At 33.1% G+C, this 65,604-nt stretch overlaps 3 protein-coding genes, 1 long non-coding RNA gene and 1 other non-coding gene across 6 annotated transcripts in view; 2 read left to right on the forward strand and 3 right to left on the reverse strand.

Annotated features, from left to right (window-relative positions):
• LOC105778320 (uncharacterized) overlaps positions 1-1,069 on the reverse strand; it is a 3,683-nt gene extending 2,614 nt beyond the window's left edge. The window contains exon 1 of the long non-coding RNA XR_008190207.1: positions 927-1,069. This is a non-coding gene — a long non-coding RNA (uncharacterized LOC105778320). The remainder of the gene's footprint in view (positions 1-926) is intronic.
• Positions 1,070-4,080: 3,011 nt separating this feature from the next.
• LOC105775391 (serine/threonine-protein kinase BLUS1) lies at positions 4,081-5,481 on the reverse strand. Its single transcript, XM_012597908.2, has one exon. It carries the CDS (start codon positions 5,479-5,481, stop codon positions 4,081-4,083), a length of 1,401 nt encoding a protein of 466 aa, XP_012453362.1.
• A 35,754-nt stretch (positions 5,482-41,235) lies between these two features.
• On the forward strand, positions 41,236-41,342 carry LOC128034366 (small nucleolar RNA R71). The gene has a single exon (XR_008190492.1). It is a non-coding gene; the product is annotated as a small nucleolar RNA R71 (small nucleolar RNA).
• A 14,037-nt stretch (positions 41,343-55,379) lies between these two features.
• On the forward strand, positions 55,380-58,840 carry LOC105778120 (uncharacterized). Of its 2 annotated transcripts, XR_001128537.2 has the most exons (5): positions 55,380-55,572; positions 55,659-55,788; positions 56,335-56,415; positions 57,204-57,325; positions 58,602-58,840. XR_001128537.2 is itself a non-coding variant. In XM_052621837.1 (4 exons), exons 1-3 carry the CDS (start codon positions 55,489-55,491, stop codon positions 56,352-56,354), a joined length of 234 nt encoding a protein of 77 aa, XP_052477797.1. In that variant the 5' UTR covers positions 55,380-55,488; the 3' UTR covers positions 56,355-56,415; positions 57,204-57,528. The 2 variants fall into 2 exon arrangements, 1 of the variants encoding a protein (XP_052477797.1); XM_052621837.1 differs by lacking the exon at positions 58,602-58,840 and having other exon boundaries at positions 57,204-57,528.
• A 2,573-nt stretch (positions 58,841-61,413) lies between these two features.
• Positions 61,414-62,838, reverse strand: LOC105775393 (serine/threonine-protein kinase BLUS1). Its single transcript, XM_012597911.2, has one exon. The coding sequence runs from the start codon at positions 62,836-62,838 to the stop codon at positions 61,414-61,416; it is 1,425 nt and encodes a 474-aa protein (XP_012453365.2).
• Between the last annotated feature and the right edge of the window lie 2,766 nt (positions 62,839-65,604).

Genomic DNA, 65,604 nt, shown 5'->3' on the forward strand with positions numbered 1-65,604 from the left:
TTGAACCTCTCAATTTATTAATTAGAGAAGAAAGATCTCTCATTTCTCCAACCAATCTTATGTTTCAGAACTTGTTTATTTATTCATTTTGTTTATGTGTTTAGTTGACAAAAGCTGATTCCAAGGGCGTTTTTATGACTTTTTTTCTTTTTTAATTTATAGATTTCTTTTGACAGCTTCAACTATGCTTTGTCCTTAGGTGACACATTACTGAATCAAATTCCTAATATATATTTATATATTTAGTATTTAAATGTTTATTTCTATTTGGTCTAATGGTTTTTTTGGCCCTCCACCAACTTTATAACAAAGTTATTTTAGCTCTCCATTTAATTTTTTTTATTTTTTTAGCCCTTAAACTTACCAAATGAAATGCCATATGTCTTCAATATAATCTCTAAAATAATCTCTAAAGCAATTAGACACACATAATATGCATCCAAAAATCGACCAACAGTTCAAGATTTACAAATCAAACATGAAAGACAATAAAAAAAGAAGAAAACACTATGTTTCATAACATTATTAGGAAAGGCAGCTAAGGCTTATATATTACATTGGTAAATGACTAAATTTTGGACAAACCAAAGCAGGAATTGAGTTAAAAACATAACATGGAACACAGATCAAAATATGTTATGTAATTGCAGATCCAAATAGCAAATAAAAGATAGGAAACTACATTAAAGAAAACAACTTTTTAAAGTGACCAAAACAACAAACAAAATGCAAAATTCCAAAATCAAAGTCAAGATCTAAACATCCATACATCAAGATCCGAGACTTAAAACCAAAAGTAAAATAGTATTAAAAAAGTTGGATCAAACCCAGATCTTTAAAATGAAGACTATTTTCGGAGAAACCCACCAAAATCCAAAATTCAAAAACAAAAAATAGAACAGGGAAGAGACAAGGGTTGAGCTTACAAAGCAGTCATCATCAATGGTATATATAGATGTATTTCTTCTTGGAAACCATGTACCCAAAGCACCTACAAGCGAATCCTTGAAAGAGATACAAGAAGACTTAGGACCCAAAATCTCATTGATGTCGTTCTATTGTAAAGCTCATAATCAAGCCTTGAGGGACATTGATAATCTTGGTTACAAATTAAAAAGACATAACGCGCGTGGATACACTGGCATTGGGTATAAACAAAAGGGTGTTTTTTTGTTAAACGTTTGCGGCGGGGATAGCCATTGGAGAGCAGAAGAAGAAGGGGAAGTAGAGAAAACGATGAAGAAGGAGTTCAAAACATCGTAAATGTTCTGCAACCGAGATGGAAAGTGGGTTTCTTTGATAGGGTCGGTGAAGAGGAAGAGAGAAAGGGAGAGGGGAAAGGGTAATAGGAGAAAGGACTTGGTGAATAGAAAGGGAACGGGTAAGGCCATGGGAAGATTCAGGATTTCATGGGGGGAAAATTTGGGGTAAAATGGCGCCATTCTAAAATGATTTTTGCGGCGTTTTTATAGCCGCTATTGTTTATTTTTTATCTGTTAAAAATTTATTTTATTTTGAACAAAATGACTATATTTTGTTCTACTAAAAATCTTTTATTTTATCTATTAAATATTATTAGTTAAGTCATATAAAATATTTATTATTTTTAAAATTAATTTTTATAAAAAAACTAAGTACTCTCAAAATAAATATCATAGATTTTAATAAGAAAAAATTATTAAATGGTCAGTAATTAATTATTAAGTTAGAATTATCCAAGCAATTAACCTTTAACCTCTAACCCTTAATTCCTAACCTCTAACCCCTAACCCCTCTTTTACAATTATGTAATAACTTAATTAATATATAAATTAAAAATATTAATTAATCTAAACCTTAAACCATAACCTGACCCCAAATTTCTAAACCCTAAATCACTAACTCTTAACTTTTAACCCCTAACCTAAACCTCTAACCCCTAACTACTAACCCCTAAACCTTATCTAATATATAAATTCAAAAACATTTATTAATCTAAACTCGAATCCCTAACCCCTAACCCCTAACCCCTAAACCTTATTTCATAAAAAATTAAAACACACTAATTAATCTAAACCCTAAAGCCTAACCTGACATCAAATCCATAAACCTTAAATCCCTAACTCTTAATCTCTAACCCCTAACCCCTAATGCCTAAATCACAACCCTTAAACTAGAATCTCTAATCCCTAATTCGTAATTCCATAATCTATAAATGTTAAAATTGTAACTCCTAAACCGGCCTTAAATCCTAAATTAACCATATACCCTAAACCATATATATTAAACCCTAAACTATAATGATAATTAATTAAATATTTTAAAATTAATACTATCGTATTTTTTACAATTAAAATCAATCAGTCATCTACCTAAAAATTTTAAAATTATTTTAAATAATAGTATTTTAATTTTTCCATTTTAACAAATATTTTCTATGTTTTTTATTTCAAATTATTTCTATGTGTCATTATTTCAAATTTATCCATTTAACAAATATTCAATTAAAATAAATTAAATTTTAATTAATATAAATAAAAAAATTAAATAGTAAATAACAGATAAAATATTTTTGCGGCGCTTTCTCAAAAACGCCGCTAAAGCTCTGAGCATTAGCGGCGCTTTTTCAAAAACGCCGCTAAAGATCTGAGCATTAGCGGCGCTTTTTTAAAAACGCCGCTAAAGACCTGATAGGTCAAAAAACGATGCCGTTGGGCTTAGGTTTTTTTGCGGCGTTTTTCCAAAAAACGCCGCTAATGCTTATTTTTAGCGGCGCTTTCCTAAAAGCGCCGCTAATGCTTGATCTTTAGCGGCGTTTTGTGTAAAGCGCCGCTAATGCTTGATTTTTAGCGGCGTTTTTTTCCAAACGCCACTAAAAGTGCCGCTAAAAGCCTGTTTTGGTGTAGTGTAGTGATGTCCACGGAACCAATTAAAAATGTAACATCTCGAATTTTAGCTTAATGGGAATGCAAAATTATTCCAAAAATAAGGGAATAGCTTAGGGGTTAAATGAAAATTATGAAAGTATGGAAATTAAATTAACCAAGTTCGATTCCTTTCTCTTTTTAGGAAAATTCCCCTTTTTCCGTTTTGTTAAGGTTCTATGCACCACACTATGGTGAATTCGTTTTTTCATGACTAAGATTCTTTTGAGTTTGTGATTGTTTTTTTTTAATAGTGTTATTTTCATTATTCGAATTTGAGTCTTTTCGCTTAGAGGGTAACAATTTTATTATTATTGCATTTAAGATTTATTAGTGTAAGAAAGACATTTTTAATAAAACACATTTCTTAAAATATTAATAATTATTGATAGAGTGTACAACAAAGGGAGGAGATAGAGTGAAGATGAGGAAGAATAAGGAAGAGTATATGGTAGTGTCAAGGAGATCGGTCCAACTTAGGAGTTGGAGAGCTAGAAATGGACAAGAGGATAGGCTAATTACTAGAAGGAGAGATTACTCAAGACAAGTTCAAGGCTTAAGAAGGTGACCCTTTCTTCATTATTGGGAAGGTATTTATAGGAGAGATTCTCATATACTGTAGTGCAAAGTGGCAGGCCGTTACTACTGACAGTGGACGCATTAGCATAGTGTATGCGAGTAGCAACGTGCTAATCCCAAATAATACGAGATTGTTATTCACTAGTAGGACCCGGTTGATGTTTGAAATGTGTTCACAATTGAATAAATATTTGTATTCAAAAACTGGGTACCTAATGATATAGGTTGTTGAGTGGGTGACTTCACTAAGGAAGCGGATGGCTAAGGCCTTCTTCTAAAGGGAACAAATGGTCAAGAGGTCTTGATGACCAAAGGGGTATACAGGTTGATTTTGGTGGCTTATTATATTGACAAGGGTCTACGTGCCGAGATATAACAATAATGATATGTATTTGTTTATTAAATTGAGCCTCTTTCTTCAATTTATCTCTATTTATTTGGTAAGGAAGTATCATATGAAACAACATAGAAACAAAATCTCAAAATTTTCCCATTAGATTCAATCACATTAGTCCTATAATATCATCTGGAATCAAACAACAGTTTCTAGTAATAAGCAAGAAAACAGACTGAAAATGCGACCACAAATCCAAAACTTTCAATTGTTGTCATCAGTAGTAGTGTTTGATGTAGCAGAAATGTGCATTTTGAGCTTCTCTAACTCCAATCTCAGCTTCTCATTCTCTAACTCCAATCTCAGCCTCTCGTTCTGGTGCAACAATTGATCTTCTTCGTTGATCACTTGAATCAATTTCAAGTTCTGTTCCTTTTCACGCTCTAACTCCAATCTCAGCCTCGCATTCTCCTTCTCCAATTCATCTTCTCTGTCGATCGTTTTAGCTCCAAGCTGGTTAATTATTTTCTTCACCTTCTCCTTTTGATCATCCAAACTAGTCATCAATGCCATCAGTTCGTTCACCATTGTTTCTGCATTAACTTCATTGCCACGGCCACCTGCAGCCGGTTGTTGTTCTTCACCATCATCGTCACATGGAATCACCGCTTGTGTTGACTCCACGGGGAATACAGGGTCATGCACTTCAAACTCCTCGTCTTCATTACCGTTCCCTTCAATTATCGTTGACATCCGACGATTAAGGAGCAGACCAGACGCCCAGTCCCCATTAGGATCACAACCCACACCTTCCTCAAGAATCTTGCTTGCTGCCCTAAACCTTTCTTCAACACTAGGCAATCCACGCAGCAAATTCTCCGCAAGAAACTCCGAAGTACCATTGCAACTCTCAAAGAAAGGATGTTTCAAAAGCTCGTCTGCAGAGGGTCGGTTTGCAGGATCTTTACGGAGACAAGAAGCAACCATGTCTTGAAAAGTTTCTGAAAACTTCTTGGTGGAGTCAAGAGCAGTTATACCGAAAGACCATATATCAGCTTTGAAACTATAATCTTTATGTGAATGAATCACCTCTGGGGCAATCCAATATTGCGAAAATGGCGAAGAACCTAATCTGTAAACCGAACTCCACTTATAGAACGATGACGAAACACCGAAATCCGCAAGCTTAACACGTCCGTTATCGTCCAACAAGATGTTACTGGCCTTTATATCTCTATGCAAATGCCCTTGGCTGTGAAGATACGACAATGCAGTCAGGGTTTCTTTGAGAATAATGGCAATGCATTGCTCTTGTATGCCATTGGGGGAAGAAGATGAGATGATGGACTCTAAAGAACCGCCGGACATAAAGGGCATAACCACCCAGAGACGGTTGCCGGCGGTGAAGGAACAATGAAGGTTGAGGATATTGGGGTGGGAAAGAAGCGAGGAGGTGTTGGTTTCACGTCCGACAAAGTTGCGGAAATCGGCGTTGGACTGATCAAGATCGATGGATTTAATGGCAACAACAGTTGAATTGATGGGAAGACATTGGGCCGTATAAACGTTAGAACAAACACCAGCACCGATTTCAGCGGTGATGTTGTAAGAGTTGGAATCTAAAGGGAACTGAAGCTTGGGATGATCTTCTTGTTCATACGCCATGAGCTTCTTTCTTTCTTTGAGATTGGGTTTTGTGGGAGGATTCTTGAAGACTATAGATGAGGGAAAGAGAAGGGGTTTTAGAAAGCTTTTCTTGTAAGGTTTTCAAAGGAAAGAAGCCAATTTACAATTGCTTGAAAATTTACGATTGCTCCATCCTTATATCTATAATCTTTGAAGTAATAAAAAATTCCATTGATTTTTTAAAATAATTATAAATAATTTTCAAATGTGAAAAAATATATTATAGTAGTTATATTAAAATAAAAGTTGTGATATTGTAAACTTATTTGAATTTCTATTTTAATTTCAGGATTAAATTGAACTTCGGTTTGATAATAGGAATTAATTTGAATTTTCATCTTTTAAGTGAGGGACTAATTATGTAATTAAATATTTTATTTTAAAGTTTAGTTAAATTAGTTTTGTATGTTGGTAGTTTCATTATTATTATTATTATTATTATTATTATTATTATTTAAAATAAGATTTTATGTTATTAAATTTTCTAAAGATAATTATTGGTAAAGGATGATTATAATTATTAGAATTATACTAGGACTGTAATACCCCGATCCGAAGTGATCTAGTAAAATATTTTTTTATTTGAGTTGATTTGTATGAAAATCATTCATTTTTTAAGAAAAATATTCATTAATTAAACGACTTTACTTAGTAATCCAATTACAATGTTATTAAAATGAAGTTTTTGAGAAAAGCAGTTAAGGTTTAATAAGACTTATCAAAACTTTAAATATTTTACAATGTAACGAATAGCATTATTAAGAATAATAGTTTTCTAAACCAATTAGCATACATTTATCGAGTATTAACTAAATATAATGCTTAAAGATTACTAAGCTAAATAATCCCAAACCACAGTTATAAAAGCATTAAATAATTAATAAATTTACAATATGTTGTTTCTTTCTGGATTAAACCATAATTCCTAATGTTTCAATTTAATTAATCATACATAATGATTAAATTAGATCCCACACCTGATTGAAAACAAAAACAAAAAAAAAAACTCAATTTTTGGATGAAGAAATCGGAAATCACCGGGAGGAAAGGGTTGCAATTGAAAACCTCGAAACCTTGGGTTGAGTAAGGTGGTTCGACAATAGAGAAGAATAAGAGAGAATTTTGAGAGCTTTTCTTGATTTTTTTTTCTAAATATGAGTTCTAGGTTTTGAAAAGATTGACTATTTATAAAACTTTCTTTCCCTAATTGAAATAGATTTAGGAATTCATTTAGAATTAGGATTTGCCTAAGGACTAAATTTTAAAAAATGGTTTTTGGTCTGGACTAGTTTGAAAATTTGATACTTTATGGGGGTAAAAATAAGAAAATAAAATATTTTGACTGAAAAGTGCACAAGAAGTTTTGATCTTGGGATCAAAGGGAAAATTAAGTTTTAACCATTGAATCAACGAGCTCATTTTTATCATAAGTCTTCAAGAAATTGTTTTTAAAGGCTATGGCCAAGCATTAGGGGAAATGGAAAAAAAATCAACAAAAGAGTGCAATTTAACAGGTTTGAACCTTGGATCTTAGCTTGCCTAACACCTTACCATTAAGCCTAGTGGCCTATTCCTATTAATACCTTATCAACAATAATTTTTAAGGCATTTTAAGTTCACTTACCCTACTTATTTTATGCTTTAAAATCTAAAATTTATCCTTATTTCTTCTAGCCCTAATTTTGGGATGTGACAAATCTCCATCCTTTAAAAAAGTTCGTCCTTGAATTTTAACTTACCTGATCTAAAACAGTAAGGGTATTGTTGACGAATCAACTCCTTAGGTTCCCATATTGCTTCTTTGGTTCAATGGTTTTGCCCTAAAATCTTAACTAGAGGAATTTGCTTATTTCTTAGAGTTCTAACCTCACTATCTATTATTCTAATTGGTTTTTCTTCAAAAGATAAGTCTGGTCGGAGCTTGACCTCTTCAATGGGAACGATATGGGAAGGATCAGAGCGATAGCGTCGTAACATGGACTCATGGAACATATTGCGGATTCGATTTAACTCAGGAGGTAGTTCAAGTTGGTAAGTTACTGGGCCAATTCGCTTCTGTAATTGGTAAGGACAAATAAAACGAGGACTCAAATTTTTTCCGAACTTTAGAAAATTTTCTAAGGTAGACCTTTAAGAGGAGCTTGTGATGACATCGACGACATCCTTATCCTTTTGCCACATGAACTAAAGCTAGTTGCCTCACTTTTCCACGATTCGTACCTTGCCTTAGCGCTCTGTGGCCTCAATTTTCATCATTTCGATTGGGACCACTATTTCCTTGTTTTTGGGATCAATTTTGGCACTAACTTTGTGGTTGAGTGGGATTATTCCAATAAGGACAATCCTTTATTTGATGTTCCTTTGATCCGCACTTTAGACAAGCACCGATCTTTTTTCAACACTCACATTTGTGGTGTTTCTCACAATATTGGCACTTTGGAGCATGTTTGTCGGTGGACTTGAATTGAGGCCTAGAACTTTTTATAGGCATGTGGTCCAAATTATTTGAACTCAAATCTCTTTGGTTTAGTGCCTCTTGCCTCTTTTCTCGCTCCGTGCGTTTAATTGCTTCTAAAATTTTGGTCTTTTCGACCAAATTTTCGAAAATTCTTTCCTAGAGGAGTACCGCTTGTACTTTTAGGTCAAATTGTTGAACCTTGTGCTTTTATCTTGCTTTTTCGCTACCATTTCAGGAGTATAATGAATCAATCTTAGAAATTCAACTTCGTACTCTAAAATTAACATATCTCCATGTTTCAATTCGATGAATTCATGTCTATAGGGCTTCAACATATCGAGGACCTACATACTTTTTCTGGAAAGCATCTTGGAAATAGTTCCAAGATATTCATTCCAAAAGCATTCATCTAACAATAGCCTGCCACCATCTATAGGCTTTGTCCTTTAATAAGGACACGGCTCATTTTAACTTTTGCTCCAGAGTGAAGTCTGGATCCTCTAGAATTCTTTACATTGTTTCCATCTAATACTTTACTACAGTGGGACTTGTTCAGGCGAATCTTTTGAACAATTCAACCCCATTTACCTTAAGTTTTTTTTAACAACCGTCTTTATGTTACCATTACTCGATCCGACGACCTTTTGAGGGACTTTCAGCATAGATTGAGACACCGCATCATCTCTATTGGTTCCATCATTTTGATTTCTCGTTCCATATCTCTATTCTCATGACCTCCACCATCATTGGCAGTAGAATTTTCTATCTAATCCACCTTAGAGGTTGGGTTTTCACCCTGAATAGTGGGCAGTTTAAGGGTGCAACGTTACACGGTCTACACCTACCGCGTCTACCTTGAGTGTTCATAATGGTATTTTATGAAAATCTAAAATTTCAAGCAATTAATACTTAAGTCAAGTTTTCAGTTTGCACTATATTTTTTCCTAAGGTTTTTCTACCACTTGAATGTTTTCTATAGTACCTGGAATCGAACTTCTTGGACTAGTTTTTTAATAAAAACCTACTGTGGCTTTTTTCCTAAATTTTCCCTATCATAAAAATGATTTATTTCTATGCATGCATACTCCTTCAAAAAGTAACATCGTTAATGAGGTGTCATGCACATAGAAAACAGTACCTTTAGAGGTTTTGTCTCGGGGTCGAATATATTGTAATTAAATAGTTTCCTTAGAGTTTGAATTTGGAGATAGTAAGTTTTTATATTAAGGTTTCTATTCTAAGAAGTATTTATTAATGCTTAATAAAGTTAGTCTTTAAAGTTGTTAAGTTAAAATTTTATGTTTAGTCTAATCCGGTCCATTTGTGATACCCCGTACCACGATTTCACGATCGGGTCGAGTGAGGGTGTTACATTAATACTAAAATATAGGTTGTAATATGAGTAGCAACTTTGGTTATTCAAGTCTACCCAAATCATTGTTTGTGGAGAAAGTGATTTTAACTTAAATTTAAATATTTTGATCCAATTTTAATATAGAAATGAATTATAAACGCTATCATAATTCAAATCTATGTATAAAGTTAATGTAATAAATTTTATAATTAAGCTACAATAGAAAGTAGAAAATTCCTCAGACGGATTTTAAAAAAATCATTTAGAGGATATTATATATTCTATTTTTTTAACATAATTTGACCGTGAATACCAATGTTATCATCCAACTCTAATTTAATTGGGATTTATATTAAAAGGGAAAGAATAGATCGATTTTACTTACTTCTTAGTCTCTTGGACTGGTGTCACTACGAGTTCCACACCATCTTGCTGGGTGAATTCACTACAAAGTCCTAAACTTTAAGATGTTCTAATTGAGTTATCTATGTATTAGAATAGTTTAAATCTAGTTTCTTTTTTGTCAATCTACTCATCAACTTTGACTTTGAATGTCAGTTTAACATGAAACATATTTAAAACATGTGAGTTAAATTATTGATACATATATACTCATCACGTGGCAAGCTTGTATCTCATATGTTAAAAGAAAACATTGCCAATAAAATTAAGGGAGACTTTTAAAGACCAAATATAAGCTAGGCTAACAGGATGATTTGATTCATATAATATTGATACTTCGAGGTGGGGATGAAGCTAGAAACTTAGGTTTTTTTTTTTTTTTTGGAGGGGAATTAAAAATTTGCACATTAATTTCTACTTATCTCATCATTAATTAAAAATTAACTATTTAAGTATTTATACATATTTAACTCATACATCATTATTTTTAGGCTTAAGGCTGCAAAAAGACCCTCAAACTTTAAAAAAAAAAAATTAAGCTCCTACTTTTTTTTTCACTCATTTGGGTACTTGAACTTTCAAAATGCATCAAAAAGACCCGCAAACTTTTCAAAAAAAAGCAATTAAGCCCATGCTTTTATTAAAAATAAAAAATTATAAAAATTAAAATCAATAATAGATATAAATATTATTAAATTTTATTAAAAATTAAAATATTAAAATTAGAAAAAATTAGAAAAAATATAAAAATCGTAAAAATATAAAAAATTGTAAAATTTTATAAAGATTGTAAAAATATAAAAATAGAAGTATAAAAATTATAAAATTTTATAAAGTCATAAGAAAATTATACTAAATTTAAAGAAATATAAATTTCATAAAAAAATTTATAAAAATTATTGTACCAAAAGAAACATTTTATAATTTTTCTATAGCATTGATTTTTATTTTTTATCATTCACCACATGTCACGCTGTGTTGCGACACGTGATGACAATGTGATGACTTTAATTGAAAAACTAGAGGTTGTTAACTGTAATGATTAACAATTAAAGTTAATTGTTAAAGGGACTTTTTGATGTATTTTTTATTTTTATAAAATTTTACAATTTTTTTTATTTTTTATGATTTTATAAAGTTTTTTTTCTAATTTTTAGTAAATTTTAAATATTTTTACATTTTTATTAAAATTTAATAATTTTTATAAAACTTATTATTTATTATTATTTATAATTTTTTCTAATTTTAATAAGGGCATAGGCTTAATTGCTTTTTTAAAAAAATTTGAAGGTCTTTTTGATGCATTTTGAAAGTTCAAGTACCCAATTGAGTGGGAAAAAAAGCAGGGGCTTAATTGCTTTTTTTTTTTTGAAGAAGTTTGAGAGCCTTTTTGATGTATTTTAAAATTTTAAGTAAATGTTTTTTACCCTCTTAAACCTTATTTTTATTATATTTACCTAAGTTTCGTATTACCAACAATCTTCCTCTTAGATCATATATATACTATTCTTTTACTCATGCAATGCTTCTGTTTGGATGTATGCATTAACTGAAAAAGTATGTCTTTTGTTCATACTCTGTATTAATTAAATTAAGATTTTATATTAATTAATAAAAACAACCTATTTTTTATATTAAAATATATAAACCACATATTTAAATTAATCAATAACCTTAAAATGAAAAATTATAAAAAAAGTGTGAATTAAATAAATGAAGAAAAATGTTTGGACGCCATTATCACCCCAAAAAAGTATTAACTGGTGGTATAAACACCAATTCTTTGGCAAAAAGTATTTATATAAAAAATTAAGAAAGTTAATAGAAAGATCAAAATTTTAATTGTTTTGAGTTATTAAATTGGAAAATAAATCAGTAATACATGTTAAAATTCTTTATAAAATATTAATATTTATTTGTTTACTGACACAAATTTCAAAATAATTACTAAATTAGTAGTACATATGGAAATTTGTTTAAACAATTTAGAAAAAATTATTTTAAAATGGGCCCCACTTTCTATAATAGTAAAAAGAAGTGAAGATGGCATGTAGTCAACACTAACACTTTTAGAATTGAACTCATCACAAAATAATGTTTTCTATAGAAGTTAAAATTTGCTATTAATCCCTATATTTAGTAAAAATTATGGATTTAATCTTTATACTTTATTTGTTATTTTTAGTCTTTATACTTTTAAAATTTAAAATTTTAGTCTTCACCAAACAATATTTGTTAAATTCATTAAGTAAAGTTCTATTATTTCCAAAATGTGATGCGCCAAACATATTAATATATATGTAATATCATATCAATTTATTATTTTCACATATCACTCATTAAAAATCTAGTTAATGGATTACCGACTATTATTTGTGTTAAGAGTGAAATTTCAAAATTCGAAAAGTATAGAGACTTAAAGTTCTTCAATTGGAGAAAATGAACTAAATCTATAATTATATACATGGCATAGGATTATAGTATAGGATTAGTAATTGAATTTGACCAAACAAATTTAATCGCTATTGTTTGGTTGGGAATAAATTTTAAATTTTGAAAAGTACAGATGATAATAATATTTACCAATTTGAAAAGTATAAAGACTAAAATTGATTAAATAAAAGTATATAAATTAAATCTACAACTTTCACAAAGTATAGACCTTCCTGAAAATCTTACTTCAAATAATGTGTGTTGATTTCCTAAAACAATATATATGTGTACACTTATCACAACTATTATTCTATTAACTATAGACATGTATGCAATTTCAAAACTAAAATGATGACGAATATTGAAATAAATACTTAAAAGAAAAACTATTGGCTGATAAAATTTTAGAAGAAAAGAAGTTAAAAGGAGAAGAATTATGATGCGTTGTAAAATTATCTAGAATTTTGACTAAGACAAGTGCATCTATCAATTAATAGTATAGTTACGGTAAGCAAATATATCATTCCCATGAACACTAAAAGTACTAGTAATTACCATATTTCTATTATTTAACAGAATAATTCAAGTGATTGAATAAAAACTAAAATTAACTAAAGAACATGACGAAGAACAAAACACGAAAATAATCTATTAACAACCGAGAAGCGGAACAATACCCAGGAAAGAATCCACCTAGATTTCATCTATCACTATCAATCTAAATTACACAATTTCTTTACTTAGTACCTTGATCCATAGAAATCCCTAAATTATGCTAATATCTCTTTCAAGCATAAGAGCAATTGACTTTAGGTTAATTAATTAAAATTTCTTTCTAATTAAAACCCTTATTATCGCATTAACTCGTGCTATGAATTCCCTTATTAAATTTGACTCTAATCCAATAGATTTATATCGTCCTATTTCTAGGATTACATGCACTCCACTCAATTACATAAATTCTACTCTTAAATAAGGATTACTAATCTAGAGATATCAAACCAAGAATTAAGCACACATAACCGAGAAAAAGAAACTAAGTATTTATTGCATAAAATAAAAATCAAATGACAGGATACATCATAGGGTTCATCTACATTAGGTATTTAGAAAATTAGTTCATGCTTGAAAATAGAAACATCCAAGATACAATATAACCGAAAGAAATAAAGAAACTCAAGATAACTTCCTAATAAATCAATTGAGAATCTTTAATCTTAATGGAAATCTGCTTCAAAGTTGGCTTCAATGGTGTTTTTTGAGTTGTTTTCTTGAATATTCTCTAACGGCTCAGTCTTATATTATTATTTTTGTCATATATACATTTTAGAATGCCGAAAAACCTAAAAATCACGGTTTTTTGCAATTCAATGTGTAATCTTGTGAAATCGACTAGGCCGTGTGGAATGGATTAGCCTGCGTAGCTCCTGCAACTTTCTTTGATGCTCCAGTTTTCGCTCATTTTTCACTCCTTATGCTCCTAAGTGCTTTATTAAGCATTAAAACATGAGTTGAAAGTATTAGAGGTATAATATTCACAATTAACATCAGATAATCACCAAAAAACGCATTAAGAATGAGGTTAAAACATGTTACTTTTAGCAATTATCAAATATCCTCACACTTAGGCATTTGCTTGTCCTCAAGCAAAATTGTAAATCCACATTCAAGTTAGCTTCGCTAAATTTATTGTTCCCACCGATAATGTCTTAGGATAATCTACAGGTAATCATGCATTGGAAATTTAAACAAAAATAACACTAAAGAACACAAGCAATCCAAGTAGAGATTTTTAAAGCATAAAAACATAGACGTCTCACCTATCTCAATAATTAGTCAAAATTCATACTTTATAGGAATGAACACCCTTACGAAGGTTCAGTCAAAGCACTAAAAGTGTTTAAGGTTCAAGTAATATGCACTTAAGTGTCGAGTAAGAAATGTTATTACCATAAGCTTGGTTGAAAATCATATCTACACCACCATAGAAATGAGATGACACACTAATCAAGAGGTTTTTACGAGGTTGTAATAGGACTTAGGTTAAGGGTATGGAAAAGGTCAGAATAATTGGTTACAATCGAGAGTCGAGTTGATCTGTTACCAAATAAAAAAGATCAGTTGTTGAATTACAAGAATTTAACATGAAAAAAAAGAAATAAAGAGTGGATATGAGATTTTATACAAAATATGCGACTCATGATTCAGGCTCAATTTTTTTTCTTTTCTACTTCATTTTTTTTCACTAATTTTTTTATTTGAGAACAAAGAGAAAATTTAGTAATGTAAATGATAAAACATAATCAGTCAACTAACCAAATCAAATCTCAACAAAAAAAAAGAGTAAATAAAAAGAGTGATTTACAACCTTAATGTGGGTTTTCGGGTTAACATGAACGGTTGTTGAGTAAAAAAATGTGTTAGGATCAATTAGGTTCCTAGGGGTTAATTCAACGAGTAAGTTGTGTAAAAGGTTAAACAGGTTAAATCCTAAGTGTCTCTATCATCTCAGTATATCAAATTAATAATGTGGATTTGATATGTATAACCGAATCAAGTTCTAGAATAACAAATTAAGTTGTCATACTCAACCAAAAATAAAATGAGCATGAAAAACAATATATGCTCTATAGGTTCAAAAGCTCACAAAAAATTATGGTTTTGATGTCAAACTTGTAAATTTAAAATTTCAAGATAATTCTTCAATTAAGGAGACAACCTAAAATAATAGTTTTGAAAAACAACTTATCATGCTTGGCTCTTTCAGTATATTAAAGTCTAAATAAAATAATGCATAAAAACACAAATTAATCCCAAATGTAATTAATAAAACTCCAAATTAAAAAAATTAACTTTAATGTAAGGTTTGAGGAAATTACTTAAAGACAAACAACAATTTAGGGATATATCACATAAACATGTAAAATCCTCCCCACACTTAAGATGTACATTTTCTTAATATACAAACAAATATAAACACAATAAGAAAAATATCATAAGTTAGGGAGAGAGAGACTGAAACTGCCATTTGGACGATTATGCTAGAATAGAGAAATACGAAAATGTAGGAGATCCTAAATTAAGTACATGGTTTTGAGCACACTAATAAGAAAATAGAAAAAAAATAAAATAAGATAAAAATATAACAAAATAGAAAAACAGTCGAAAAAGCCATAATAGTAAAGTGCATAGTAAAATAAAATAAAACATCTAAGTCTGAAAAAGAAAATAAAAACAACTAAAAAGAAAAAGGAAAAGAAAAATAAATAAAACATAAAATAAAAAAAAGTCACTGATTGGCATCATGTGGGAAATTAGGATCGAGAGGCACATATACAACAAGGATATCTGGTGAAGAAATGTGAACATGTTGGCACATCTATTGTAGAGAGGCCCCAATGCAATCTTATTGGCACTGAAGCTGACTGAAGTGATTTGAATGTAGCTGCTCAAGGTGGTCGATTCACTTTATCTACCTCTACTCAAGGATATCGTTGATGTTAGAGTGTTGTTGCTGTGTGCAAAAGATGTCCTCAAGAGTGATCAAATGTACAATAGTGGAGTGACTCACAAGAGGAGTCGATCGAGCCAGGTCCACATGTCTAAGTGGATCATCATTCGGGAGATCCACATGCTCATTCTGAGGATCCGGATGAAACAGTGTATACCGGTTTGGACCTACTCTGTGCTAACGTTAAATCATCGGTATGTGGCTCATAATAGATAATCCTTACAGGACCATTTGTCCAATTAAAGTGAAGGATAAAGTTGCTCCAGAGTGTCGAGAAGCTCGAAGTACCTTGCCAGACAAGTCATGTAGGGATCCATACAGATAAGGCTTTTCCTATTCTAATCAGATTGGCGGTGACAACAGAGAGCCACACAGTAAGAGACATCAATTAGTTGGCGTGTCACCATACTCCACAGAAAATAGGCGTTGACGTGTTGGGAAATGTGCTCATATTGTAGTAAACATGTAATTTTTTTATATATTTGAATAATGAATAAATAAATTTCACATTTCATGTTATGTCTTTTGTATTTATGTCTTTCATATTTTGCATGCATAGCAAAATTGTGACAAGCAAATATTAGGTCACTGATTGTCTAAGTTCAAACTGGTGATAACTGGATTGTAAAAATGTTTACATTGCGAGAAAGACAACTTACTTCAATAGGTAATCTAAACGAGCCCATAATCTCGTAAAAGAATCAAAGTGAGCATTTGATTTAAACACTGAGAAGGATTATTATGTCATCTACAATTCCAATTGAGGAGATGACTAGCCTTGGCTATCGGAGCAGTTGACTCCACGGGTAGAGACATAGATGTATTCATTGGCAGAATGATACATGGGACTAGACCCAAGATGAATTAATTCTAAATCTGTTTGTGAATTAATTCACTTGTGACATTCATGGTGTGATTTACCTTAATCTTGAGTTAGTCAGTGACCATGTGTATGTAATTAATGTGCTTTGATATAATTGGAGGCTTATGCTCTAAAGATGATCGGGCCGATAGTCGGTATGTTGGGTGCATAACTTGTATATAGCATGGCTTTACTTGCAACAGTGGAATTTATAGCTCAACTAAAGAGTTAACAATATCCTCTAATTGGTGTTGTGTGGATTGATAAATATATAACGTGACCACGGGTTTCTTATTCTCGAACGAGCAATTTATCATAATCATTTGTTGACAGTGGTCAAATTAATCATTAAGATGACATAATGGTGACAATGAGATAAAATAGGATTGTATTGAGTGAACAGGTTAACTCAAAGGAATCAAGGATATCATATGTCATTGGACAAAACAGTTGGATGAATTGCTTTCGTAAAGAGTATACAATAACGAGTTTTCAACCATGGTGCTTCTTGTGGACTGACTCAATGATTAAGCAATTGCGAATTATCAGAACGATGCTTCTGGACATGATTACAATTACTAGAGCATAATTGTATATGTCTGATTGGTCCCTCCGCTAGTCAACAAAAGCTCGATCGAACTGTATTTGAATTAGAAGTAAATTCTACGACTTTGGAAATAGTTTAATTGAGTCGATTTATTTCATATGAAATTAAATTAGCCGATCGTAAGAATTGTTCAACTAGAGAATTTGATTATAGAATTTTCTTGAAAAAATAATTTGGAAAATCTAAGTGATTTTTGGGAAAACTAATTTTGATCAAGTAAAATTAAATTAATCAAATTGATTAAAATCAATATGATATTTCTGTAAATTAATTTTCAAGTGGAACAATTGGCTCAATGGGTAATTGAACTTGAAATTGGACCTGAGATACTAAGATCCAAAAACTGGTTGAATCGGACCTGGTATGTGAAATCGGGCCAACGGTCCAACCGGTGGCTAGACCGGACCGATCGGGTCGTCATTGGCCCAGACCAAACCGACAAAATCAAACTAGCTTAAGGTGTCGGGATGCGACGACAGTATTCATTTCTGTATAATATGGTTCAAACATTTTACTGACAATGATTAATTTCTGCAAAAAGCAACAGGTTTTAATTAACAAACTGTGTTTTTAAATAAAAACATCTTTCTAAGGGTTTCCGCTACAAAACCATAAGTTTTAGAAAATATAATCAAACATCGCTTTCAAATTAATAGTTAGATAAAATATGTTTTGAATAATCTGGAATTTTAAGAGTTTGTGATGAGTTTCAAGATACACGAAAATGAAGTTTTCAATCATTTAATGTAACAACTCAAGATTTGACCATAATGTCTAGGCCGAGTGTAACAGCCCGATTCTGGGCCTAGTCGGAATAGTGGTTTCGGGACCACAAATCCGACGAGGGAAAATATGGTTATTATTATATTTTTATGGTCTACAATTTCACGGAAAATTTTCGTAAAAATTTCGTTCGAAAATTTCGACGTTTGGGCACTCAATTTAGTCAAAAGGACTAAATTGTAAATAGTGCAAAAGTTGAGTTCTACATCTTAGAGGTGTCTAATTGTTATGAAATTTTAAATTGGAGGTCTTTATGTGGTAATTAGACCATTAGTTAGTTGATGGACAAAAATAGACAATTTATGTAATGTGGGATCATCATGTAAATATATGTTATGGTTCCCTTTTAAATGTAGTGTTTATTAATAGTTAAACTATATGTGTGTTTATACAAATGAAATTGTTTGGTATATTGGAATGTGTTCTAAATTTGCAGGAGGTTTAAGCAAAAATAAGTAGGAATGCTATCGAAATTTTTTAAAAATTTAGTAATACCTCATACTCTGTTCCGCTAAGGAATACGGGTAAGGGGTGTTACATTTTAGTGGTATCAGAGCTACAGTTTAGTCGGTTCTCGGACCAATAAAATACGTGTGGAAGTCAGTCTATACATGCCATAAAATTATTGTGATAGTGTGATGATTTCTGACAATTTAAAATTTTTTTTATATAGTAAATGGATCCTGATCGAAGTGTGGCAGATGATGTTGAAAGTAACGCGCCGGCTCTCGCGCAAGGGACCGCGCAGGAAGAGAGTAGACATGAGACACATGGATGGGATGAGGCTCGGAAGCCTTCCTCCGAATGATGAGTGATTGGTATATAGAATATGTCCGTAAATCAGAATGTTCCTCCTCCTCCACCCTCCTATTCCTCAACCGGTCCCCGTAGCTCCACTGAGTGCCGAATTGGTAAGATCAAGTAAGCCACTGTTGATAGAATTGAAAGCATGAAATTTGAAGATTTGAGGCCAATGTTGATGATGATCCGGAAAAAGCCGAGTTTTGGCTTGAAAATACTATTCGGTATTTGATGAATTATCTTGCACCTCGAAGAATGTTTGAAATGTCTTGTGTCTTTATTGAAGGATTCGACATATCGTTGGTGGAAAACATTGATATCGGTGGTTCCAAAAGAAAGAGTTACTTGGGACTTCTTTCGGGAAGAATTTAGAAAGAAATATGTAAGCCAACGATTTATTGATCAAAACGCAAAGAGTTTCTCGGGTTGAAACAGGTAGAATGTCAATAGCGAATATGAGCGGGAGTTTGTTGGCTTAGTAAATATGCCGAGGAATGTGTGCCTACGGAGGCTATTATGTGTAAAAGATTTGAAGAGGGCTAAATGAAGACATCAGATTGTATGTTGGGATTTTAGAGTTAAAAGAATTTGTGGTGTTAGTTGATCGGGACTGTAAAAAGAAAATCGAGTAGAGAAAAGAGAAGGCGAGATGGAATCTCGAGATGTAAGGAAGAGGACAATGGGCGAACATTTCAATCTCATCCGAAGAAGTTTAAAGGGATGGATCCACGACCAACCTGGTTCATTGGGTATTCACGCAGAGACCGAGGGAGGTCGTATTCTAGAGCTACAACTCGAGCTACCTCTGTAGCAAGTGTGGGCAATGTAGGAAACACCCGGCCTGAATGTCAACAGTGTGGCAGGCGACATATTGGTGAGTGTTGGGGATTTAAACGAGCTTGTTTCAGGTGTGGTTCCTAAGAGCATTATGTAAGAGATTGCCCTGAGAGAAGAGAGGAAGAAAATTTGCCAAGAGCTGGATCGGGTGATATTGTTAGTAGAGGGAGACCGTCGAGAAATGTGGGAAGCAAAGTCAGTGGTAAAAGTGTGATGAAAGATGCAGCTGGAGGATCAGAAATTAGAACGCCTGCCAGGACTTATGCCATACGTGCTTTCGAGAGGATGCCTCATCTCCGATGTGATTATTGGTACATTTCTCTTCATGATATAGATGTTATTGCTTTGATTGATCCCGCTCTACTCATTCATATGTATGCATGAAATTGGTATCTAGTAAGAAATTGCTGTTGAAAACACTTGAATATGTAGTTAAAGTATCAAATCCATTAGGCAAGTATGTCTTAGTTGATAAGATTTGCAAGAATTGCCCCCTAATGATTCAAGGTCACTGTTTCCTGGCTAATTTGATGTTGTTACCATTTGATGAGTTCGATGTTATTTTGGGGATGGATTGGTTGATATTGCATGATGCCAAGGTGAATTGTAGACAGAAAATTCTTGAATTAAAGTGTGAAAATGGTGAAATTCTCCGGATTGAAACAGAGGAGCCGAATAAGTTGCCTATGGTGATTTCGCACATGTCGCTCGTAAATACTTGAGAAAGGGATGTGAAGTTTATCTTGCTTATGTGTTGAATCTTGATATAAGCGGGTGAAGCTTGAATCGGTCTTGGGTAGTCTGTGAATTTCGGATGTATTTCGGAGGAATTGCCGGGTTACCTCCGATTAGAGAAGTTGAGTTTTCTATTGATCATTGCATCGCACCGATTTCTATTGCATCGTATCGAATGGCTCGATCGAGTTGAAGGAATTAAAAGCTCGATTACAAGAGTTGATGATAAAGGATTTGTGAGACCGAAGTTTTTCTCCTTGGGGTGCTCTGTGTTATTTGTGAAAAGAAGGACGACTCTATGAGACTTTGTATTGACTATCGTCAGCTCAATAAAGTGACCATAAAGAACAAGTATCCTTTGCCGAGAATTGATGATTTGTTTGATCAATTAAAAGGGGCAACAGTGTTCTCCAAGATCGATCTGAGGTCTGGTTACTATCAGTTGGGAGTTAAAGAGTCTGATGTGCCGAAAACCGCCTTTAGAACGAGGTATGGACACTATGAATTTCGGTAATGCCTTTTGGGTTGACTAATGCTCCACTATTTTATGGACTTGATGAACTGAATTTTTCTACTGTACTTAGACAAGTTCGTGGTGGTGTTCATAGATGATATTTTAATCTATTCTCGGGATGAATCGGAACATGCGAACATTTGAGAAGCGTGTTGCGATTCGAGAGAAAAGAAATTGTATGCTAAATTCAGCAAAAGTGAGTTTTGGCTTCGTGAGGTTGGATTCTTGGGACATATAGTTTCAAGTGAAGGTATTCGGGTTGATCCAAGCAAAATTTCAGCAATTGTTGATTGGGAGCCACCAAAGAATGTGTTGAAGTTAGAAGCTTCTGGGCTTAGCTGGGTATTACAGACGGTTTGTCAAGGATTCTCGATGATTGCTTCTCCTATGACTAAGTTCTGCAGAAGAATGTCAAGTTTGAATGGACCGATAAATGTCAACGAGTTTTGAAAAGTTGAAGGCATTATTGGTGAGGCGCCGGTGTTGGTGCAACTTGAGTCCGGAAGGAGTTTGTAATTCTGATGATGCATCGTTGAATGGCCTTGGGTGTGTGTTAATGCAAGAGGGCAAAGTAATAGCTTATGCTTGAGACAGTTGAAACCGCATGAGAAGAATTATCCGACGCATGATTTAGAATTACGCCATTGTTTTTGCTTTAAAAATTTGGCGTCATTATTTGTATGGTGAAAAGTGCCGAATCTTCACTGATCATAAGAGTTTGAAATATTTGATGAGTCAAAAAGACTTGAATTTGCGGCAACGAAGATGGCTCGAGCTAATCAAAGACTATGAGCTAGTGATTGATTATCACCCGGAAAGCTAATGTGGTTCTTGATGCCTTGAGCGAAAATCTTTATTTGCTTTGAGAGCTATGGGTGCGATGTTAACTTTATCGATGATGGCTCAATGTTGGTTGAATTGAGAGCTAGACCTTTATTTCTTCACAAATTCGGAATCTCAAAAGAATGACGATGAAATTGCAAGCTAAGAGAGCTCGATGTGAAGCGGTGTTGACTCGATTTTCAAATTGGTTCAGATGATTGCACGATGTTCAGGGACGAATATGTGTACCGAGAAATGATGAGCTAATTGATTTGTTTTAGGTGAGGCACAGTGGTGATTTATCATCCATCCGGTAGTGTGAAAATGTACAATGATTTGAGGAAGTTGTATTGGTGGTAGGGCATGAAAAGGATATCTCGAATTTGTAACAAAATGTTTAATCATCAACAAGTGAAGGTGAGCATCAAGTGCCATCGGGTTTACTTCAACCGATAACGATTCCGAATGGAAGTGGGACGATATCACGATGAATTTCGTGACAGATTGCCTTTAACTCCAAAGAAGAAAGATGCTATTTGGGTAATTGTGGATAGATTGACAAAGTCACCCATTTTATTCCGATACGCATTGATTATTCACTTGACAAAGTTGGCGGAATTATATGTTCTTTGAAATAGTGAGACTACATGGGGTGCCTAAATCTATTATATCGGATAGAGATCCGAGATTTACTTGAGGTTTTGGATAAAGTTACAGGAAGCTTTGGGTACGAAATTGAATTTCGAGATCGCATTTCATCCATAAACCGACGGGCAATCGAAAGGGTGATTCAAGTTCTTGAAGACATGCTCCGGTGTTGTATTTTAGAAATGAAGGACGGTTGGGAGAAATATCTACCATTGGTTGAATTTGCTTATAATAATAGTTATCATCAAGTATACAAATGGCACCGTATGAAGCATTATATGGGCGTAAATGTAGAACCCTTTATATTGGATGAACTCGGTGAGAATCGATTCATGGAGTCGACACGGTGAAAGAAATCGAAGAAAAGGTGAAAATAATCCGTGATTGCCTAAAAGCGCCTCAGATCGGCACAAGTCGTATGCGGATTTAAGAGAAAAGAAATTGAGTTTCAAGTGGGTGATAAAGTGTTCTTGAAAGTATCCCCATGGAAGAAGATTCGAGATTTGGTCGTAAAGGCAAACTAAGTCCACGTTTTATTGGACCATATGAAGTTACCGAGAGAGTTGGCCCTGTAGCATATCGGTTAGCTTTACCGCCAGAGTTGGAAAAGATACATAATGTATTTCATGTGTCGATGTTGCGACGTTATCGTTCCGATCCTTCACATATAGTTTCTCCTACAGAGATTGAGGTTCGACCAGATATGACTTATGAAGAAGAACCCATAAAGATTTTGGCTCGGGAGGTCAAACAGTTAAGAAATAAAAGTGTAGCCTTAGTGAAAGTGTTGTGGCAAAAACATGGAATGGAAGAGGCTACGTGGGAACCGGAGGAAATTATGAGGAAACAGTACCCAAACCTCTTTTTAGGTAAGATTTTGGGACGAAAATCCCTAAGGGGAGAGTTGTAATGACCGATTCGGGCCTAGTTGGAATAGTGGTTTCGGGACCACAAATCCGACGAGGAAAATATGGTTATTATTATATTTTATGGTCTACAATTTCACGAAAAATTTTAGTAAAAATTTCGTTCGAAAATTTCGACGTTTGGGCACTCAATTTAGTCAAAAGGACTAAATTGTAAATAGTGCAAAAGTTGAGTTCTACATCTTAGAGGTGTCTAATTGTTATGAAATTTTAAATTGGAGGTCTTTATGTGGTAATTAGACCATTAGTTAGTTGATGGACAAAAATAGACAATTTATGTAATGTGGGATCATCATGTAAATATATGTTATGGTTCCCTTTTAAATGTAGTGTTTATTAATAGTTAAACTATATGTGTGTTTATACAAATGAAATTGGTTGGTATATTGGAATGTGTTCTAAATTTGCAGGAGGTTTAAGCAAAAATAAGTAGGAATGCTGTCGAAATTTTTTAAAAATTTAGTAATACCTCATACTCTGTTCCGGTAAGGAATACGGGTAAGGGGTGTTACACCGAGTTTGGGGTGTTACACTCCAACTCGAGTGTCAAATGACATGCCTTTCCAAAAACTAACCTATAGGGAGTCATTCCTAATGGTGTCTTAAAAGTAGTTTGATAGGCCCATAGAGTATCATCGAGCCTTTTAGACCAATCTTTTCTGTTAGGGCGCACCACCCTATTAAGGATACATTTGATTTCACAATTCACCCTTTCAACTTGCCCATTTGACTGTGGATGATAAGCAGTAGCAATTTTATGCTTCACATTGTACTTGTCAAGACACCACTTAAGCCTCTTATTTAGAAAGTGAGATCCTTTATTGCTAATTATAGCTCTAGGAGTCCCAAACCATGTAAATACATGCTTATGTAGGAATTGCATGACTACCTTAGCATCATTTGTTGGGTATGCCTTGGCTTCAACCCACTTGGATATGTAGTCCACAGCTACCAAAATATATTTGTTCCTATAAGAGGAAGGAAACAGGCCTAGAAAATCAATGGCCCATACGTCAAATAGTTCTACCTCTAAAATATTTGTCAAGGGCATCTCATTCCTCCTTGATATGTTTCCGATTCTTTGGCATCTATCGCAGTTTTTCACATACGCATATGCATCCTTAAACACTGTAGGCCAAAAGAATCCTACTTGTACAATCTTCACTGCTGTACGAGAACCACCAAAGTGTCCCCCACTCGGATATGAATGCCAGTGGTACAAAATCTCGTTGATTTCACTTTCAGCTAAGCATTTTTTTGATTATGTTATCTACTCATTATTTAAACAAAAACAAATCCTCTAAAAAATAATACCAACTATCATGAAGGAATTTTTTCCTTTTTTGGTACGTCATTTCTCGAGGAATTATTCCACATGCTAAATAATTGGCAAAATCATCAAACCAAGGTGTTTCATGGATTTGACTTACCTCGAAGATAAGCTTATCAGGAAAATTCTCATTAATTGAAACAAGTGAAGAAGTTACCACATATTATTCCAACCTCGATAAATGATTGGTTACTTGATTTTTAACACCTTTTTTGTCTTTGATCTCAAGGTCAAATTCTTAGAGCAAAAGTATCCATCGAATTAGTCTTGGTTTATCATCTTTTTTCATGAGTAAGTACGTAATGGAAGCATGATCGATAAACACTATAACTTTGGTACCTATAAGATATGAACGAAACTTGTCAAAAGAAAAAACTATAGCAAATATTTTTTTCTCAGTTATTGTATAATTGAGTTGGGCTTTTGTCAAAGTTCTACTTGCATAGTAGATAGGGTGAAACACTTTGTTTCTTTTTTGACCCATCACAGCTCCAATAGCGAAATTGCTTGCATCACACATCAACTCAAAATGAGAATTCTAATAAGATGTAACAATTATTGGGGATGAGATTAATTGGCTTTTTAAATCTTCAAAAGCTTCTAAACATGCTTTGTTAAAATAAAAACAATATCTTTTTTTTTAAAGTATACACAAAGGTTTAGAAATTTTTTAGAAATCTTTGATAAACTTACGATAAAAACCAGCATGGCCTAAGAAACTTCTAACACCTTTCACACTAATTGGAGGTGGTAATCTGTCAATTATGCCCACCTTTGCTTTATCCACTTCAATCTTGTTTTTGGAAATCTTATTTCCTAAGACAATTCCCTCATTAACCATAAAATGACATTTCCTCCAATTAAGGACAAGATTTGTCTCCTCGCATCTTTTAAGTACCTTAGCCAAATTATTCAAACAAACATCATAAGTGTTACCAAAAATAGAAAAATCATCCATGAAAACCTTAAAAAAAATTTCAACCATATTAGTGAAAATTGCCAAAATATATCGCTGAAATGTGGCAAGTGCATTACATAAGCCAAAAGGAATTTGCCTAAAAGCGAATGTACTATATGGGCAAGGAAAAGTAGTTTTATGTTGGTCTTCTTGGAGCTACAACTATTTGGTTGTATCCCAAATATCCATCTAAAAAGCAATAGAATTTATTACCTTTTAGTCGATCTAACATCTAATCTATAACAGGTAACAAAAAATGATCCTTACGAATGGCTTTGTTCAATTTTCTATAATCAATACAGATTCTCCAACCTGTGATAGTTCTCATTGGGATTAGCTCGTTGCATTTATTCTCGAAAATCGTGATCCCACCTTTCTTTGATATACATTGTACTGGGCTTACCCAAGAACTATCTGAGATGGGGTAGATAATTCCTTCACCTAACCATTTGATCACTTTATTCTGTACTACCTCTTTCATGATAGGGTTAAGTCTCCTTTGCCCATCAATTCTAGCTCGCTTACCTTCCTCTAAAATAATCTTATGCATATAGAAGGAAGGGCTTATACCTTATATGTCAACTATGGTCCAATCAATTGCCTTCTTAAATTTCTTTAAAACAACAACTAGTTGCTCTTCTTAGTGTTCTGTCAATTCTACAGAAACAATCATAGGCAAAGTAGAATAGTTGTCACGCCCCAAAATTAGGCTTAGGAGTTTTAGGGGTATTCTAGGAATTTTGGCTTAGATGAGTTTAGAATTTGATAAGATAGGTAATCAATTAAGTTTTCGACAGCGGTTTACATAAAACTTAAGTCAATTCCTAAAACCAAGTGTAAAATGTCTTCGATTTAGTAAATAGGTTTGATTCATAAATGTGTCAAAACTGGGAGTCTTTATGAAGCAAATAGACCAGAATTTTAAAATCAACACAATAAACCCCAATTTTAGTTTGCTTTCACGTTAAAATTTTCTCTTCTTTTTGCTTGTGTCATTTTTGCTCACCTCTTGCTCTTCTAAGTGATTTCGAACTTTGATTCTTAAATCCCCTTCATTTCCATTACCTTTGAACTTTAAACCTCTATTAAAACCAAGTAAATCACCCAAAAACTACATCTTCATCTTCATCTTCTCCAAAACGTGGATTTTTAGGTTGTGTCAAAATCACCATTTTTCTACATTCGAGGTAATTAATCATGTTTCTATTGGTTTTAAATTTTATTTAGTTCTTTAAATCAAATTATTAGCTTGTAAAATGCATGGTTTAGGTAAAAGCCAAAATTATGGTCATTAGTGGTGGATTTTGGGTTTTTTGATAAAAGCTTGATTTTAAAGTGTTTTTCAACTTGTTTTAGCATAATTAGAAGCTTTCTAAAGATGCTTTGAAGTTTTGTTAAGAAATTCTTAAGTTTTAATGAATTCGTGTTCTAAAGGCTAAAACTTGTCGAAATATTTCGATACCTTAAAACATGTGGTTTTGGGTAGTTTAAAGGTTGAGAATTAGTCGTAAATGACATGTAGGTGAACAGAATCCATTTTGTGCAAAAATATTAAGTGAAGGTCGAGATATTCGAATCTAAAGTTTCTATGTTAAAAGTTAAGGTAGTTGAGGCTTATGTTTGTGACTGTTTTAATAAGTTGATGGTTGTTTGGTTGATGGTGTATTTGTATGGTTTGCCTTCTTGAAGCGTTGAAGTTAGTAGGACCTTCAACGAGTAGATATAAAGGCAAGAAAAAGCTTACCTAAGCTTTCGGTTTTCGAAAAAAGCATGTAATTTGGTGAGTGTTTTGGAATAATCGCTCACAAGCAAATCGCTTTGTATTTCAGAATTTAGAAGTAGCCTAAACATCTACTCTAAATTCCGAGTGTAAGTGTTCTCACATTTATTACCAAATGGGTTGTATGTATGTTATAGAAATTGAGGTCGTGGACTTATGCATATAAATGTAATGCTATAATATATGCCATGAACATGAGATGACAGTTGTGTATGTGATTATGAGGGCATGTTAAACATGCCATGTGATAGAGTTTATAAAGCAAAATGAATGTGTATGTGCAATGAAAATGTGAAGAAAAATCAATACGTAATTGTGTGTTTTTATTATAGATATTTTGACCTTATGGTTTAATGAGACCGTTGGATATAGTTCGCATGCCATAGGATTATGAGTACTCATTTACATGTGTTGTGATATTGGGGAACTGACGCCTAGGGATAGAACTCAGAGGGATAAGGGTATGTGAGCCAAGCTCTATTCATCGGGATATGTATGTGTGGTGTGTTGGAGAGTGTTAGCTATACACTTCACTTATGGGATATGACTGACTCGACGAGTTTATGGTGGTGTGGTAGAGATCTGTGTATCCAATGTGCGGTAACAAAGTCCACTTTATGTTCGATCCTCTCATGAGCCAATCTATCATAATTTGTATTTGTATGTGATTCTCGTGATTAAATGCATGATTATGGGTGTATATATGAAATTTTATTCAAGTCGCATGTGTTAAAAAATATGATATATGTTGCTTTGATGTTGCTAGATGACTTGTTTGCACAAGTGTTTACTCTAAGCATTCACTAAGCTTGTAAAGCTCACCCACTCCATTTTTACCATTACAGATACTTAGTGTTGGTGTGAGTAAGATGACCATCGAGGGATTGATGCAAGCTATTCTTTAGTCATTATTGTAGGTGTTATTAATTATTCTTGAGTATATAAGTTAAGGCAATGTGATAGATGGTTATATTGGTTTTGTTGAATATATTTTGGATTAATTGTTTGTGTGTTAAATATGTTTAGAAGCATTTGGATTTGGACATGTTATTTTGGATTATTGTTTAAGTTCGAATGATTAAAGTACTCATATATGTTGAATTTTTGTAATTAGAAACGATAGTATCAATATATAGGTTTAAAAAATGATACCTCTGTACTCACGAAAGTCCAGGGGTCAGAATACAAAATTGGTATCAATACCATGGCCAGATTATCGATACTCGAGGTGTAATTATCAATACCCTAAGAGAGGTAATGATATTTTCTGATAAGTTTGGTTTCAGATGGAAAATAGTGAGCTATTTTGGTATCAATTTTCCATGTGGTATCAATACCACTAAGAAGAAATATCGATACCTTAGATTTAGTATCGATACCTATGTAACCTTTTTGGGAAATTTTTCTATGAGGTCCCTATGGTTGATAAATGCTCTAATTAAGTTCAAATGTTGCATGTTTGCTCGGCTAAGTTTCAAATTGAGTCTACATGACTCGTAATTGGCTTCTAAGTATTATCTTTTAAAGCAATTAAAAAGATCATGTTCACCTATCAAAATGTAGTCTTGATGAATAAGAAGTGAGACTGTGATTTAACGCCCTAGTATTTGGGATCAGCGACCAGGCCGGGGATATGGTGTTATAATAGTTACCTAAATAAACATATTTTAAATGGGACGGAAGTACCTTTAGTTCAAGCTTAGGTGATTCCTCGATTGACAACTTCGATTGTGTAAATTCCTGAACTTCTAACTCTAGTGGTTCGAACCGCAGTGGTTGAACATAACTCCTCGAATTGGCTTCCATCAAAGCCATGTTTTCATTACCTTTTTCATCATCCAAAGGTTCAGACACTAAAGTGTTCTCCAATGGGTCTTCTTCAAGATTTCTCTCTATAGAAACTAAGCTTTCTAATTCCTCTGTTGGATCGGGAAATTTCATCACCTTCAGAATGTTAAATGATACCTGGTCGTCTTGAACTCGCATGATGAGTTCTCCATTTTGCACATCTATCAACGTTCTTCTCATGGCTAGGAAATGTCTCCCTAGGATGATTAGAACTTCCTTATCTGCTTCAAAGTCTATCATCATAAAGTCAGTGGGAACAATAAACTTATCAACTCTTACCAAAACATCCTCGATCTTTCCCTCGAGATATGCTAATGAACGATCCGCTAATTGAACTGTCACAGTAGTAAGTTTTACTTCACCTATTCTCAACATTTTGAAAATAGATTTGGGCATTAAGTTAATGCTTACTCCTAATAAGACAAAGCTTTACCACAATATGATTCACCAATGTTACATGGTATCGTAAAACTTCCAGGATCCTTCAGTTTTGGAGGTAGCTTGTTCTATAAGAACGCACTGCACTCATTCGTCAAAGCAACAATCTCATACTCACTAAGCCATTTCTTCTTGGACAATATATCCTTTATAAACTTCATGTAGTTAGGCATTTGTTCTAAAGCCTCCACCAACAGAATGTTAATTTGAATTTTCTTTATCTCTAGGTTGATACAGAAAACTTATTCTGCTACAGTCTTTGAGGATATGGAACTCTAGGTTGATACAGACAACTTTTCTAAGGAGGTAAATCTATAAAAAAAAGGTGTTAGCTTTTCAAACTTTACTAGTTTAAGGTTTATCTTATCAGATTTTTCAGCATCTAATTTTTCTGATGTAGGAACCTCAACTGTTGGTTGACTTTCCTCCTTCTCAGTAGGCTTATCTTCAATCACAACCTCAGATTCCAAAATCTTACCACTTTGTAACTTAACCACTTTGACTGCTCCTTACCCAAATTTCTTAGATTTTCTATATCACTCGGCAAGGCTCCTCGTGGTCTATTATGAAGGTTAGTAGTTAATTGACCCATCTGGTTCTCCAGATTTTTCAGTGTTGCTACTTGACTTTGGATCAAGGCGTCATTTTTTTCCATGTATACCTTCAAAAAAATCCTCCAAACTATTTGATGACTTAGCATTAGGTGGTTTTAGAGCTTGTTGGTTAAATCCTTGGGATTGGTTAGGTCTATGCTGCATCTGATTATTGTTCGATCCATTTCCTTGGTTACTTTAGGAAAAGTTCGGATGCTTCCGCCATGATGGATTGTAGAAGTTGGACAGGGTTCTTGTCCACTTCTATTTTAATAATAATTCCTTACATAACAAATTGACTCGGGGTTTCAAGGGCAATTCTCGAAAGAATGAATAGACCCACAATATACATAAGAAATTACATCATACTAACTTGGTGATTGGGCTGCAAAATTATTTAAACCATTAGTGGTAAATTATTTTAACATTGAGGAAATAAAATATACCTGAGCAGAGAGTGAAGTTAGTGCGTCCACTTCATGCACTCCGGCTACTCGTTTTCTTGAAACTACTCGATTTGTCAGTCATTGGTAATTATTGCTAGTTATCCTCTCGATGATATCTTAAGCTTCATTATAAGAGTTAGATAAAATTGCACCGTTTGTAGAAGCATCAACATTAATCTTGTGTATGCTTTGAGATAATTATAAAATGTCTCCAACTTGATGTATTGAGGAATCTTATGACGATGACACTTACGAAGTAATTCCATGAATCTTTCCCATGCCTCGTACAAGGATTTGTCTTCCAACTATTGGAAACTAGTTATCTCACAAAGCAATTTTGCATTTTGCTCTGTGGAAAATGCTTTACCAAAAACCTTTCTGCCAATTCTTGCCAAGTAGATATTGAACCTGGTGGCAATGAATTCAGCCATGCTTGTGCTCGATCTCGCAACGAGTACAAAAATAGTTTTAACCTCAGTGCGTCTTCAGTCACACCAGTTATCTTGAACGAATCACTCACCTCCAATAACAAACGAAGGTGTAAGTGTGGATCTTCTGTGGGCATACCACTGAACTGGCCCACCATTTGGAGCATTTGAGACATCACCGGTTTCAATTCAAATTAGGGTGCCTAGATATCCATCCTCCAAATTCTTGGATTTAACTCATTGAAGAATGGCACAACATATTGTTTGATGGCACAATCCCTATCATCAGCACTAAGGATTGGGTTGTGAACTTGATTAACTCCATTACCTTGCCCAACATTTTGATTTCTAAGGTCCATCTCGGCTTGTCTTTGAGCAGATATTTTGCTTATTCTTTGTCTAAAAGTTTGTTCCATTTCAGGGTCTACAAGTAATAGATCAGTGATTCGATCTATGCTCATAAAACACCTAAAATAAATAAAAAATAAATTATTAAAGTTAAATAAAAATAAAAATAAAAACCACACTGTAAAAAATAATTTCACAAAAAAAATGATTAAGGCAACAGCCCTCGGCAATGATGCAAAAAACTTGTAATGAGAAATATGCACAAGTGTACACAATCGTTCAAGTAGTAAGTAAGTAAAATGAGTTATCATCTCCATATGGAACGTGTATGTTAATCGATTAATTGAAAAATTATAAATTACAATTTGATATAAAAATCACTCAATAATTTTGGATTGTGATGATTAAATTAACTAGATACAAAGAGTGATCCCTAATGCAATTTTAATCTAAATGCAAATTATCTAAATGGATGACTTTAGCAACAAAAACAATCAACATTAAATGGGTTAGGACAACTAGATTAATCAATTCAATTTACTTTATCATGCTTAACAATGTTCGGAAATACTTCCATGGCAACTCGGTCTTTCATGAGTTTGGAAGCCAAATTAAGTCCTCTTGGATCTTTTACTTAGTGAAATATGAATTTCACTGATCATATTAGACTAAGGGTTTCTTAGCATTTATGCAAGGTCATAGGGACATTTAAGATATTATGAACCTCAACTTAGTCGGGTTTAAGGATCTAAATTGAGTATTGCACTTTTCAATTATGTGTCTACTAGACGTCGTCTGGTTAGGATCGCTGTAACGCCCCAGAATTTTTATTTTTGTTCTTGCAAAGGTGTGACACAACTGTGTATCTACTTCAGTGGTTAAGTGTTTTGTGTGTGTGAGAGATCCCAAGTTCAAGCTAGGACTTGGGCAAATTTTGGTATTTTTATGAATAATCTTTGGTCAGTAGGCTTTTAAGTAAAAGTTGAAAATAATTAACAGAATGGGTCTGCTGGTTTGGTGGATAAGTGGAGTTTTGGTGTGAAGGAGGTCCTGTGTTCAATTCTCTGTGATGGCGTGGAGATAGTATTTTTGCTCCAATTTCTGCTAAGAGTTGTGTTAGGACAAAATTCTGAGTAGTTGTGTTTTAGTGGGTTAATAGGGAGTGATTTTAGGAGATAATGGGGGAGAGATTATCAGAAAATAATCTGATTATCATTTTGTTGCAAAAAAAAGTAGATTTTCAATTTTCTCTCCAATTACCCAAACTTTTTTTGATGTTTTTTATTTCTTTTTTTCCCTCCTCTACCGATTCTTTCCCCTAGTTACTGCCAAAATTTCCATTATTTTTTCCCCTTCCATTTCTTTCTTTATTTTCCAGTTGATTTGGTTGTTCATCGTTGGTTGCGCATGTTTGGTAAGTAATGATTTTGTCTATTGTTAATCGTTCTTGGTTAATCTCTGAAAGGGGAATTCCTTTTTGGTGTTTAGGAGTTAATCAAGGGGATGGTGGTTTTGAATCGATGCTGTGATTGTGCGAAGTCGTGGTTAATCAAGCAAGGTAAGGGTTTTGTTAGGTTTGTAGTCGAGTTCCTTTCAAAATTGGTTGATTAAAAATGAATTAAGTGATTAATCTGGAGATTTGTTGGTCGATTTTTAGGTTCTAGAGGCTTAGAAGTGCTTATGCATCAGAAACGATACCAGGTGTGTACCCGAAACGCAGAAAATGGGATTGGGGGAAAAGCCGAAATTGTTTGCTGTCGAGAAATAAGCGAAATAAGAGAAAATTATGTGAAAAATTGTAGAGAAAGGAAATAAGAGTGTTATAAACTTGGAAATCAACATTCTGCACTAAAATAGTTTTGGACAGCGACAGTAGTCTAAGTTTGAAAAATCATCAAAAATAGTGGAAATTGAGTTAGAGGTTGAATAAAGTACGAAATTAAATTTTATTGAGTTTAGTTTTTCATGGAAGAAATAGTGTAAGCAATGAAATTGTAAGTTCTGAGATATAATGAATTTTGTGAGATAAGGTCAGAATGGGTTCGGGTTCCCCTGTTTTGACTTTGGAAAAATCATCGAAAATTGTAAAAAAAATAATTAGGGGCTTAAATTTATATGTTTAAATCCTTAACGAGCCAATTTTCAAGAGAAACAAACGGAAACATCATCCGAATTTCGTACTAAGAGATAAATAATTTTAAGGAAATGTTGAAGCTGTCAAACAACAGAATCGGGATAGATTTGAAGATTTTACTGTACTTATTTGATAAACTATAAAATTTGAAAATTTTATGGTAGAAAGGTATTTGAGTCTAGTTTCGAAAACATCAAACAGATCTTAATTTAGATTTCTGTAGCTCAAGATATAAATAATTTAGAGACAATGACTCAAGTAGACAGTTTTGAATGAAGATATAAGTAAATAGTTAAAACATATATGAATGTTTAGCTAGCATGGGTTACATTAAAAATGGATCACACGACCAAGGCCAATTTGGGTTGAGTGGGCCACACGGACACACACAGGGGTGTGGGCCCATTTTTACCGGAATGTTTCTAAGGTTGCACTGGTCGCCCAAGTCGACTGTGAACCTACTGTAAGGTCGGTAAGCGCTACTTAAACCCCTAAATGTGTGAAATTTACTGAATAATTTCTGTACTGAACATGTTAATATCTAAACCGAATATATGTACTGAAATTGCATAATAGCATATCATCCATTGTATGTTGCATTGCATTGGGTTGGGGTTGTTATTCGGAGGAAGTGTATGAAAGGCTTTAAGCCTAATTTACTGGCAGCTCAGCTACAAAATACTGTTTTGTGCCGCATTTGGTACTACTTGGAGTGTAGGGATGGGTGGGTTGATTATATCCCCACATGGAGTGTAGGGTTGGATGGAGATGGTGTGTAGAGGCTGGATGGGTAGGATTTTGCTACTGTATAACTGTTACTATTACTGATACTGATACTGTGATGGGCTAAGACCCTACTACATTTTTGACATTGTACTAAGATGGGCTAAGGCCTAAACTATCACTGATACTGAAAAGGGCTTAGGCCTAACACTGTTCAACTATGCACTGTGACTACTGATTGTTTGTTTGTTTTTGCGGGATTACACACTGAGTTTACATAAACTCACCCTTTTTTGTTTAATGTGCACAGGTAATCCCCAGACTTAGATGGATCGGTGCGATGGAGGACTCAGCGGTGACCACAGAAATTTTTGGACTTCATGGTTTTTAATTTACATTTTATGATTTAATTATTATTGATTATTTGGGTTGTAATTTAAGGACGCTCTGGGACTTTAGTTTTAAATTTTGGGTTTTTATTTATTTATTTTACTTTATGGATTTATACCTACTGGTCGTTCGAAATTCGATTTTCAAAAAGTTAAAGTAGTTTCTAAAAAAATGATCACTTAGACATTTTTATTAAAGCTTTCGCAACGAGGGATGTTTAAAAACAAATGTTTTAAATGAATAAAGAAGACTTCCTAAGTTCTAACAAAGGTTTACTAAAGATAATAACATGAAATGTTTTCAACATAACAACGAGGTTTCAAAAACACTATCGTGTGACATTGCCTGATACGGCCATAACGTCTAGGCTGGGTTTGGGGTGTTACAATCGCTTAACTAGTCTGAGTGCACCCAATCACGTATGAATGAAATGCAACATGATATTAATTAAAAACATGATCGACTGAGGCCCAAACAGATTAAACATGAATAAAATAAATCTTATTGAATTAAAATAATCATCCTAGCAAATAGGATTTAAAATACAATAGTTGATGTCAAAAACAATAAACTCAAAGCAAACATAAATGACAAGAGGAAAGAGTAAACTCTATTCAGTTCAGCAGCCTTTTGGATCTATTCTGACTGATGCGCTCCTCTGTTCTAATCGATGCTTCTTTGCTAAGGGTTTCAAGGTGGCCGGCCAAACAATGCTTTAGAAAAAGATTTCTTGGCTAAAGGATGGAAGGGAGATGGCGGCTATGCAAAGGAAAGGAAGAGGAGAATGGAAAGGGGAATGATAGATGAGAGAATGAATAAGAAATGAATGTTGAGGGATGATGGATCAGGGATCAGGGATGTATGGTATTTATAGGTGAATGTAAGGGGTAGAGTTTACTAAAAATAGAATTTAAATTCCTTCCTTTTCTCTCATATATGGCTGGCCACAATTCATGGAAAAGGGGATGACTTAGTCTCCTCATTTATTCAAACCAATGTTATTAATAGCCATAGGGTGGATGGTTTCAACAACAAAGTTGTTAGGTTGATATCTGATTATTTTCCAACTGTAAGGACCTTCAATTAAATACCCCAAAGCTTACTTTTGGGCAACCATCTACTTGTGTCAAAACTAGGCTATAATTCCCCATTGTTGATGGTTTCTTAGTCCAATAATTTAGCAGACATGTCCATCTTTTAGCACATCTTTTGTTGGGTCAAATTAACAACCTCATGACCCAGTTTTGCATGGTCTTGTCGTCCACATGAATTGGTTTGTGCATGCCCATGTTTCATTCATATTAATCACATTTTCAATGGTCCTCCTACATAGTGAAAAATCACATATTAATAAATTAACATGAAATAATATAAAATATGTACAAAAATAATGCACTTAAGCACAATTTCAAATACTTTATAAATGTATGCCCAATATTACTAACTAAGTAAAATTCACTTATTTTAATAACAATTACTTAATATTAACATATTTATTAAGTAAAAATGTGGTAAAAATATATAGAAAAACCCTATATAATTTTGAGTTTACAAGACTCACATCATTCCCCCTTCCGCAAGAAGACTCGTCCCCAAATCTTTAGCTACATAAAAAGAAAATGGATTAGAATAAATAACAATAAAATTAAAAAAAATACTTACCTAAGGTTTCTTGTGCGCCAAAACTATTTCCAGGATCAAAGATATTATTTCGATCCTTCAAATTAGCTTCAATCATGGACATCTCTTTTAAAAACAAGGTATCAACACTAAACAAAGAAATGTTAATCACATGAGTGTTTATGTAAAAATTTAACTATAACTTTCTTTGAATATTCATTGTTATCAATAAGAATTTCCAAAGATTAGTTAATAATTTCACATAATAATCAAAATCTAGAAGTTTAATATTATTATATAAAAATTCATATTAAAAGTCTAAGGTATAAAATTTTGTTGCAAGATCAAATGCATAAAGTTCTTTAATAAACCTATTGAATGCAACGAAAGTAACCTTGACATACCTAGATAAACTCATAAAATTAATTGACCTTTCAGACCAAGGTTTAATAAAATTTGACCAACAAGAAAACATGTTATAAGGAAATATTTTACAAACAAAATCAGTAGCATACTTATCAAAAACATTCAAGGTAGGCCTTCTTAAATCAATTTCTAATATTTCATTACATTTCTTAACTTGTAACACTTGTAGGGAATTATCAATATTCAACTTACCTCTTTCCCACAAGTAAAATCATCTATCGATGGTAAAGTAATATAATTGGAAGTCCGTCAATGGATCCCTGAAGTCATGTAATAAAGAAACACCACTAAACAAATTTAAGTTAGGATTAGTTAAAACATAATCATTCCTCACTTTTGTATGAGTATTTTCTTGCTTTTCATTTTCTTTTTTCCACTTAAGAACTCTCTAATTTTACCTCATATGGATTTTCACTCACCAAATTTGGACCATCAAGTAGACTTTTATCACTCAAGGTCTCTTTTCTCTCTATCTTTTGACATGATTCTTCATCACTTCCCATATCCCCCTTACAAGTATTATGAATATTCAATTTAGTGTAATACATATCAGTAGGAGAACATGACATTTCTATCTCATCTAAGTCCATCACTATCATTTTTTTTATCAACAAAAGTCTCGTGTTGGCACAATCACGACTATAGTACCTATACCATTTGCACTTAAAACATTCAATTTCATGAGCATTTTGTTGTTTTGGTAAAGAATTAGTAAAAGTGGGCTGCTTAGAAGATGTAGAAGAATGTTTTGTAGGAACCCCACTTTTCCACTCAAAAGGTTTAATCTCATCATGTTTTGGCAGCAACTTATTAGTAGCATAAGGAGGTTTCGAATTCTTGAAAGTAGAATTAGAACTCATACCTCTATAATATTGTGATGCACCAAATGGACGAGATTGACGTTGTTGAAATTGCTGCTCAATCTTAACTACCTTGTGTACCACCTCCTTAGGATCAATGTAGGTTTGAAGATTAAGAACATTGGCTATCAAAACGTTCAAGCCATCTATAAACCACACCATGATAATCTCTTCATCTTCTCACAAATTTTCTCTTTGCATAAGCATCTCCATCTCTTTAAAGTACTCATGAACAGATCGATTACCTTAAACAAGGTGTTTAAATTTCATTTTGGCCTCTCTATGGTAATGAGAAGGGATGTAACACTTTCACATTACTTGCTTCAACTCGTCCCATGTTTCAATTACCCTTTTGTAATTTCTTTAACGATTAATTCTATGTTGAATCCATCAACTCAACACATAATATGAAAATCCAAGGGTCACCATTGAGAGTACTTTTTCCTTTTCTAAGCAGTTATAGTAATGGAACATAAGTTCAATTTTTGGTTCCCACTCACAATATGCTTTGGAATCATACTTCCCTCAGAATAGTGGAATGTTCAACTTTGATTTAGCTAAAAAAATGTTGCCTATAGTCATTATTAACCAAAGTCTTATCATTTGCACGAGAGACATATTGAGCATTATTTGCGCGAAGACGAGGTTGATCAACCTTATCTCCCCAATTACGATTTCGACACTCAATTTTGGTACATAGACATTCCAATTTTTTGCTAATTGTGTCTAGAATAATTTCATGTTTCTGATCTCACGCATTTCAAACCTCTTGATCCCTTTGCAACTTCCTAATCATAGTATTGTGAATCGTTATAAAAGACTAAAAAGAACACAACACTTAAGAAAAGAAAAATTAAGCAAACCTCACTGTTATGCACTTGCAATAAATAAATAAATAAACTTTAAGAGACAAAGAAAATAAATTAAGATTTTCTCGCTTGTAACTTTTAAAGAGTAATCAAACTCAATAATATTAAAAAGATGTGAGATCACTCTTTAACAAAGTCGACCTAAGGCTCTAAGAAGCCAAAGAAAAACTCGACTCCAAAAGAAGTAAGTTGAGCGGAGAAAGGAGAGACAAATTTTTTTGTACCTATTAACACAAGAAACGAAAATGTGTTAGAATGCGTAATAGAATAACAAAAACTAAAACAAAAGAAACTCTAATGCTAGAATCAAAGAAAATAAAGTACCTAACCTAAAACCTGAAACAATGGAAAACAACTTGAATATTTTTGTTTGAGGTGTTCCCGATTTCCAAAAATCATGAAATTTAAATTGGAGTCTCTTCAAATAATGTAGATCTGATTTGAAAATTTTGACACAAAAATCATCCATAATTTTTTTATTTTTTTGTTTTTGCAGTTTTTTATCACTTTTTGTAGGAAATATTTTTTTATATTCTAAGAGAGTTCCAAGAACTGGTATGTAAAATTTCAGATCGTATGAAAATTGTTTACCGATTGAAAAATATTTTTCTAAAATCTTTCTAGGTAAAAAGAAAAAAATTTATTTGTGATTTTTTGTTGGAAATCAGTTTAAAAGAAAACAAAAAACACCTAAATTTGATACCAAATGATAAGGAGTTGGAGCGGAGGAAGCGGAAGAAGGATCAAATTCAAGTTGTTTGACTCAAGAAGGAAAGATTTGGATGTGACTTGAAAGGAAGAAAATAACAAAAGAAATAAGAAAAATAAAAAAACTAAACAAAAAAATTAAAGGAAAAATATTCAAAATAATAACTAAATACTGAAAATATAGATTAAAGTAAAGTGGAAGATTGGACAATAAATCGATGGATAAGATGGATAGAAGGATAAATGTCCAATTGAACCCTTTGAGATATAAATCCCAACAAGCTCAATTAATGGCTTTAATTAACCCTCCAAGAAATAATCGTTGGCAAATTGAAGGGTGAAGAATGAATTCTCATGACTCCTTGAAGAAAATAGAGAAGAAAACTACTTCTAAAAATCACAAGAAAGAAATCTTGTACAAAGAAATAAACTTCTAGAGTTGAAAACTTTATTAATGAAAACAATTGTATGATTTGTGTACAATGCGAAGGCCTGTATATAGGCTAGCTCAATAAATCTAAATAAAACTTTTAAGTATACTAGAAATCTAACTAATCTAAACAAGAAGTAGTTTTAAACTAAATTTTTTTGTTCACATAAAACTCCTATATAACTTAAACTACTTAATAATTTTAAAAATTCAGAATAATAAAATAATAAGAGCTGATAAATATAATATTGAGCTCATATATAATAAAAATTAAGCCCAAAACCTAAAACCAATATGATTTAAACTTAATTTAAAAGCTCGAAACTCGTAATTTCTGTCATAATCCCCTCCAAAAATTATGCTCGCGCAGTTTTCACTAAAACGATCATAGCATGAGCTCTCAAACTCAAAATCGAGTGATTTAAAGTGTGTTTCGAAGAAAAAAGATAGGTCTTCGAACACCATGGTGACATCTCAACCTAGAAATGTCTGGATCTCATCCAAAAAGTTGTCACAAGTCTACTAATTTTCTAAACTTGACAATTGGCAGCTTTGGTGAATGAAATTTAATAAATTTCACCTCATTTGTGCATGTATATCCCCCTTTCCTTGAAAAGATTCATCCTTAAATCTTGGCTTTGATCGAATCTTAGTTTGATTTGCTTGGGGTTTGACATTGTTGTTAGGCCTTGAGGTAGTGTGAGCTCATCACATCCATGGGTTTGAAATTGGGCCTTGAGACTCGCATCAAAAGGTAAGTTAATATGTAATTGTTTAAAAATTTTAAGAAATTTACCAAATTGTTCACCATGCAGTCTTTCTTCAACTTTTCTAGATATGGAATTGGTGGCTTGTATTCCTTAAGAACTGGCGTTTGAATTCTCTCGTTTTCTTTCACCCCATCATCTTTCTCATCAATTTCTTGTTTCAACTTCTTTTCCAATTCAGACAATAGTTTCCCACTTGTCAACATAACTACTTTTACATGCTCTTTTGGGTTGGGTCCAGTGTTACTAAGTAAGCTACCTTGTTGTTTCTCCGAAACTAGTTTAGCCACCTATCCAATCTAATTTTTAAGTCCATGAATTAAGTCTCTTGCTAAATTTTTAGAGTTGTCTCAGTGTTTTGAAATCTAGTTTCAGAAATCGAAATAAATTTAGCTAACATATTCTCAATGTTCAGTTTCTTTTCTTGTTCATAAGGTTGATGAAAACCTGGAGGGGGTTGTGACCTTTAATTTCCTTGACCACCCTAAGAAAAATTTGGATGGTTCCTCCATCTTGGATTATAATTATTGTTATAGGGGTTATTTTGAGGTTTAGAATTTTTACTCATAAATTCAACTTGCTCATGCTCCATGTTAGACTTGAAGGGCAAACATTTCGGATTAATCATCCCCGCTCCAGTCGCATCACATTGCATTACCAGATTCATCTGCCCAGCCAAACTCAAACCATTAGCTTTCTAACCAAGAGCTTCAACTTGACTAGCTAATATAGAGACTGCATCAATATCGAAAATGTTGATTGCCTTAGAAGGTTTTACTCTTATAACTTGCCACTGATAATTATTTAGTGACATCTCCTCAATAAACTCTTGGGCTGCCTCAGGTATTTTGTTATTCAGTGTTTCGCCAGTTGCTGTGCTAATCATCTACCTAGTCGAGGGGTTCAAACCATTGTAAAAAGTTTCAACTTGGAGCCACAAAGGTAATCAATGAGGAGGACACCTTTTCAAGAGGTCCTTCAATCTCTCCTATGTATCATAAAGTGCCTCAAGATCAAATTGAACAAAAGAATAGATGTCATTCCTCAACTTAGTTGTTTTGGCTTGTGAAAAATACTTCAACAAAAACTTCTCAGTCATTTACATCCAAGTCATGATGAAATCCCATGGCAGTGAATTCGACCACTGTTTTGCCTTGTTCCTCAAAGAGAATAGGAACAACCGTAAGCGTATGGAATCATCAGTAACACCATTTATCTTAAATGTGTCACAGATCTCCAAAAAGTTAGACAAATGAGCATTCGAATCTTCATATTGCAAACCATCAAACTGAACATACTATTGCACCATCTAAATTTTGTTTGACTTAATCTCAACATTGTTTACAGTAATAGTCAGTCTGACAATAGTCGATTCAGCCTTAATTAGAGTGGGCTTAGCATAATCATACATAGTCCAAGGAGCAGGACTTCCGGGAAGTTGCGGATTAACAAGATTAATATCCATCTCCACAGTAATGTCATTTTGCTCTTGATTGTCTACTAAAATCTGTTGAATTTTATTTGTTTCTCTAACCTCTCTCTAATTTTTTCGAGAATTTTTTTATCTCACTATAAAAAACTAATGGTTCCAATATGTTGCCTCTAGTAATAAACCAAAAGAACTTGTAAGAATCAAAAAAAGGAAAAAATTAGAATGTAAAAATTAAATTAAAAATAAAAGTATTAAAACTAAAATAAGAAATGACTAAATTAATAGAAATAAAGTTTTCCTAATATTCTAGTCCATGGCAACAGCTCCAAAAACTTGATGCGCCGCGAAACTAATTAGAAATTTGACTAACGCAAGTGCACCTATCAATTTATAGTATAGCTATGGTTAGAAAATATATTATTCCCACGAAGATTAAAAGTACTAGTAATTATCGTCTTTCTGTTATTTAACCGAATAATTTGAGTGATTGATTAAAAACAAAAATTAACTAAATTATTTAACTAACGAAGACAAGAAAGAACAAAACACGAAAATAATCGATTAGCAACCAATAACCAAAAAAATACCCAGGAAAGAATCCACCTAGATTTCATCTATCACTATCAATCTAAATTACACAATTTCTTTACTTAACACATTGATTCGTAGAAATCTCTAAATTATGTTAATATCTCTTTCAAGCATAAGAACATCTGACTCTAGGTTGATTAATTGAAATTTATTTTTAATTAAAACCCCTATTATTGCATTAACTCGGGCTATGAATTCCCTATTAGATTTAACTCTAATCTGGTAGATTACGTGTAACTCTACTAAATTACACAATATCTACTCTTAAACAGGGTCTATTCAACTATCAATTTAAGCACGTCAAACATAGATTAATAATCTAGAAATATCAAACCAATAATTAAGCACACATAATTAAGAAAAAGAAACTAACACTACACCAAAACAGGCTTTTAGCGGCGTTTGGATAAAAAACGCCGCTAAAGATCGAGTATTAGAGGCACTTTTTGGCTAAAAATTGAGCATTAGCAGCGTTTTTTGAAACTTAGGCCCAACGATGTCATTTTCTGAGGTTTCGGGGCTTTAGTGGCTTTTTTAAGAAGCGTCGCTAATGCATGGGGCTTTAGCGGCGTTTTTGAGGAAGCGCTGCTAGTGCTCTATTTTTAGCAGCGTTTTTAGAAAAGCGCCACAAAAATATTTTATCTGTCTATTATTATTTAATTGGTTTATTTATATTAATTAAAATTCAAATTATTTTTAATTGAATATTCAAAACCTTCAAAAAATAATGACACGTAGAAATAATTTGAAATAAAAACATAGAAAAAATAATGACACGTGAAAAAATTTGAAAGTGAAAACATAGAAAATTATTTGTTAAAATAAAAAATTAAAATACTATTATTTAAAATAATTTTAAAGTTTTTAGGTACATGACTGATTTTTTTAATTTATATATTAAATAATTTCTTATATAATCGTAAAAAGATAGTATTAATTTTAAAATATTGAATTAATTATCATTATAGTTTAGAGTTTATGGTTAAGGGTATATAGTTTAGGGTTTAAAGTTTAAGAGTTACTATTTTTAGGTTTATAGATTATGAGTTTAGGGATTATGGTTTACGGTTTATGGTTTAAGGTTTAGGGGTTACGGTTTATGGTTTAAGATTTATAGATTAAGGGTTGGGGTTTAGGGTTAGGGGTTAGGGGTTAAGAGTTAAGAGTTAGGGGTTTAAGGTTTAGATTAATTAGTGTTTTTTAATTTATATATTAAATAATTTATTATATAATTGTAAAAGAGATAATATTAAATTTAAAATATTAAAATTATGATTATAGTTTAAATTATTTATAAATAATTTTATATTAAATAATTTATATATTAAATAATTTAATATATTAACATAATTATTATAATGTTTTTAATACATGACTGATTGTTTTTAATTTATATATTAAATTATTTCTTATATAATCGTAAAAGAGATAATATTAATTTTAAAATATTGAATTAATTATGATTATAGTTTTGGGTTTATGGTTTAGGGTATATGGTGTAAGGTTTAAGGTTTAAGAGTTATTATTTTAAGGTTTATGGATTATGGGTTTAGGGATTACAGTTTATGGTTTATTGTTTAAGGGTTGGGATTTAATGTTTAGGGTTAGGGTTTAAGATTTCAAGGTTATGTTTTATGATTTATGGTTTAGGGATAGAGGTTTAGGGTTTAGATTAATTAGTGTTTATTAATTTATATATTAAATAATTTCTTATATAATTGTGAAAGAGATAATATTAATTTTAATATATTAAAATTATAATTATAGTTTAAATTATTTAAGAGATAATCAATAAACTTTATATATATTAAATGGTTTAGAATTTAAGGTTTACTTGAGATTTGTTAAATGATAAAATTTTATACAATCATTTAATGCTTTTATATTTAAAAATATTTAATTTAAACCATTTGATATATTTAAATATTAGATTTTAAAAAAATAATAAATAAAAAATCACTTAACGAATAATTTTTAACAGATAAAATAAAAGATTTTTAACAGAACAAAATGACATGGTTTGTTCAAAATAAAATAATTTTTTGTAAGGTAAGCAATACTGATTTTTCCCCAAATTTCCCCCCTAAAACCTAAAAACGAAAAAATCCCAAATTTTCCCCTAAAATGGAGGCACCAAAGATGATTCATCTTCTTTGATGAGAGTAGCAGTGTGAGGAATGGGAATTATCTTCTCATTTGTTGAAACCTGAAGCCGTGGAGAACAAGAAGAGGTCGCCTAATTCAAAAGGGAGCAACGAAGAAGCTATGCTTTCGTTTACTTCAGGTGTAATCTTACCTTCATCTGGTGTGGTGAAATCAAGTGGGGATGCCGGGGATTCAGATCACTCTGATCTTGAAGCTTCCGTTGTTAAGGAGGCCGATAGTAGTCGAGTCGTAGAGCCTGAAAAGAGGCCTCGGTGAACTCTGAAGTGGGCCTATTCTTGTTGAGGAACAATCGTTGCACATTCTCCTTCCCGTTTCGCTGTTAATTCGCTTTTTTGCCGTTTTTTTTTTCCCTTTTTTGCTTTTAAAGTACACTAATACCACTCTTTATTTTTTTCCTTCGTTTTCACTGGGAATTTCGTTGGATTATTAAAGGTTCTTATTGTTATTGTAATACCCGATTTTGGCCCGAGTAAAAGGCCCAAACCGATTTAAAATAGTGGCCCAATTTTGAATATGGCCCAAATACAGTGGTCCAAAATAGATGAGGAAACCCTAGGGTTTCTGAGGATCAACAGCGCCGCAAGCCACCTCCACGCGATCTCCACTGCACAAAGAAGAAAGGAAATAAACAACAATGGCAAGAAAATCAAGAAAATTGCAATGATTTGTTTCTTTGTTTTTATTTTTATTATGGCTATAAAAAGCCATTGAGATACTGTATGAAAAAAAAAGTGAATGGGATACAAAGAAAAAGAGAGAAAACAGATACAAGAATAAATACGAAAATCTTTTGAATACAAAGGTTTCTTTTTTATTTTCGTTCTACATTATTGGCGTTCATCATTCTTTTACTATCTATCTATATTTTTTATTTTTTATTTTATTTTTATAGTTTGCTTAAAAAAATAAAGAGGAAGAGAACGGGAAACTTACCTTTTTTGCCAGAACCACCGAGTTGTTGCCATCTCCGTCGTAATCGGAGCTTTGGCACAAGGCTGAGCGGTGGCACTCAAGGGTTGATGAAACCCTAAAGAAGCCATTTCAAATGCTGCTTCAGAGAAAGGGGAAACAAAATTGTTTCCTTAAATTTGTTTTTTTTTTTTAACTTAAAGAAGAAGCAGAACGGTGACATCCAGTGGGGTCCACGCATTTCCACCCTAAGTGGGAAATTTGCACATTTAGACCTCCTCTTTTGCGACATGTTTTGATTAAACCTATTGTTCCTTTTTAATTTGGCCCAAATGTTTCTGCCTTTGTTCATTTCACCCATATCATTTTGCACACCGCTTTTGGGGAGGCGGATTATTTCGATTTGGCCCTCCATGTAAGTCGCATGTCGCGATTTGGCCTATTATTTTGATTAAATTTCATTTATTTCTTGTTATTGTAGTTTTTTTAACTATTTGGTTTTTTTTTGCAATTCGCTGTTTTTTTAATTTATTTTCTCCTCATTATTATTATTATTATTATTATTATTATTATTATTATTTAATTTTTTTATGAACATACAAACATTTTTAATAAATATTATACTTTCTATCCATATTTTATACTTTCTATATATATATTTTCTTTATTCTCATGAATGTATTATATATATAAATATATTTTTATATAAATTTTATATTTTTCCATAATTTCAATGTATATATTATGTACTTTCTTTTCTTTATTTTTTCACGTTTGTTGATTTATGTTTTCATATTTTTTTATTTTGCTCATTTATTTGTACTTTGCATGTCATTTTTTATTTATTTGTTTATCTTATTTACGTACAATTGTCGTATTTATTATTGTTATTTGCTATTGCAACATTTATACACGCATTTAATGTAGCATCACATCATTTTTTACTCGATTTCAAACTTTTCAAAATTAAGATAATGCTTGTATTTAGGATTTTCAAGGAAATTGAGCCCTAAAGTATTGGGTTCCGATTTTCTTCGTTAAATCTAACAATTGAGCATTTCTCTTTAATCAAAAAATAAGAACTCATTATTGGGAATTCAACACGTTGTGTCCTAACGTATTGGATGTGACGCATTGATTTCTCGAAATTAAAATTCTTTCTAAAAAATAATAAAGGAAATATTCCGAGTTTGGGATTTTGGAGGAATTGTGCCCTAACGTATTGGGTCGCGATTTCTTAAATCTTGAATAAATGGAAATTTTTTTAAAATTTTTATTACACGAGTATTCTGGCCTAATTCATTTTTGAGGAAATTAGAATGTCGTGCCCTAACGCATTGGGTGTGGCACTTTCTTTCTCTGAAATGATAAGGGACTTAATACGTAACGTTTAAGAGTTTTTTGCTAAGGATTATATTTTTCAAATTTTTGACATTAAGACAATAATTAACTAGGTACCAATTTTGGGCGTTACGAGGGTGCTAATCCTTTCTCGTACGTAACCGACTCCCGAATCCGTTTTTCTGAAACTCGTAGACCAAAGCTGTTTTTTTAGGTGATCCAATCACACCTCAATAAAAGATTGGTGGCGACTCCCAAATTTTCATTTTTTTAAAGTCGACAACCTAAAATCTTTGTTTTTCAAAAATGGTTTCGACAGCTTGGCGACTCCACTGGGGACTTTTAAAAAAATAAGAGAGTCGAGCCACAAAGTTGATTAATTTTTGTCTTATAGTCGAAAAAATGAAATTCGTTTTAAAAATCCTCTTACATTTATGCTTAATTGATTTAAGTACTTTAAATTATTTTGCATTGTACATTACATATACTGGATAATTTTATCCTTTAAGTGGGAGCGAGAAACTAGTCCTTCGTGAGGTTTTCACCTCCGTGTAGGGTAGTGGACCGCTTCCGGGATACATCTGTACCTATGTCTTCGTGAGATTTTCATCTCCGTGCAGCCATAGGGAAATGTATTCCCCTGAACTGAACTCGATCCATATGAGCTTATAATGGGTGAGGATTGAGGAATCTGCTAGTTCGGGTACCCTTGCTCTAGAAGCCAAACTCATATAATGAACCTTAGGAATCCACCCTAAGTAGAACTATACTAAACCCTAGTAGATATCCGAGTAGGAATTTTTACTATTATATTTTATGTTTATATGATACTGACTTTTCGTGTTTTATTTACATGTCATGGCATTTCATTTCATTATAAAAGAGGTGTTGATTCATGTTCAGTTGCTAAATAGAGAGCTGGTCATAAGAAAATGGGTTTCTTGATAAAGTGGATGACAATATGGTTGTCCGAATATGGTCCAAGAACACATGATAAGAGAAGGATGATAATTTAATGGAGGACTACACGACTATGGCTCCGTTGCCCAAGGATTCAAGATGACAAAGTTTATTTGAGAGCTGCTGATCCTTCTTAAAGAGAAGCCAACGAGCATCACAAGGATGAGCGAACAACAAGTTACGACCTGGATCGAGCAAAAAAGGAGATAGAAGAGGCGTTTTTTTAAGAGTTCATGAGATTTATCTTAATGCTCAAATGAAGAAGAGGATCGAATATCTCCACCTATGAGGGCAAGGCCATATAAATATCCATTTTATGTAAAAAGATTTGTTTTCTAGTAAAGTTCTCTAAATGGAATTGAATCAGAATCAACGTTTCTTTATGCATTCATTTCATGTATTCACATTACATGATATCATACGCATTAAAGTCCACTAAAAGATTCTAATTGATATAAATCATTCCTCAGTTAATCTGGAAACCAACCAGCCTACTAAACACCGCTACGGTACTCGATCGAAAACTAAGGATATGGATCAAAGGATGGAAAGACTAGAACAATCCCAAAAGGAAATGCAGGAGCAGCTTCAAAAGCAAATGATGAGCAGCAAAAAATGATAGACAAAATGATAGAATCTCAAGGGAGTATGATGGCTCAGTTAACTCAATGGTTCAACAAAGGAACTGATAAAGGAAAAGGCTCTGTGCTCAATATTGAAGAAGGAGACAATGAGGGACTTGTTTATCCTCCGGACTTTACCCCCCAATAAGTTGAGATATACCCGCGTAGGTCCTCTGTTACCATTAATCCTCTGGGTGACGCTGCAACGCTATTGAATCTCCAAGCAGGATCAGACTCTAACCCCTGAGCCAACTTTGTTAATCCTGCTATCCCTAATTTCGATGAGACGGCTAGAAAGGAGAAAATGAATGATGAATTGCCAAAACAGCTAGAGGAAAAGTACAAATGGTTGGAAGAGAAATTTAGAGCGATGGAATGTGCAGAAGGCTACTATGGGATGGATGCTAAAAAATTGAGTCTGGTTCTGGATTTAGTGCTCCCTTACAAATTCAAAATGCCAGAGTTTGAGAAATATAATGGAACCAGTAGCCCCAAAGCTCATATTACCATGTTCTGTAGACGAATGAATAGTTATGTCAATAATAACCAACTCTTGATTCATTGCTTTCAGGATAGCCTAACAGGGGCTGCATCCAAGTGGTACAATCGATTGAACCGTACCCAGACTAATTCATGGAGAGATTTGGCACAGGCGTTCATAAAGTAGTACAACCATGTGACAGATATGGTTCCTGATAGAATCACCTTACAGAATTTGGAAAAGAAATCAAATGAAAGCTTCAGGCAGTACGTACAGAGGTGGAGGGAGGTCGCCGTCCAAGTTCAGCCACCGCTCCTGGAAAGGGAAATGACAATGCTATTCATAAATACATTGAAAGCTCTGTTCATCACACATATGTTAAGGAGTGCGACAAAAAGCTTTTCTGACATGATCATGAATGGTGAAATGATTGAAAGCGCCATAAGGAGCGGAAAGATTGATGCTGGAGGAAATAACAGAAGGCAAGCCTCAAAAGAAAAGGAAAATGAGGTGAACAACGTGAATACGTATGGCAAATCGATTGCTAATCAACAGGGTTCATCAAGACAAGAATTAGGTGTGAAGCCAGGTACTGAAAAACTCCAGTTCACGCCAATTCCAATGTTGTACAAGGAGCTGTATCAAAGCTTATTTGATGCGCATGTTGTTTCTCCTCTACATGTGAAGCCTCCACAGCCTCCGTATCCCAAATGGTACGACTCAAGTGCACAATGCAATTATCATGCGGGACTTACGGGACATTCAATAGAGAATTGCATTACTTTCAAAAAGCTAGTTGAAAAATTCATCAACATGGGTGTTGTCAAATTTGATGGTTCGTCTAGTACAGAAAATTCACTACCCAGTCATGATTGAATGCCATATATGAAGGGGTGTCGAGAAGTGTTCACGATGAAACAACTGAAGAAGGGACCTTGTCAGATTTTCGCCCTTATAGACTTGGGAGTGTTCTAAATAATTAGATTGCAGAAGAAACCCCTGAGTAATGTTCAAAACACACTTGTTGCCTTCAGCCTAGAGGCAATAAGAATTCCTTTATGAAATAGGCTCATGTCTGAATGTCGTTATTCTAATAAAATACATATTTGCATTCATTTTTTTAAGCCAATATTCTTTCATTATACTTTCATTCTTTTGAATCTTCTTCCATATTATTCTTTTATTCATTCATAATTGTACAAATGATTATTCATACATTCTTTTGTATATTCTTTGGTACTTGCTATAGGTCCCCAGATATCAATGACGTGAGTGACGCTATGACAGACTCAGAATTTTCTTTTTGAGCGAGGCATGTGTTTAGGGAGATCTCATGACTTTGAAAATGACACAGATTGTAGCCTATCTCCGGACTTGTTGAGGATGGTAGAACAGGAATGAAATCTTACCTCATGAGGAGACAATGAAGATTATGACTATAAGGGAACATGCATAACCGAAGAAACGAAGCAGAACCTTGTTAAGTTATTTCAAAAAGTTCAAAGATGTCTTCGTATGGTCATATCAGGATATGCTCGGGTAAGTACTGACATTGTAATCTGAACAACAATACGATATCAAAAATTTACAGTACGTTCAAGATTAACATCATGAATGATGCATTTAGGATTCTTTGCCGGGTCAATGCCTTTTTCTTTGGTTCATCATGGTTTAGCCCGTCGAAGTCAAGTTTCCATTTCTCCGTTGTTGGATTTCATCTTAATTGAAGAGGAAGATCCAAAGTTTTCGTCATAGTTAAATTTTGCCCCAAAAGGCTCTATGAAAGAAATTTGATCACAAAGAAGATCTTACATTGGTTCTGATCGAAAGGGATAATGAGGACTTGCCTAATCCTATGAGTTCAGGTTCAAAAAAACAAAAAAATAAAAACAAAAAAAAGTGATAAAAAGAAAAAAAAGAGAAAAGAAAATGGAGAGGCCAAAGTGAAAACCCGCAAAGGGCACTTTAAGACCAAAGGGGATTTGAGTTGAAAACTCGAAAAGGACGGCTCAAATATTGATCAGAATGGGGCACGAGGTGATTAGAGCAACTCAAATTTTAACCAGATTGGGGCATGTGGTGATCTTGTTATACCTGAATTATCAGGAAAGTGTAGGCAACATTTTGGGGCATTGGCAGAGTGCTGTGGATCTCCTAAACACATGTCAAACTCAGAAGGATCTTCAAAAATTTTGTACAGAGAAGTTCAAGCTGCGATATCTGGGGCACCCAATATTCATACTGAATTTGTTATTCTTGGAATACTTCATTCTTTTCCAAGATACACATTCCCAATCAATTTCTTTGCTATCCTTGTTTACTATTTTTGATAATGTATAATTTATTCCTTTCGAGTTATGCTCAGAACTAATTTTATTCTTATCCATTGTTATGACCTTTTTGTAAGCATGTTGTATTGGAATAATGATCAATGGATTAAAAAAAACTTTCATAAGGGAAGTTTTGCATATTACTCTAGAAGTTTCTAAATAATACAGGAGCCTAAAACAGGACTATTATTTAGAACGCACCAGGTTTAAAGGTTGGAAATCTGAAAAGGAAGAGTCTAAACTAGGACTTTCTCTTTGGATTTTCTTGTCAAAAACATGGTTGAACAAAATAATAAGATGTCGTGTTGATGACAAAGCCTAAATCAACAGGCAAGTAATGATCATCAGGCAATAGAAAGAGGTTACCTTGGGGAAGAGAGCCTTCATTTGCGCATGAGCCTTTGGTACGACACCCTGGGAATGGTGTAAGAGACTAAAAAAATTTAGATCATGTATCCTTGAATTGTGATAGGAGAGGATTGAAGAAAAACCATATACTCTTGGGTTACAGTGGGAGAACGATAGTATAAATTTTTGCGCCCCAATGGATTAAACTTGGAGGTTCACAGTGGGGGGCAACCTGGCTAAATGTTTCTTCAGAAAAACCAGTCAAGCAAGAAGGCGTTGTAGCACGTCAGTCACAAAGCCTTAATAAACTTCGAGTAAAGCGGGATCATTCTTGGAAAAATAAAATTTTGCATTCATGCAAACACCATTCACACATGTCTAGTTAGGAGTATTTGATGCATTTTGATCATGCCATCCTAAATCATTAGGCAGAATTAGGTTCACTATACAAGTCATGTTCCACAGAGAACAGATCAGTGAAATAGCAGATCTTGCCTTCCTGCATTGACAGCGAATCAGATCGAAAATGGCAGATTTTACCTCCCTGTGGTTACAGTGGAGTACATTGAAGCCAGTAATTCTACTTCCCTGGGCAACAGTGGAATAGATTGAAGATTTCAGATCTTATCTCCTAGCGAGAGTGGAGCAGATCGAAGATGGCGGATTTTACCTCCCGTGGTTATAGTGGAGTACATTGAAGCCATAATTCTACTTCCCCGCATGATGGAATAGATTGAAGATTTCAGATCTTATCTCCCTAAGCAGTAGTGGAGTGATCGAATATGACAGATTTTACCTCCCTGTGGTTACAGTGGAGTACATTGAAGCCAGTAATTCTACTTCCCTAGGCAACAGTGGAATAAATTGAAGATTTCAGATCTTATCTCCCTAAGCAGTAGTGGAGCAGATCGAAGATGGCGGATTTTACCTCCCTGTGGTTATAGTGGAGTACATTGAAGCAAGTAATTCTACTTCCGTGGACAATAGTGGAATAGATTGAAGATTTCAGATCTTATCTCCCTAAGCAGTAGTGGAGCAGATCGAAGATGGCGGATTTTACCTCCCTGTGGTTATAGTGGAGTACATTGAAGCCAGTAATTCTACTTCCCTGAGCAACAGTGGAATAGATTGAAGATTTCAGATCTTATCTCCTAAGCAAGAGTGGAGTAGATCGAAGATGGCGGATTTTACCTCCCGTGGTTATAGTGGAGTACATTGAAGCGGTAATTCTACTTCCCCGGCAACAATGGAATAGATTGAAGATTTCAGATCTTATCTCCTAAGCGAGAGTGGAGCAGATTGAAGATGGCGGATTTTACCTCCCTGTGGTTATAGTGGAGTACATTGAAGCCAGTAATTCTACTTCCCTGGGCAACAGTCGAATAGATTGAAGATTTCAGATTTTATCTCCCTAAGCAATAGTGGAGTAGATCGAAGATGGCGGATTTTACCTCCCTGTGGTTACAGTGGAGTACATTGAAGCCAGTAATTCTACTTCCCTGGGCAACAGTGGAATAGATTGAAGATTTTAAGTCTTATCTCCCTGCAGTTGTAGTGGAATAGAATGAAGCACTAGCTCTTATACTTCTGAAGATGCTGTGGAGCGAATTAAAACCTTGGAAAAGAAGAAGAAGACGAAGAGTACCAAGATCCAGCACGACCGGACAAAATCAGACATTTTTAAAGTCTCTGCTCTGTTCCTGTTACACGACAACGAGCAAAGAGGGCAGCTATAATACCCGATTTTGGCCCGAGTAAAAGGCCCAAACCGATTTAAAATAGTGGCCCAATTTTGAATATGGCCCAAATACAGTGGTCCAAAATAGATGAGGAAACCCTAGGGTTTCTGAGGATCAATAGCGCCGCAAGCCACCTCCACGCGATCTCCACCTGCACAGCAAGAAAGGAAATAAACAACAATGGCAAGAAAATCAAGAAAATTGCAACAGATTTGTTTCTTTGTTTTTTATTTTTATTATGGCTACAAAAAGCCATGGAGATACTGTATGAAAAAAAAGTGAAGGGGATACAAAGAAAAAGAGAGAAAACAGATACAAGAATAAATACGAAAATCTTTTGAATACAAAGGTTTCTTTTTTATTTTCGTTCTACATTATTGGCGTTCATCATTCTTTTACTATCTATCTATATTTTTTATTTTTTCTTTTATTTTTATAGTTTGCTTAAAATAAAAAAGAGGAAGAGAACGGGAAACTTACCTTTTCTGCCGGAACCACCGAGTTGTTGCCATCTCCGTCGTAATCAGAGTTTTGGCACAAGGTTGAGCGGTGGCACTCAAGGGTTGATGAAACCCTAAATAAGCCATTTCAAATGCTGCTTCAGAGAAAGGGGAAACAAAATTGTTTCCTTAAATTTGTTTTTTTTAACTTAAAGAAGAAGCAGAACGGTGCCATCTAGTGGGGTCCACGCATTTCCACCCTAAGTGGGAAATTTGCACATTTAGACCTCCTCTTTTGCGACATGTTTTGATTAAACCTATTGTTCCTTTTTAATTTGGCCCAAATGTTTCTGCCTTTGTTCATTCAAATTTATATCATTGCACACCGTTTTGGGGAGGCGGATTATTTCCGATTTGGCCCTCCATGTAATTCGCATGTCGCGATTTGGCCCATTATTTTGATTAAATTTTATTTATTTCTTGTTATTGTAGTTTTTTTAACTATTTGGTTTTTTTTTGCAATTCGCTGTTTTTTTTAATTTATTTTCTCCTCATTATTATTATTATTATTATTATTTAATTATTATTTTATGAACATACAAACATTTTTTAATATATATTATACTTTCTATCCATATTTTATAATTTCTATATATATATTTTCTTTATTCTCATGAATGTATTATATATATAAATATATTTTTATATAAATTTTATATTTTTCCATAATTTCAATGTATATATTATGTACTTTCTTTTCTTTATTTTTTTTTACGTTTGTTGATTTATGTTTTCATATTTTTTTTATTTTGCTCATTTATTTGTTCTTTGCATGTCATTTTTTATTTATTTGTTTATCTTATTTCTATACAATTGTCGTATTTATTATTGTTATTTGCTATTGCAACATTTATACACGCATTTAATGTAGCATCACATCATTTTTTACTCGATTTCAAAATTTTCAAAATTAAGATAATGCTTGTATTTAGGATTTTCAAGAAAATTGAGCCCTAACGTATTGGGTTCCGATTTTCTTCGTTAAATCTAACAATCAAGCATTTCTCTTTAATCAAAAAATAAGAACTCATTATTGGGAATTCAACACGTTGTGTCCTAACGTATTGGATGTGACGCATTGATTTCTCGAAATGAAAATTTTTTCTAAAAAATAATAAAAGAAATATTCCGAGTTTGGGATTTTGGAGGAATTGTGCCCTAACGTATTGGGCCGCGATTTCTTAAATCTTGAATAAATAGATATTCTTTTAAATTTTTATTACACGAGTATTCTAGCCTAATTCATTTTTGAGGAAATTAGAATGCCGTACTCTAACGCATTGGGTGTGGCATTTTCTTTCTCTGAAATGATAAGGGACTTAATACGTAACGTTTAAGAGTTTTTTGCTAAGGATTATATTTTTTAAATTTTCGACATTAAGATATTAATTAATTAACTAGGTACCAATTTTGGGCGTTACAACATTAATTAATTAAGACATTAATTAATTAACTAGGTACCAATTTTGGGCATTACGAGGGTGCTAATCCTTTCTCGTACGTAACCGACTCCCGAATCCGTTTTTCTGAAACTCGTAAACCAAAGCCGTTTTTTTAGGTGATCCAATTACACTTCAATAAAAGATTGGTGACGAGTCCCAAATTTTTATTTTTTTAAAGTCGACAACCTAAAATTTTTGTTTTTCAAAAATGGTTTCGACAGTTATCTATAGAGAGATTACATGTACTAAAGAGTGGTTGTTTTGGTTTTGCGGAGTTGCAGGGGTTATTCTAGTATTCACTTCGCAAGATTTGAAGCAAAATCCATTTGTGTGTGATGGCTACTCTGGTATATAGAAACAGAAACCTTGTTGAAGCAAGATCTCTTCTCCACGTCGCCGTCTCCTCCTCCCACCCCGAGGTAACCCCTTACTTCTTTCCATTTCCTGAGTTGCCCTATCTATATTGGGTTGATTTGTTAATGTGAAAAAAATCAATTTGCATTAGGTGGTCAAACTACTCTCTGCCGCCGCTGATGAATCAGTGGTGAATGGTATCGATGAAGAAGGTTGGGCTCCCATTCACTCAGCCGCCAGCATTGGTAATTTGGAAATTATGGAAATCCTGTTGAGTAAAGGTAAGAAATTTGTATAATTCTGATTTTCCAAATTAATCCTAATGTGGAAACTCAGTTGTTTTGAGTTGAGTTGTGAATATAGGTATGTGTATGTACTTGAATTGGTTTAAGAATATTCAAGTTAAGTTTATGGAAAAGTTGTGCTGTAAATTAGGCATTAAAGGGTGTTAATTTAGCATATAACTGCTACCAGATCAAATACTTTGTAAACCTTCTGTAGCTCTCATAAATCTAGTTTAAGCTTTCCATTTTGCAAGATCATGTCCTAATAGGGTACTATAAAATCAGAACATTAGAAGATTAATGTATCAGCATGTTCAGAGTATCCATAAGCTGCAAATCTATGGAATTCGTTTGTGCATGTACATATTGGTTGAGAATCTTCCTGCTGGTTTATGGAAAATGTTTTCTATCCTGTAAGTTTCTTTATTAAGGGTCTTAATTGAGCATAAGCAGGGTTCTTACTCTGATTGTTATCTTGAGTGTGCGAATTTTGCATTCAGCTGATGTTACGTATTGTTATTTTCTTATTTACTTTTTGCGAAGGAGCAAATGTGAACTCTTGATTGAGGAAGGGGCAGAAGTTGATGCTACCGATAGAGCTAGACAAACTCCTCTGATGAGCAGGTATATAGAAATTGTTGCAGCTCTAAATTCCTTGAATGTTGCTGTTGAGCAGGTATAGATGAGAAGTCATGTTCTTGATATCCACTATCATTGGAGGGACTTTCATCAACTGATACTATGCGGCTGTCATTAAATTTACTCATATTTTACCTGACAATTAGTTTGTCTTCATTATGTCTGTTATTTAGTTGAGTGTCTGAATTAAGCCACAAGTACATAATCCAAGATAAGAATAAACGTGCAGAGATCAACCGAGTTTGCCTAAGTACCCATTCAGGTGTTCTTTTAGTGTGAGTGCATGAGATATACTGAGATCATTGCAATTGTTCATGTAGCCTACTTCCAAATCAAAGAATCTTTGGTTGTGTTATCCTTTTCTGAAATGTAATAAATTTCAACACACTAAATACATCTCTTTCTTACAAGTGGTTAAGAACAAAGGTCTACTATTTGAACCTTTTATGAGTTGCCAGGCTGCAGAAAACGATTAATAAACAATCATCGGTAATGGATCCCTATGGTAATAACTTTAGATGATGGTTAATGCATTTTATCATGTAATAATTATCTAGAAAATTTGTTTCTTTTCTCAATTATGTTAAGTTTCAATAACAAATAAAAGTAGAGATCCAGTGGTTTTATTCTTTTTCCTTAATGGGAAGCCATCATTTTCTCTGGTTTCCTTCGTCCCTCCCTCTCCTGAATGCTGCTTTTTTGTGCATCTTAGGAAGTGAAAAGTTGAGTATTACTTGATTCTCCTGACTTACTTTAGCTTTCAAAATTTACAGATGTATGAAATGGCTTTGGGGTACACTGCTTGTACATATGCTGCTGACAACTTGATTTTCACGCTTGAAGTTGTTAGGGCTATTGCAAATAAACATGGCCTGTTGGCAACGTTTGTCCCCAAGTAAGTTTTAATTTTTCTTATTTTGACCAATGCTTTCTACCTCATCTTCAGGTCAAGGCCTATAGTTTCTGATATTTTTCGCTTTTGCTTTGGATGAAACTCAAATGGTTCATTAAAATATTTATTTTGTCATGTAGTGGTATTGCAGATGAAGGGTTTATTGAATGTCTACTAGTATACCAATTTATGCTTTATCATTCCAACTGAATTAGTGAATCTTTCTGATTATATAAAAACAAATAGATATTATGGGAGGCTCATCTGATAATCATTTGAATTGAGTTAAAATATATATGTGCAGGTGTTTATAAAAGTTTTATTTTTAATTTTAGAATGTATGTATATTATTATAAAAATAATGTATATGTATATATATGTGATAATAATAATAAAAAAAACTTAATAACAAGTAGGGACTAAATCGAAATTAAACAAAATTTTAGAGCCGAAATTAAAAATAAACAAAAACTGAATCAAAATGAGCGAGAAAGGGGAAGGACCAAACGTGCAAATTCCCTTTTAGGGCCAGAACGTGCCGACCCTGCTTGCAGGTCAGGTCAACGCGCGGATCTGGCCCGTTCAAAACGACGCCGTTTCGTCAGGTTATTTAAGCCACAATTTAGTTTAAAAAATATCATTTTCATTCTGTTTAAAAAAAACAGAAAAAACCTTCAAAAAAAAAGTTCTCCCCCCCAGCTTGTCCGGTCTAGGTCCCAAGACACGATCGTCGGCCATCAAGACGGTTGTCGGCCCTCATGACAACACCGCCGTCTGTGGTGGCCGAAAAAGGGGAAAATAACCCTTTCGATCCGCTCGACCCTTCCAAGCCCGAATATGGGCTCAAAGTCTCGAAAAACCAACAGAAACGCGAAAGAACTCGAAACCTTTGGTTTTACCACCGATCCTCGGGGTGGCTCCTCAATCTTCCCACTACGAGACAGACCCGAACACAGGTGTTTTCAAACCTGTTTTCTGTCTTCTATTTTTATTCTTTTTATATATTTAAAATAAAATGCGAAAAAGAAAATAAAAAAAACAGCAGTTCCAAAAAAGGATTCAACCTTTGGATTTTCCGATTGCTCTTTGCTCTTCTAGTATTCTGTTTTTGTGAAAATAGTAGCCTTTTCTTGTATTAATTTTCAATCCCCTATTACAGTATGTTAAGATTGCTTTTATAGCAATCGTAAAAAGAATACAAAGAAATCTTCTAGTATCTGTTTGATTTGATTTCAAAATCTTTGATTTTCTTTCTATTTTTGCTGTTTATTTCTTGCAGGCGAAGACATGGAGATCCGGAGGCTTGGCTGCGGTGCAAACATGGAAGGATTTTTAGGGTTTCCTCTCTACTGGAAACGTTGGGCCTCTATCTTGTTTGGGCCATATAGGCCTACTGGGCCCTTTTTTATTATTTGGTTAGACCCGGCCAAAATCGGGTATTACACTAATGATAACTTCCTAAGAAATCAATTGGGAATCTTCAATCTGAACAAAAATTTGCTTCAAAGTTGGATTCAATGGTGTTTTTCGAGTTCTTTTCTTGAATATTCTCTGATGGCTTTCTCCTATCTTCTTATTTTTGTCATATATACGTCTTAGAATACCCGAAGAACTTAAAATCATGATTTTTCACAGTTCGGTACGTCATCTCATGAAATTGACATGGTCTACCACACACTCGTATAGGTCACACCGCCGTGTGGAATGGTTCAACTTGTGTGGCTCCTGCAGCTTACTCTGACACTCTGGATTTTTCTCGTTTTTCTCTCCCAAATGCTCTATTAATCATTTAAAGATGAATTTAAAAGATTAGGAGTATAAAATTCACAATTAACATCGGATAATCACCCAAAAATACATTAAGAATGAGGTTAAAACATATTACTTTTAGCATTTATCAAATTTCTAATAAATATTGATTTATGAAATTTCGATTTTATTTTCATAAATAATTAGTATCGTTATTGTTGTGATACCATTACTTAAACTACTAGATTCATTCAACATAAGAATAATCAAGAACATAAAACTTAAAAAGAAACCCAAGATTATAAAGTTGTTTACGTCATTTAGAAAGTGATAAACTACACAGTTGGTTATTCAACTTTTATAAGTTTTTATTTAGAGTACGAAAATAAAATAACTTAGAAAAAGGTCATCGTTGTTACAAATCGCTTTTATTTTGGTCACTGTGTTTTAATTTGGGGTTAGGCAATGTTATTGTACACTCATTTTATCACCCAACTTTTGTAAGTTTTATTTTGGTCACTCATTTTATCTTTTTAATTTCTTTTATTTTTAGAATTAATTTTAGTTTTTCAAGTAAAAAGAAAAAAAACTTGGGTTTTATAGAGAAAACCTGACTTTTTACATGGAAAACCATATGATGTTTCTTTTTCTTTTTTTTTAATTACTTTATTTTTCCTTGATTGTCTAGGGTTGTATAAGAAAAACTGTTTTTTTTATAGAAAACCATTTTTATCTTTTTAACTTTATTTATTTTTCCTTTTTAGTTTTTTAGAATTAATTTAGTTTTTTTCCAAATAGCTTATTTTTACAGATAAAAATCTAGGTTTTTACAGGAAAATATGAGTTTTATAGGAATTGAGTTATAGGAATATTTTGAGTTTCATCTTTATAGTTGAATAACTCAATTTTCATAAAGACTCAAATTTCTTTTGAAAAAAATAAAATTAATTCTAAAAGAAAAGAGTGACCAAAATAAAAACATACTAAAGTTGAGTGACTAAAATGAGTTTACACTAACATTGCTGACTCAAATTAATGACGAATGATGAAAAGAAAAGATTTGTAATGACAATGCTCTTTTGCAATTTTTATTTTTGTACCCAAAATAAAAACTTATGAAAATTGGGTGATCAACCAAAATTTTCCATTATAAAATTTCTTTATTAATGTAGTTTTGCAATTTTTATTGATTTACTAGTGACTTTTTAATAAAATCATTTTTTATTTTTAATAAGAATTTGTCTCATTTAATATTTTTTATTTTGAGTTTCAAAAGATAATTAGCATATACATACATCTTAAAAGATAAATGAAAAACCTCCTCCTTGTATTGTTGATTGCTTGTGTTAAGATACTCATGCACCGCCCTATGGTGCATTCATTTTTCATTACTAAGATTCTTGTGATTGTTATTTTTAATAGTGTTGTTTTCATAATTTGATTTTGAAGGTTTTTTACTAAGATTTTTTTATTATTGCATTTAAGAGTTATTAGTGTAAGGAAGACATTTTTAATAAAACACATTTCTTAAAATATTAATAATTGTTGATACAGTTTACAATAAAGGGAGAAGAAAGGGTGAAGATGAGAAGAGTATATAGTAGTGTTAAGGAGGCTAGTTCAACTTAAGAGTTGGAGAGCCGGAAATGGACAAGAGGATAGACTGATTACTAGGAGAGATTACTTAAGACAAGTTCAAGGCTTAAGAAGGTGATCACTTCTTCATCGTCGAGAGGGTATTTATAAGAGGGACCCTCTTATTCTATAATGCAAAGTGGAAGGCCGTTACTATGGACAGAACATATTAGCATAGTGCATATGGGTAGTGGATGTAGTAGTTCCAAATACGAGATTGTTATTTTTCGGTGGGATCCATTTGATGTTTGAGATGTTCGAGATGTGTTCACAATTGATGAAATATTTGTATAAAAAAAGCAGGTAGCTTAGGAGATAGGTTGTCGAGTGGGTGACTTCACCAAGGAAGCGGATGGCTAACTCCTTCGAAAGGGAACAAATGGTCAAGAGGTCTTGATGACCAAAGGGGTATACACAGGTTCATTTTGGTGGCTTATTATATTGACAAGGGTCTAAGTGCCGAGATATAACAATAATAAAGGAAAATATTTGATATCTACTTGTTTATCAAACTGAATATCTTTCTTCAATTTATTTATTTGGTAAGGAAGTAAAAGGTATCATATGAAACAACATACATACAGAATCTCAAAATTTTCCCATTAAATTCAATCACATTAGTCCTATAATACCATCCGGAATCAAACAACAGTGTCTAGTAATAAGCAAGAAAACAGACTGAAAATGCGACCACAAATCCAATACTTTCAATTGTTGTCATCAGTAGTAGTGTTTGATGTAGCAGAAATGTGCATTTTGAGCTTCTCTAACTCCAATCTCAGCTTCTCATTCTCCAATCTCAGCTTCTCATTCTCTAACTCCAATCTCAGCCTCTCATTCTGGTGCAACAATTGATCTTCTTCTTTGATCACTTGAATCAATTTCAAGTTCGGTTCCCTTTCACGCTCTAACTCCAATCTCAGCCTCGCATTCTCCTTCTCCAGTTCATCTTCTCTGTCGATCGTTTCAGCTCCAAGCTGGTTAATTATTTTATTCACCTTCTCCTTTTGATCATCCAAACTCGTCATCAATGCCATCAGTTTGTTCACCATTGTTTCTGCATTAACTTCATTGCCACGGCCACCTGCAGCCGGTTGCTGTTCTTCACCATCATCGTCACATGGAATCACCGCTTGTGTTGACTCCACGGGGAATACAGGGTCATGCACCTCAAACTCCTCGTCTTTATTGCCGTTCCCTTCAATTATCGATGACATCAGATGGTGAAGGAGCAGACCAGACACCCAGTCCCCATTAGGATAAGAACCCACACCTTCCTGAAGAATCTTGCTTGCTGCCCTAAACCTTTCTTCAACACTAGGCAACCCACGCAGCAAATTCTCCACAAGAAACTCCGAAGTACCATTGCAACTCTCAAAGAAAGGATGTTTCAAAAGCTCACCTGCAGAGGGTCGGTTTGCAGGATCTTTGTCGAGACAAGAAGCGACCATGTCTTGAAAAGTTTCTGAAAACTTCTTGGTGGAGACAAGAGCAGTTATACCGAAAGACCATATATCAGCTTTGAAACTATAATCTTTATGTGAATGAATCACCTCTGGGGCCATCCAGTATTGCGACGAAAATGTCGAAGTACCTAATCTGTAAACCGAACTCGACGCATAGAACGATGACGAAACACCGAAATCCGCAAGCTTAACACGTCCGTTATCGTCCAACAAGATGTTACTGGCCTTTATATCTCTATGCAAATGCCCTTGGCTGTGAAGATACGACAATGCAGTCAGGGTTTCTTTGAGAATAATGGCAATGCATTGCTCTTGTATGCCATTGGGGGAAGAAGATGAGATGATGGACTCTAAAGAACCGCCGGACATAAAGGGCATAACCACCCAGAGACGGTTGCCGGCGGTGAAGGAACAATGAGGGTTGAGGATGTTGAGGTGGGAAAGAAGCGAGGAGGTGTTGGTTTCACGTCCGACAAGGTTGCGGAAATCGGCGTTGGACTGATCAAGATCGATGGATTTAATGGCAACAACAGTTGAATTGATGGGAAGACATTGGGCTGTATAAACTTTAGAACAAACACCAGCACCGATTTCAGCGGTGATGTTGTAAGAGTTGGAATCTAAAGGGAACTGAAGCTTGGGATGATCTTCTTGTTCATACGCCATGAGCGTCTTTCTTTCTTTGAGATTGGGTTTTGTGGGAGGATTCTTGAAGACTAAAGATGAGGAAAAGAGAAGGGGTTTTAGAAAGCTGTTCTTGTGAGGTTTTCAAAGGAAAGAAGCCAACGGTGATTTATCTTTGAGAAAATGCATGAAAATTTACAATTGCTACATTTTAAATAATTTTAAAAGCAATTTAAAAAGTGAAAAAAAATATTATAGTAGTTATATTAAAATAAAATGTGTGATATTGTAAACTTATTTGAATTCTTATTTAATTTCAGGATTAAATTCAACTTCGATTTAATATTAGGGATTAATTTGAATTTTCACGTGTAATTAAATTTATTATTATTATAGTTTATTTAAAATAAGATTTTATGTTATTGAATTTTCTTAATATAATTATTAGTATAGAATTATAATTATTAGAATTATACTAGGACAGTTATGGGTTTTATTAATATTATTAATTAGGATAATTAGGATTTAGATAAATTAGTATTATTTTTTATACTTATATTATATTATTATTATTATTTTAGGACAACTTAGATTAACTTTAGATAAATAGCTTTTATTCATTTTCTTTTCAATTTTTATCTTGTAGATTAAATAATTAAGTTAGATTAATTTAGGACTCTTAAAGTATTTTTTTTTACTATAATTAAGAATTTAATTTGCATGAGGAAGTGACACAAAAAAAGATAACACAGAAAATCCCACTCAAAATCGGAGGTCTTTTTTCTCCGTTCGACCGCTACACCGTTCCTACACCACCATTGCCCGTCTTAACCGATTCACGTCTTGCTGCCCTAGCCTCTTTCCTGCATCGACTCTTCATTGCTCATCGTCGCAGCTTTTTATCCAAGCTGATTGCCCCAGCCCTGATGTTGTCGCTCCTATCCTACTGTACCTCCATCGCCATTATCCCAGGCTGAATCCAACCCGCGTTAGGTAGCCTTCATTCATTCTTATATATATATATATATATATATATATATGTGTGTGTTTCTTTATTTATCTATTTATTATCTAACATTAATAGTTATTATTGTTGTTGTTATTTATTATTACTATTATTAACATTATTTTCTTCCTTTTGTGGTAATTGTTTTACCTTATCTTTTTCTATTTTGTAGCTAATTTTCTCATATTTTATTTTATTTATTATTATTTTTAAAAATACGATCTTAATATCTTGTTTTCAACTTTAAAATTTTGATTTTAAATAAGAGCTTCCCATTTTATTTGTCCCTCGCCTTTTAAAATATCAATTCTAATCCATTAAAATTTTTTGAAACTCTTAAAATTCTGTGTTAACTAATTTTATTTGATGAATGTTTTGATATAACAAATAAAAATAGTTTTAAATAAAGATTGTTTTTGAACGAAAAATTGATAATGTTCAAACTATAAACCAATTTCAAATCTTCCAAATACTTTATAAAATACTTTGAACACTTACAAAATTTTAGACATTCAAAATAAACAATTTTAACTCAAGTTAGATTTTTTAATCAAGTGAAAAATTGCTTCCTAAACAACAAGTAGTGATACTTATAAAACTATTGATACTATTTTAAGTTTCAAAGTTTAAAAATGTTAAGCAAAAATCAAAAGTATCGATACTTATCAGTAAGTGTAGAGACTTTTTCTATCAAAACCTTGGCTGCTATCGTAACAGATTATGCATTTTGACTTCTAGATTTTTAAACAATCACAAAAAGTATCGATGCCCTTTAAAAAGTATTGATACCTTTTACCAGGTATCAATAAAATGTCTTTGGTATCGTTATAAACTAACTTTAATGATCACTGAATCAGACATTAAATACTAATAGTATCGATACTTGATAAGTGATAAAAATAGCATGTTTTAGCCTCATTCTTAATGTGTTTTTTGGTGATTCGTCGATGTAAAATGGTGAATTTTATATTTTTAATCCTTGAAATTTATGTTTTAATACTTAGGATAGTAGTTGGGGACAAAACGAGCGAAAACTGAAAAATTGGAGCAAGGTAAAGGGGCCACAGGGGCTGGACTCTCCCACACGGGCTACCACACGGACGTGTTCCATATTGTGTCAAAATTGTGATTTTGTAACACCCTATACCTGGCTTGGTCGCCAAGCTCGAATATAAGATGCCACACCACCGTCTCATGTCATATACAACATGTAATATCCCTAAATGAGTCTAGTAGTTTCGAGTATATTTTTTGAGTTCCAAGCGTGAATTTAGGAATTTATTGGGTTAATAGTAATTTTTAATTTAATTTAGGAGGTCAATTTCATCAAAATTTGATTAAAAAATAATTTAAAAACATAAAAAAAAATTTGGAAAATTAATTTTAAAGTAATTAAATAATTATTAGTAAAAATAATTAATTTAGGTCGAAAAGGAATTTTAAAATAATTTTTATTGAGGGTTAATTTGAGTTAATTTAAATATTAATTAAATTAGATTTAATTGTAAAATAAGGGAAATTTTGGAGTATTTATTTGGCAAATAAACTTTTAAATTCAGAATTTTGAAAGGAAATAATCAATTGGTAAAGCGAGGGAAATGTGGGAGTGGCCATTGGGAAAATTTCCTAATTTTTAAATTTCTAATGGGTTGTTTCAGTTTTAAACACAATGCATCTAGCCTACTTTTCACACAATTTACATCAGATTAGAGAGCTATAAAATTCATTTTCTTTGCATGGTTTTAAAGATCTATCATCAAAGAATAAATTTAACAAATTTCCTTCTCAAAATCTCTCTCTTT

Source organism: Gossypium raimondii, chromosome 10 (assembly GCF_025698545.1).
Source record: "Gossypium raimondii isolate GPD5lz chromosome 10, ASM2569854v1, whole genome shotgun sequence".
NCBI lineage: Eukaryota > Viridiplantae > Streptophyta > Magnoliopsida > Malvales > Malvaceae > Gossypium > Gossypium raimondii.

What these genes read in the sequence shown, in the direction of transcription:
- LOC105775391 (XM_012597908.2), bottom strand. Translation starts at nt 5,481, where the DNA reads ATGGCGTATGAACAAGAAGATCATCCCAAGCTTCAGTTCCCTTTAGAT.
- LOC105778120 (XM_052621837.1), top strand. Translation starts at nt 55,489, where the DNA reads ATGGCTACTCTGGTATATAGAAACAGAAACCTTGTTGAAGCAAGATCT. An exon ending in TCTCCTCCTCCCACCCCGAG is followed by an intron (nt 55,573 to 55,658) that starts GTAACCCCTTAC and finishes AATTTGCATTAG; the next exon opens with GTGGTCAAACTACTCTCTGC. An exon ending in GGAAATCCTGTTGAGTAAAG is followed by an intron (nt 55,789 to 56,334) that starts GTAAGAAATTTG and finishes CTTTTTGCGAAG; the next exon opens with GAGCAAATGTGAACTCTTGA.
- LOC105775393 (XM_012597911.2), bottom strand. Translation starts at nt 62,838, where the DNA reads ATGGCGTATGAACAAGAAGATCATCCCAAGCTTCAGTTCCCTTTAGAT.